This window comes from Triticum urartu, chromosome 7A (genome assembly GCF_056163025.1).
Source record: "Triticum urartu cultivar PI428250 chromosome 7A, HENAU_Tu73, whole genome shotgun sequence".
In the NCBI taxonomy this organism is placed as follows: domain Eukaryota; kingdom Viridiplantae; phylum Streptophyta; class Magnoliopsida; order Poales; family Poaceae; genus Triticum; species Triticum urartu.
This window is the reverse complement of record NC_141879.1, coordinates 34,498,561-34,570,649: the sequence shown is the minus strand read 5'-3', so window position 1 is coordinate 34,570,649 and position 72,089 is coordinate 34,498,561.

The following is a 72,089-nucleotide window of genomic DNA, read 5'->3' as shown; positions in this document are numbered from 1 at the left end:
AAAACTTAACAGAAAACTCGTAAGCTCCCTTAGTATAAGAAAATAAATAACCACTTCAAGGTACTGTAATGAACTCATTATTTATTTATATTGGTGTTAAACCTACTGTATTCCAACATCTCTATGGTTTATAAACTCTTTTACTAGCCATAGATTCATTAAAATAAGCAAACAACACACGAAAAACAGAATCTGTCAAAAACAGAACAGTCTGTAGTAATATGTATCAAACATATACTTCTGGAACTCATAAAATTCTCAAATAAATTGCTGGACGTGAGGAATTTATCTATTAATCATCTGGAAAAAGAATTAACTAAATAGCACTCTCCAATAAACAATGGCAGCTAATCTCGTGAGTGCTAAAGTTTCTGTTTTTTACAGCAACATCAACAAGGCTTTCCCAAAGTCTTCCCAAAGGTTCTACTTGGTACAAACACTAATTAAAAGCATAAAACCACATATAAACAGAGGCTAGATGAATTATTTATTACTAAACAGGAACAAAAAGCAAGGAGCAAAAATAAATTTGGGTTGCCTCCCAACAAGCGCTGTCGTTTAACGCCCCTAGCTAGGAATGATGATTTCAATGATGCTCACATAAAAGATAGCAATTGAAACATAAAGAGAGCATCATGAAGAATATGAATAGCACATTTAAGCCTAACCCACTTCCTATGCATAGGGATTTTGTGAGCAAACAACTTGTGGGAACAAGAATCAACTTGCATAGGAAGGTAAAACAAGCATAACTCCAAAATTTTAAGCACATAGAGGGGAAACTTGATATTATTGCAATTCCTACAAGCATATGTTCCTCCCTCATAATAATTTTCAGTAGCATCATGAATCAATTCAACAATATAACCAGCACCTAAAGCATTCTTTTCATGATCTACAAGCATAGAAAATTTACTACTCTCCACATAAGCAAAATTCTTCTCATTTGGGATAGTGGGAGTATCATAAGAGACTTGAATATTACAAATTGTTTCCACATTAAAAGAGTAATGTTCGGAAAAGGGGTAACCATAATCATGACAAGTTTTATGAACATAATGACTACTTTTTATAGCATAAGTATCATCACAATAATCATCATAAGTAGGAGGCATGCTATCATCATTATAAATTTGCATATCAAAACTTGGGAGACTAAAAATATCATCTTCATTAAACGTAGCATCCCCAAGCTTGGGACAAACATTAATTGCAGCAAATATATTCTCAAAAACATCATCTTCATCAAACATAGCATCCCCAAGCTTGTGCCTTTTCATATCATAAGCATAATCACTCTCATAATTAATAGTATGGATAGCACCAATGGTATAGCAATTATCATATTCTTCCAAGCAAGTGCCAAAAAGATTTTCAAGATCATAAGAAGTATCATTATCTTCCACAATTATATTTTCATGACGCATAATAGTAATAGGAGCAGCATTATTTGGGGGAAATATCTTTTTACCTCTCTTCCTTTTTCTTTTCTTCTTTTTCACCACATCATGTGTGGGTTCAATCCTCTTTTTGGAGCTCCTTATTAGTGAGATTGGTTGAATGGGAGGCTCCTCCTTGTTACCTGATTCATCATAAGAAATAATAGGAGGGTATTGGGAAGTCTCTTCCCTTTTATTAGTATTCTCTTCATCTTCTATTTGTTTTCTTTTCTTTATGTAATTGGCAATATATGGATTTTCAATGCAATTCACCGCACAATACATATAAATTTATTCTAGATCAAAATGAAGAACTCTATCAAGGGAAAATTTTGGAATATCCTTAGTTATACGTTTTGTTTCTTCATAACCCAAGAGCAAACTAAGTTCATCATGATGTGCAAGGGAAATCATGTCATCACAATTTTTGGACACAATACGATCATGAAACAATTTGCATTGGGTACTGAAATGATCATGTTCATTGCAAAGTCCACAAGTACGGCTAAAAAAATTTAAATTTTCCACACAATCATCTAGCCTTTCTTGCAACAATTTAGTTTCTAAGTACTTATGCCTCATGTAGTATCTATCTTCCCTATTTGGTGTGTACTTACAAACCCAATGCACTCCACAAAAATTGACATGTTTATAGGAGACATTTTCATCATAACTAGTGCAATCATCATTAGTGTCATGGATATTCAAAGAATTCGTACTAACAAAATTGCAATCATGCTCATCATTCAAATATTTAGTGCCAAACATTTTATAGATTTCTTCTTCTAGCACTTGAGCACAATTATCTTTTCCATCATACTCACAAAAGATATTAAAAAGGTGAAGCGTATGAGACAAACTCAATTCCATTTGTTTCTGTAGCTTTCTTTTATAAACTAAACTAGTGATAAAACAAGAAACTAAAATACTCGATTGCAAGATCTAAAGATATACCTTCAAGCACTCACCTCCTGGGCAACGGCGCCAGAAAAGAGCTTGATGTCTACTACACAAGCTTCTTCTTGTAGACGTTGTTGGGCCTCCAAGTGCAGAGGTTTGTAGGACAGTAGCAAATTTCCCTCAAGTGGATGACCTAAGGTTTATCAATCCGTAGGAGGCGTAGGATGAAGATGGTCTCTCTCAAGCAACCCTGCAACCAAATAACAAAGAGTCTCTTGTGTCCCCAACACAACCAATACAATGGTAAATTATATAGGTGCACTAGTTCGGCGAAGAGATGGTGATACAAGTGCTATATGGATAGTAGATAATGGTTTTTGTAATATGAAATTATAAAAACAGCAAGGTAACTAATGATAAAAGTAAGCGTAAACGGTATTGCAATGCATTGAAACAAGGCCTAGGGTTCATACTTTCACTAGTGCAAGTTCTCTCAACAATAATAACATAATTGGATCACATAACTATCCCACAACATGCAACAAAGAGTCACTCCAAAGTCACTAATAGCGGAGAACAAACGAAGAGATTATGGTAGGGTATGAAACCACCTCAAAGTTATTCTTTCCAATCAATCTGTTGGGCTATTCCCATAAGTGTCACTGTCGGTGTCAAAACCGGCGGATCTCGGGTAGGGGGTCCCGAACTGTGCGTCTAGGATCGATGGTAATAGGCGGCAGGGGACACGATATTTACTCAGGTTCAGGCCCTCTTGATGGAGGTAATACCCTACGTCCTGCTTGATTGATACTGATGATATGAGTATTACAAGAGTTGATCTACCACGAGATCGTAGAGGCTAAAACCCTAGAAGCTAGCCTATGGTATGATTGTTGTATATGATCTATCGACTAGCCCGGCCTTGGTTTATATAATGCACCCGAGGCCTAGGATAACAAGAGTCCTAGCCGAATACGCCGGTGGGGAGGATTTCTTGTCTTGATCACCAAGTCTTGTGGAATCTTCCATGTATGCGGCAGCTGTCCCAACTGGCCCATCAGTATGTGGCCATGGGGGTCCTCGGCCCAATCTAACAGATCGGGAGATGACGTGGTGAGTACCCCCTAGTCCAGGACACTGTCAATAGCCCCCTGAACCGACCTTCAAGTTAGGGACGCTCCTCGATTCTTCTGAACTATTCTTCATCTTCGGTCGTCGGTCTTGAAAACTGGTTCAACAAATCTTCTCATCTTCGATCTTGAGGATCGCCGAAATGCATTCGACGAGTTTACACGTCGGGTATCCGAGGAGCCCCTTTAAGTTTCCGGCCTTTATCAATGCCTTATTATTTTTATGCCACACCTTGGGTTTGAAGTTGTTCCCGGGAGGCAGTGTCCTCTTGCGTCTGAGCTCTAACGCCGGACAGCATTCGAGGTATATTTTGCAGCCGAGCACCAATGCCGGACTACTTCCGAGCTCCAACGCCGAAATGTATCCGAGCTCCAATGCCGGACTGTGTCCAAGCTCCAATGCCAGACTATATCCAAGATGTCATAGATCATCTTGGTCCAAAAAAGTTGAAGGAGTTTAGCCGAGCTTAATGCCAGAAATGCCCTCTATGGAGCTAGCCACTAGCGCCCGAGCTTTATGCTGGACTGCTTCCAAGGTGGTGCACCACCCCGACCACGGGCTGATTTTTTGTGAATATTTTTAACCGGTGCAGTTTATTCTGTGCCAATGTATATCCAGTAGCCCTCAACGTGTGTATCAGTCTAAAACCCGAGATGCACCTGAAGGCAAGCATAAAACCCGCTGTTCCCAGTAGCCCCTGAGACTCAGGTCGATGCGCGAAATCGGCCTGAGGATCAACTCCTAGCTCGGCAGCATACATAGGAATAAAAAATGCAGTGTAATATAATAGAGATAATTGTGATCGGCGAACGGGCCCGTGAGAGAGGGTCGTGAGAAGTCGCCGCAATATACTAGCTTGATGCCGGATAGGTCCATATGGTACCTATTATTGTCCGAAGACGCGTATGCGCATAGTTCGGTCAAGCCGAACACTGAGCACATTGAATTCTCTGCATTGAATAAGCAATGCAGTAGCCCCCGAAACACTGGTCGGGTGGCAACACCAGATCAGGGGATCGATGTGCCCCTTTAATATTTGTAAATAATGAGCGGGAAGCCCAGTAGCCCCGAGCCTTAATGCGGGCACGGGTGGCCGAATTAAGGATCGATATCCATAGTAAAATCACAAATTATGTGTAATGACTCTATGTATCCAAGTACTTTACATCCTTAATGCTCGGATCCGCATTGTACAAAACTTTGTTGATTGACCATCGGCTTCCACCTCCTCGGCTAGTAGCCGTGGAGTGTTTATCCTACTTTATAAAGCCTTTATGAGGGTAAAGATTTACGACAAACAAGGCAATCTGGCCATACGGTTTTATAAGCAAAGGTATGCAGAGAGATATGTTATATTACTGTTTAACATAAGAAATGTCTTCCAAAGAAAATAGTCCCGCTATCGGTTCCTTTCTTTGGGTTGTCATGCTAAGCATGATCATAAAACCTCAGCTCGAATGTAAGAGCAAAATATCGAGGATTTAGTTTGGGAGGCCAGTTAATAGCCCCAGGTAGTGTTCGGCGACAGTCGAGGTCAAGTCGTAAAAACTTCGGCCATTGTTATGAATGGCCCGTCATTTAACACCGTCATCGGATCGCTGACTAGTTTATGCTTATTGTGACAATCAGTTTTTGGCTTTCTCGACTGAGGTGCTTAAACATGTGAACTGGAAGCACAATCGCAGTGGTTCTCCCTTTGCACACCTAGCCGAACAAAGCGGAACGTAGGAGGCAAGCGCAGGAGCCGGGCAACCCAACTATTGACCGAAGACACAATTCGAAACCAATGCATATATAGTGAGATCCGAGAATGTTTTTGACGAATCTATAAAGGTGTCCGGCATTGCACTGTGTGACTTGTGCTGGAAACACACAAATAGTTTAAAAGTGCCAAAAAGCTTGGAAAACCAAAAAACGTCAGTAAAAACATGACGTCCAAACAAGATCAAGTGTTCGGTACCAATCCGAAAATTGGAAGAGAAAGAAAAAATTGTGCTTCTGTCGTGTTTTGACAACGACCAAGAAAAAACACATTTACAGCTCATATATAAATTTTAAGAGCCCCCAAGTGACTTGGGTAAGAATTTTATGTATAATGATTGTATGTACCGAAGTACTTATAACATATTTGTGTTCACCCGAACTTTAAACACGTCTTAACCGACCGTCGGCTTCTCCCTCTTCGGCCAAGGGCCGAAAAGTGTCATGTACTCCGCCTGTCTAGAGTATCGACGGTGTTTCCGATGACCAGGCAATCAGGCCATAAGGCTGTAACAGACAAAGCGCGCTCAGGGAACTTATGCTATATTACTAACGAAGTGTAAGAAGCATCTTCGAAGAAAATAGTACCCCCACCGATACCTTTCTTCGGTGCTCATTATTACTATGAGACTTTTGTAATAGATGTTTTGTACTCATGAGTTCCGTTGTGTGCCGACCATGATTGAAAACAATAAGAGCGCTAGCTTTCGGCACCCAGTCTGAGGTCAGAGCTCGAATGACCTGGTCGTGACAATCTCAGAGGTGCTCCCTTTACTCCCTAGCCGAACAATCGAGAGCGTAGGGGTAAGCACAGGAGCCAGGCAACCCAGCTTGCAAATCGCTTAGGTCAATATGGTGCATATTGTGGCGTAATACACGAACAAGGAACGAAGCCGTACAAGTATAATCATATGCAAGAGCAAAGCTCCATCAAGGGAGCCCCCAAGTAAATGGGGTATTTGAATTTGTGTGTCACAAACAAAGTTTTGACAAGGAGATTCTCTACAAGCAACTTTTTTTTCAAAAAGGTATAATGCTTGGTCGAAGCGAACACAAGTTAAAAATTTAAAACTTTGAGCATGAAGGTAACTTAGCTGGTTAATGTGTTCGGTATTGATGACGCGGCCCGAGCTTGATGCGGGACAAGGTTCCATCCCCCAAGCCGGTCCCAAGGTGGCGGAGCAAAGAGCTCGACACTCCGAAGTGGTGACATAGCACGGTCAATGCGGGCCGGCAGAGTGATGCGGAAGTCCCTGGCATGGGGTAATGAAGTGTTGACAAAGCCCCCCGTCCAGCCGAGGTGACGTGGTATGTCAGTACGCCGAGTTGACGATACTGCCCAACCCGGATCATTTTCCTGTGCACAAAAAATAGTGCAAACCTAAGATAATAGTAATAATAATGATAAATAAATAAAAATCGTTGCATAATAAATAATTTATGCAAGGTGAGTAATAAAAAATATGGCCTGGCGCCGAAGTCAATGTCGATGCAGGGCATCGGCGTGATGCGGTAAAGGCGTGGCAAAGCCTAGATTCACAGGTCTGTCCGAGTTCCGGATGCAGCGTTCGCCGGACCATGTACGAAAACTGACCGAACCACCATGCGACCGTCGTTAATGCGGCCATCATTTGATAGACCTGTGTACATATGATGAACAAACCAGAGTAATAATTCCTTGGGAAAAATGAACCCGAACAAGCAAAAAATAATAGGATTAATAGCACCTGGTTTATTTGTTGTAGGAATCCGAAGAAAGGTGATTCTGAAAATTGGGACTCGATCCGCACACCCATTGCCTGATGGGCGATAAAGCGACAGTATGGCGATGCCGGCAAAGGTTGGCTCGCCGAGGCAAAGCCCTCTGTCCAGCTAACGTGACGGAGCTGGTCGACTAGTGACGCCGAAGTCTCCGGAGTAGGTTGATGAAGAGATGGCGAATCCCATGGTCCAGCCGAGATGTCGAATCCTCGATGTCAGCCGATGAGTCGAAGTAGGTCGGCATGATGGACACCAGCTTGAAGAAGCAATAGTGCGGCCCGGGCGATGCAGGTCGTGACGTGGTCGATGTCGGCTTGATGAAGTGACCGTGCGGCGATGCCGGTATGCCCGCTCCGTGTAATCCGTGGGGCTGCGATGTTGGTGATGATTTATCCTTCGCGATGCCAAACTCTTGTTTGGCTTGCCGAGATGATGATCCAAAGAAGTTGAACTCGGCTCAACAAAGTGACGACGTGTCTAGCGCAGGTCGGCAGCCTTGGAGCAATATTGTCGGACTGGTTTGACACCAGCATGATGATGAAGATGACCTCAGGGGAGGCTTAAAAATTTACGGGCACGTGTTTAAAAACAACGCACAATACCCTAGAAGAAAATTCCTTTAAAAAGGTTGTCCAATATCACGTTCATAAAGAAACATGAATTCAGGTCGGATCCGTATTCGCGCAGAAAACTGATCCGAAAATTGGTCCACTCATCGGAAGGTTCCCGGAATTTGAACCGTCGGATCGAGCTGAAATTTGGAGGGATGGTAGATATGGGAATTCCGTAGTAGATGAACGGTTGGATCTTCCAAAGGACCTCCAAGCTGGACTCTGGAGACCACACCCTAAACTCGTCTAGATTCCCGTCCAGATTTGACAGGGCTCCGGTATATCGTAGATTGTCGGATATTCCTTCATCGGAACTCGACGAAATTTTGCATGGCTGTTGTATATGTAATTACGCACTATTCCACCGAAGAAATCGTCAAACCGACGCTCGAGGAGGTGGTGACGGCGAATACAAGTTCGCTGTCCATAAAAACAGCACGGCCGCCCGAGGGCAATGTTGACATTGAGCCCTCGAGCTCCATGGATGACTCCTCTATGATCATGATAGAGATCGGAGTTGATGTTGAAAAAGGCCCCGTCGGTACTGTAACATCCCGAATTTGCAATTTGGAATGTTATACACTAGATCATCATGCATAGCATATTTTCTTGCATTTTGGTCGATCCTAGAAATTTCACGCAACTCAAGGACCTTCGGAGAGAGTTGGAGATTTCGTTATTTTCATATTTGAGAGTTTTCTCAAATTTGAAAAGAGGATCATTTGATTTATTTATTTCATCTTCAATTATTTTTCCAATATCAAAAATATGAGAGAGGGAATAATATGACTTTCCCAAATTGAGGAAAAATGAAGATTTAATGAATAAGTCAAGTTTTGGTTTTGCCGGAGTTTTGTTTGCTTTTATTTGGAACGGGAAAAATGCGCGTTTTCAAAAATTGCATTTTAGGCCCGGAGAAAAGTTCTTTTTGTTCGACTCATTTTTAGGAGTCGGAGAAAATTTACTTTAGATTTTTCGGAGTTCGTTTAGTTTTCTTTTCTTCTGTTTTTCTGCACGCGTAACCGTTAAAAAAAGGAGACTGCAGCGCCCGCCTGGGCCAAGGGCCCAGCCGGCCGGCCCAGCCGCCCCGTGCGCCAGGCGCAGCCGCCAGCCCCGCCGCCTGCCTTGCGCCGCCCCTAGGCCGAGTCCTAGTAGGACTCTAACCCCCCCTCCTATTGCTTGCCCCCTCCCCCAAGAAACCCCCCCCCCACCTATATAAATACCCCATAACCCCCCCCCCTCTCCCCACACCACCCCAAGCCCCAAGCCGCCGCCGCCTATAGCCGCCGCCCGGAGCCCGCCTCCCGAGGTAGTCGCGCCGCCTTTTCTTTTCCTCGGTTCAGTTTTTCTTCTAGAAAACCGTTCCGGTTCTTCTGTTTTTCTTCCGGTTTTTCTTCCGTCTTTGTTTCGGTTTTCTTCCGAAACCCTAGATCGGTTTTCGTTCTTCTTTCGGACCGTTCGTCTCAACAAACGTGATCACCGATTTTTCCCGGTTAACGACGCCCGTTCGTTTAACCGTTCATCTCTTTCTTTTCGTCGGATTTATTCCGCGATCGCGATCTCAGATCCGATCTTCGTTCTAGTCTTTCTTCCCGCTCGTTTATCGGAATCAGGTGATTCAAGTGCCTGGAGTTTCGTCTCGAAACCGCCGTTCCGTCTAATCAACTTGAACAAGCCTTTGCTACAGTAAACTTTGACCTAGTTTCAACTTGCTAGAACCGAGTTGTTTTCTTCCGCCGTTTGTTTTTCCGTCGTCTGTTCGGTTCTTTCTTTCTTTGCAACCGGAGTTCTTAAGTTGAACTTTCTGGTTCATTCTCTTGTTCGAGTTTTACCTGTGCTTTAGATGAGTACTTATTGTGTGCTTGTTGTTTGTCTGCGATAGATCACCCGGATTGCGCCGCTTGTTACTTCGAAACCCTAGGTCTCGCGGATCATCAGCAAGGCAAGTAACACTTTGATCATACCTTTTCTACAACCCATGTTTTATTGCATTAGATCAATCCTCTCACATTGCATGATTAGGATATAATTAAATTGTGGGATGGGAAGTAGATGAGGTAGTACCTATTACCTGTTTATTATGAAACCTTTGGGAGTTACTTCTACGTTTGCTTATTATGCCATGCTATGCTAGTAGACGTGGATTGGGTGAGTGATATCCATGACAGATGTGAGTTTGTTAATTTTAATGGTTTATCTAAGGTGGCAACTTAAACACACATCTGGGTGGATTGAGGCACCTGATGTCTATCAGGACTTGCCTGTTTTTTTTGGACCGCCACCCAGGCTCAAAGGGATCATAAGATCATTCATGCTAGTAACTTCCGTGTGCAGCCACAAGCCATTATGGGCTTTGGCATAGTTGACTAAGTCATGCGAACTCTTACAGGGTAGACTAGCAGATGTAGGGGATGTAGGTGGTACGGTCTACCCGAACGTAAGGTGCTAGCGCTTCTGAAAGACTGTGTCTCGGTCATCAGTTTCTCAAACACCATGTAGTGCGAGAAATCCAACGGAGGCGATCGAGTCTTGTGGGGAAAAGTGCGCAAACCTCTGCAGAGTGTAACAAACTAATCATGATTAGCCGTGTCCCCGGTTATGGACAACTTGAGTATCTAGTACTTGAATATCATGTGAATATCATCACGTTACTTCTAATTAATGTTGTTGGGTTTTAATTACTTAATTGGGATTGGAATGCTGTCAACTATTCTCGATGTTTAACAACTACCATGATAGTTAAATAAATTTATTCCTTTGCAGTAGGGAAAAATTGGCTTTACGCAAAACTGTAACCATAGAGCTTTCCACCAGCCATATATGCATGTAGTATAGCTGTTTCATTCCATTACTCTCTATGTGTTACATTGCCAGCATATTCCATGTGCTGACCCGTTTTCGGGCTGCAACTTCTCATGTTGAAGACTTTTCACACGACGAGTAAGGTTCTTTTAGGTCGTGGTTCTATACTCAGTGATGCCGTTGCAGTTGATGGACCCATTTATCTTCCGAGCCTTCCGCTGTTATCGTTATTAGTTGGCCTTAAGCCATATTTATTGTAGTAAGTTCTCTTTGAGACAACGATGTAATAAGTGTGTGATTGCCACTCTGCTATAAATCCTTCGATGTACTATGTGGTGTCAGCATTACTGATCCAGGGATGACACCGGAGCACGGTAGACTTGATCCATTCGGGTCGGGTCGCTACAGAGATGGTATCAGAGCACACGCTGACTGTAGGACACGACCACTAAGTTAAAGCCATAGAACACCATTCTCTTCTCATTTTCTAGCTCCTCATCTTTTCTACCCTATTAGGATGACGAACGCGAAGATCAAGTACGCCCAACCGGATGAAGGCACACCTTTTGGATTTCACCTGAAGGAAGTCACCAAGTACCTGAACATTGGATTACCAAGCGTCACGGGAACCTTCAACGCCACTCTGCCTGAAGAGGAGCGTTGGAAGATTCAAGCTCACGTTCCGGGAAGGACATTCGCACCAATCACGAAGCCCATAGATAGTGTTTTCAATGCACCAACCTGGAGTCTGGGAAGGAGCATGGCAGCTCATATCACCATGGGACGCATTGGAGAAGCTTATCAAGAAGACCTTAAGGACACTATCTACCAGATTTGCGGACGCCGAGATGAACAATGGGAGTTAGTCAGCACCAAGAAGGATAGATCCATTGCATCTTTCATCCAGGAGTTAAACCAGCACATTCGACGCCACGAGAACCAGATGTGCAATGATATGATAGAGTTGAAGAATGCAAAGGCAAGGATCATCGAGCTAGAAGGAGAACTGAAGTCTACACGCAAGGACTACATGGACGAGATCGTAGCTCTAGCAAGACACCATGGCGATCTTAAGCAGGAGATTGAAGAACTCAAGAGGAAGTTAGCATCCAAGGAGGAAGACGAGTATGTCGCATGTCCGGACAACTACATCATCATCGACGACACCGATTCGGATCCAAGTGAACCCGACTTTGAAGACGAAGCAGGAGCAGATATCATGGAGTCTTCCACTGGTTCAAATTTCTAGATGACCACCAGATAGTAGTAGTATTTCCCCCATGTAAACATTAGTTCGAGCACTTTTGCGATAGTTTTAGACTGATTGTAAGCCCTTGTTTGATTGAATGAAGTGATTTTGTGTGAATTTGCTCATGTGCATAAGGGTAGTGTTTTCTCTTTAGACCCCCTCTATTCTTATATCTCATCTTTTCTAAACCCTCAGATGCCTCCGAGATGTGACAATGAATTTCCACCGGAGCTCACTCAGTTGATCCAGCAGCAGAATCAATTGATGCAGATGTTAGTCCAGAACCAGCAGAACAACAACAACAACAACAACAACAACAACCCACCACCACCACCTGTTGACCACTTAGCCCGTTTCCTTAGGCTGAATCCGCCGGTGTTTTCCAGTAGCATCGAGCCAATAGTAGCAGACGATTGGCTCCGCAAGATAGGAAGGGAGTTGACCACTGCAGGATGCACAGATGGTGAGAAAGTGAAGTTTGCCGCACATCAGCTTGACGGATCCGCGGGAGCATGGTGGGAGAATTTCACAGCCACTTACCCAGTTGACACTGTCACATGGGATCAGTTTCAGCAAGCTTTCCGCACTGCCCATGTTTCAGCAGGAGCTATGGCCATGAAGAAGCGTGAGTTTCGCAACTTACGCCAAGGAGGAAGGACAGTTGGCCAGTACGTTTACGATTTCAGCAAATTAGCACGTTATACCCCAGATGACGTTGCTACGGATGCAACTAAGCAGGAGAAGTTTCTGGAAGGACTGAATGATGAACTAAGCATGCAGTTGATGGTAGCAAGTTTCAATAACTACCAGGAGTTGGTAGATCGTGCCATCATGATTGAAGGGAAGCAACAGCAGATTGAGAACCGCAAGAGGAAGTATGGACAGGGGAAGTATAACTCTGGAGCCCAGCAGAAGCCTTGTTTTGCCCCTAAACCGGGATTTCAGTTTCAGCATACCCATGGAGGAGGTAGTTCGCACAACCATAATGGCCACAAGAATGGTAATGGGAATGGAGGAAGCAACGGCCAGAACCGTACCACCCCATCGACGCCAACCAAGAGAGATCTGAGTCAAGTCACTTGTTTCAAGTGTTCCAAGACCGGACATTATGCCAATGAATGTCCCGAAGGCCAGAATGGAAATGGCAATGGAAGCTCTGGGAAGAAGCCGAACCCTTTCAATAGGGGACAGGTGAACCACGTTAATGTGGAGGAGGTTGAAGATCAGCCTGATGCAGTAATCGGTAAGTTTCTGGTTAAGTCATTTACTGCACTCGTTCTTTTTGATACTGGTGCATCGCATTCATACATATCAAGGGGATTTGTGGATAAATATAACCTGCCAACCCAAGCCCTTAGGTCACCCATGTTAGTAAGCTCACCAGGAGCGGAGTATATGGCTAGACGACGGTGTGATCGGTTACCATTAAGGATTGGTAACTATGTGTTTCCCTCAGACATAATAGTATTGGAATCTCAAGAATTGGATGTGATATTAGGCATGAATTGGTTATCGAAGTATGAAGGGAACATTGAATGTGCTAGTAAGTCAATTTTGCTTACCACACCCGAAGGAAGAAGGATCAAGTATGTATCCCGGCATGTGCCAAACAGGACACAAGTAAATTCTTTAACAGGAGTTGTGCAGGAAGAAGTACCAGTGGTGAAGGATTTTCCTGATGTATTTCCTGAGGAATTGCCAGGAATGCCACCGGATAGGGACATAGAGTTCTTAATTGAGCTTTTGCCAGGTACAGGCCCAATATCGAAGCAACCGTACCGGATGCCAGCAAAGGATTTGGTGGAAATTAAGAATCAGATTAAGGAGTTATTGGATAAAGGTTACATTCGCCCAAGTTCTTCGCCTTGGGGATCACCCGTACTTCTAGTGGAAAAGAAGGATGGATCATTAAGGATGGTTGTAGATTATCGGGGATTGAATGAAGTAACCATCAAGAATAAGTACCCACTGCCAATGATTAATGATCTATTTGATCATTTGCAAGGAGCTAAAGTGTTTTCCAAGATCGATTTGCGATCAGGGTACCATCAGTTGAAGATTCGAGAGCAGGATATACCTAAGACAGCATTCACCACGAGATATGGACTGTATGAGTATACCGTTATGTCATTTGGATTGACTAACGCACCTGTCTATTTTATGAACCTGATGAACAAAGTGTTTATGGAGTTTTTGGATAAGTTTGTCGGAGTGTTCATTGATGACATCCTGGTTTATTCAAAGAATGAAGAGGAGCATAAGGAACATTTGCGTTTGGTTTTGGAGAAGCTAAGGGAACATCAGTTATACGCCAAATTCAGCAAATGTGAGTTTTGGTTGAAGGAAGTTGGATTCCTCGGACACGTTATATCCGGAGAAGGTATAGCAGTTGACCCCACTAAGGTTGAGACCGTAACCGAATGGGAATCACCAACAACAGTTGGAGAGATCCGGAGTTTTCTTGGACTCGCAGGATACTACCGGAGGTTCATTGAGAATTTTTCAAAGATTGCAAAGCCTATGACGGAGTTGTTGAAGAAGGATACCAAGTTCAAATGGACTGAGGAGTGTGAGGCTAGTTTCCAGGAATTGAAGAAACGCTTGGTTACCTCACCAGTATTGATTTTGCCAGATCAAACCAAGGATTATGAGGTGTATTGCGACGCTTCACGTCGAGGACTTGGAGCAGTGCTTATGCAGGAAGGCAGAGTTGTTTCGTATGCTTCACGACAACTGAAGCCTCACGAATTGAATTATGCCACACATGATTTGGAGTTAGCAGCCATAGTGCTTGCATTGAAAACGTGGAGACATTTCCTCATTGGAAATCATTGTGAGGTGTACACGGATCACAAGAGTTTAAAGTACATTTTCACCCAGAAGGAGTTGAACCTCAGACAAAGGAGATGGTTGGAGCTCATCAAGGATTATGACATGAGATTGTATTACCATCCCGGAAAAGCTAATGTAGTAGCTGACGCATTGAGCCGTAAGAGCCATGTCAATACGTTAATGACAGGAGAAATACCAAAGGAGATAGCAGAAAACCTTCGTGAGCTATGTTTGGAAATAGTTCCGAGAGGCTATGTAGCAGCATTGGAGATTCAGTCAACATTGATGGATAAGATCAGAGAAGCTCAGAAATCTGACAAGGAGATTGCTTCTATAAAAGAGAGAAAGAGCAAAGGAAAAGCAAAGGAATTTCGTGAGGATAAGCATGATACCTTATGGTTTGAGGACCGTGTTTATGTGCCCAATGACCCGGAGATCAGGAAGTTGATTTTGCACGAGGCACATGATTCACCGTATTCGATTCACCCAGGGAATACCAAGATGTATTTGGATTTGAAGGAAACATTTTGGTGGACCGGAATGAAGAAGGATATTGCAGCATATGTAGCAGTTTGTGACGTTTGTCAGAGAGTAAAGGCAGAGAATCAGAAGCCAGCAGGATTGTTACAACCATTGCCGATACCCGAATGGAAGTGGGATAAGATAGGCATGGATTTTATCACAGGACTACCCAGGACGAAAGCAGGCTATGACTCGATATGGGTAGTAGTGGATCGTCTAACGAAGGTAGCCCATTTCATTCCAGTTAAGACCACTTACACCAGTGCTAAGTTGGCAAAGATCTACATGACTAGGATTATTTGTTTGCATGGAGTTCCGAGGAGTATCGTATCAGATAGAGGAACTCAATTTACCTCAAAGTTTTGGAATCAGTTGCATGAAACTTTGGGAACGAGACTAGAGTTCAGCACCGCTTTTCACCCACAGACGGATGGACAGACCGAGAGAGTCAATCAGATTTTGGAAGATATGCTGAGAGCTTGTGCACTAGATTATGGATCTAGCTGGGACGATAACTTGCCGTATGCGGAGTTTTCTTATAACAATAGTTACCAAACCAGTTTGAAGATGGCACCTTTCAAAGCTTTATACGGAAGGAGGTGCAGGACACCGTTGTCATGGGACGAAGTTGGAGACCGTCAATTCTTTGGACCAGATTTGATTAAGGAGTCTGAACGGAAAGTTAAGTTGATTCGCGATAGGCTCAAGGTAGCCCAGTCCAGGCAGAAGAGCTACGCAGATTCAAAACGCAAGGAGACAGTTTACGAAACTGGAGACAGAGTTTACCTTCGAGTATCCCCACTTCGAGGAGTTAAGCGCTTTTGGAGTTAAGGGATAATTAGCACCGCGCTTCGTTGGACCGTACAAGATCTTGCAACGTATGGGAGAAGTCGCTTATAAGTTGGAATTACCAGAGGAACTGTCAGGAGTTCATGATGTATTCCATGTTTCTCAGCTGAAGAAATGTCATGCCGAGATGGCGGAGTTACCGCTAAGAGATGCCGTGCCACTCGAAGCGATTCAGTTGGAGGATGACTTAACATATGAGGAGAAGCCAGTCAAGATTCTCGATTATGCCAGCAGAGTTACCCGCAGCAAGGTTATCAAGTTTTGCAAAGTTCAGTGGAACCACCACTCAGAGGATGAAGCCACCTGGGAAAGAGAAGAAGATTTGCTCAAGGACCACCCTCACCTATTTTCTAGCCAACCCGAATCTCGAGGGCGAGATTCATTTTAAGGGTGGTAGGTTTGTAACATCCCAAATTTGCAATTTGGAATGTTATACACTAGATCATCATGCATAGCATATTTTCTTGCATTTTGGTCGATCCTAGAAATTTCACGCAACTCAAGGACCTTCGGAGAGAGTTGGAGATTTCGTTATTTTCATATTTGAGAGTTTTCTCAAATTTGAAAAGAGGATCATTTGATTTATTTATTTCATCTTCAATTATTTTTCCAATATCAAAAATATGAGAGAGGGAATAATATGACTTTCCCAAATTGAGGAAAAATGAAGATTTAATGAATAAGTCAAGTTTTGGTTTTGCCGGAGTTTTGTTTGCTTTTATTTGGATAGGGAAAAATACGCGTTTTCAAAAATTGCATTTTAGGCCCGAAGAAAAGTTCTTTTTGTTCGACTCATTTTTAGGAGTCGGGGAAAATTTACTTTAGATTTTTCGGAGTTCGTTTAGTTTTCTTTTCTTTTGTTTTTCTGCGCGCGTAACCGTTAAAAAAAGGAGACCGCAGCGCCCGCCTGGGCCAAGGGCCCAGCCGGCCGGCCCAGCCGCCCCGTGCGCCAGGCGCAGCCGCCAGCCCCGCCGCCTGCCTTGCGCCTCCCCTAGGCCGAGTCCTAGTAGGACTCTAACCCCCCCCTCCTATTGCTTGCCCCTCCCCCAAGAAACCCCCCCCACCTATATAAATACCCCATAACCCCCCCCTCTCCCCACACCACCCCAAGCCCCAAGCCACCGCCGCCTATAGCCGCCGCCCAGAGCCCACCTCCCGAGGTAGCCGCGCCGCCTTTTCTTTTCCTCGGTTCGGTTTTTCTTCTAGAAAACCGTTCCGGTTCTTCTCTTTTTCTTCTGGTTTTTCTTCCGGCTTTGTTTCTGTTTTCTTCCGAAACCCTAGATCGGTTTTCGTTCTTCTTTCGGACCGTTCGTCTCAATGAACGTGATCACCGATTTTTCCCGGTTAACGACGCCCGTTCGTTTAACCGTTCATCTCTTTCTTTTCGTCGGATTTATTCCGCGATCGCGATCTCAGATCCGATCTTCGTTCTAGTCTTTCTTCCCGCTCGTTTATCGGAATCAGGTGATTCAAGCGCCTGGAGTTTCGTCTCGAAACCGCCGTTCCGTCTAATCAACTTGAACAAGCCTTTGCTACAGTAAAATTTGACCTAGTTTCAACTTGCTAGAACCGAGTTGTTTCCTTCCGTCGTTTGTTTTTCCGTCGTCTGTTCGGTTCTTTCTTTCTTTGCAACCGGAGTTCTTAAGTTGAACTTTCTGTTTCGTTCTCTTGTTCGAGTTTTACCTGTGCATTAGATGAGTACTTATTGTGTGCTTGTTGTTTGTCTGCGATAGATCACCCGGATTGCGCCGCTTGTTACTTCGAAACCCAAGGTCTCGCGGATCATCAGCAAGGCAAGTAACACTTTGATCATACCTTTTCTACAACCCATGTTTTATTTCATTAGATCAATCCTCTCACATTGCATGATTAGGATCTAATTAAATTGTGGGATGGGAAGTAGATGAGGTAGTACCTATTACCTGTTTATTATGAAACCTTTGGGAGTTACTTCTACGTTTGCTTATTATGCCATGCTATGCTAGTAGACGTGGATTGGGTGAGTGATATCCATGACAGATGTGAGTTTGTTAATTTTAATGGTTTATCTAAGGTGGCAACTTAAACACACATCTGGGTGGATTGAGGCACCTGATGTCTATCAGGACTTGCCTGTTTTTTTTGGACCGCCACCCAGGATCAAAGGGATCATAAGATCATTCATGCTAGTAACTTCCGTGTGCAGCCACAAGCCATTATGGGCTCTGGCATAGTTGACTAAGTCGTGCGAACTCTTACAGGGTAGACTAGCAGATGTAGGGGATGTAGGTGGTACGGTCTACCCGAACGTAAGGTGCTAGCGCTTCTGAAAGACTGTGTCTCGGTCATCAGTTTCTCAAACACCATGTAGTGCGAGAAATCCAACGGAGGCGATCGAGTCTTGTGGGGAAAAGTGCGCAAACCTCTGCAGAGTGTAACAAACTAATCATGATTAGCCGTGTCCCCGGTTATGGACAACTTGAGTATCTAGTACTTGAATATCATGTGAATCTCATCACGTTACTTCTAATTAATGTTGTTGGGTTTTAATTACTTAATTGGGATCGGAATGCTGTCAACCATTCTCGATGTTTAACAACTACCATGATAGTTAAATAAATTTATTCCTTTGCAGTAGGGAAAAATTGGCTTTACGCAAAACTGTAACCATAGAGCTTTCCACCAGCCATATATGCATGTAGTATAGCTGTTTCATTCCATTACTCTCTATGTGTTACATTGCCAGCATATTCCATGTGCTGACCCGTTTACGGGCTGCAACTTCTCATGTTGCAGACTTTTCAGACGACGAGTAAGGTGCTTTTAGGTCGTGGTTCTATACTCAGTGACGCCGTTGGAGTTGATGGACCCATTTATCTTCCAAGCCTTCCGCTGTTATCGTTATTAGTTGGCCTTAAGCCATATTTATTGTAATAAGTTCTCTTTGAGACAACGATGTAATAAGTGTGTGATTGCCACTCTGCTATAAATCCTTCGATGTACTGTGTGGTGTCAGCATTACTGATCCAGGGATGACACCGGAGCACAGTAGACTTGATCCATTCGGGTCGGGTCGCTACAGGAACATGATGATCGGAGATGGAGAATGGTCCTCGGTTGAGCCAAGGTGACCAGTCGAGCCGGCGACGAAGATGCCGGCGTCGCAGTTGACCTGCGGGCGAGCCATTGATCCTTTTGCCGATCACACAGTGGAACTCTCAATGAAAGCACCAATATCAGTGTCAAAACCGGCGGATCACAGGTAGGTGGTCCCGAACTGTGCGTCTAGGATCGATGGTAACAGGAGGCAGGGGACACAATATTTACCCAGGTTCAGGCCCTCTTGATGGAGGTAATACCCTATGTCCCGCTTGATTGATATTGATGATATGAGTATTACAAGAGTTGATCTACCACGAGATCGTAGAGGCTAAAACCCTAGAAGCTAGCCTATGGTATGATTGTTGTATATGATCTATCGACTAGCCCGGCCTCGGTTTATATAATGCACCCGAGGCCTAGGATAACAAGAGTCCGAGCCGAATACGCCGGTGGGAAGGAGTCCTTGTCCTGATCACCAAGTGTTGTGGAATCGTCCATGTATGCGGCAGCTGTCCGAACTGGCACATCAGTATACGGCCATGGGGGGTCCTTGGCCCAATCTAACAGATCGGGAGATGACGTGGTGAGTACCCCTAGTTCAGGACACCGTCAGTCACAAACAGCCCTAGAGTTCGTACTAGAATAATAATTTAAGACACAAATCAACTAAAACCCTAATGTCACCTAGATACTCCAATGTCACCTCAAGTATCCGTGGGTATGATTATACGATATGCGTCACACAATCTCAGATTCATCTATTCAACCAACACATAGAACCTCAAAGGGTGCCCCAAAGTTTCTACCGGAGAATCACGACGAAAACGTGTGCCAACCCCTATGCATAGGTTCATGGGCGGAACCCGCAAGTTGATCACCAAAACATACATCAAGTGAATCACGTGGTATCCCATTGTCATCACAGATACACACGACAAGACAAACATCAAGAGTTCTCAAATCTTTAAAGACTCAATCCGATAAGATAACTTCAAAGGGGAACTCAATCCATTCCAAGAGAGTAGAGGGGGAGAAAACATAAGATCCAACTATAATAGCAAAGCTCGTGATACATCAAGATCGTGCCAAATCAAGAACACGAGAGAGAGAGAGAGAGAGAGAGAGATCAAACACATAGCTACTGGTACATACCCTCAGCCCCGAGGGAGCACTACTCCCTCCTCGTCATGGAGAGCACCGGGATGATGAAGATGGCCACCGGAGAGGGATTCCCCGTCTGGTAGGGTGCCGAAACGGGTCTAGATTAGTTTTCGGTGGCTACGGAGGCTTCTGGCGGCGGAACTCCCGATCTATTGTGCTCCCTGGTAGTTTTAGGGTATATGGAGATATATAGGCGGAAGAAGTACGTCAGGGGGGGCATGAGGGGCCCACGAGGGTGGAGGGCATGCACAGGGGGTGGGCGCGCCCCCCTACCTCGTGGCTTTCTCGAAGCTCCCTTGACGTGGACTCCAAGTCTCCCGGGTTGCTTTCCTTCCAAAAGTAAGTTCCGTGAAGTTTCAGGTCAATTGGACTCCGTTTGATTTTCCTTTTCTTCGAAACCCTAAAATAGGCAAAAAAAAAATAGAAAATGGCACTAGGCTCTGGGTTAATAGGTTAGTCCCAAAAATCATATAAAATAGCATATAAAACATCCAAGGTTGATAATATAATAGCATGGAACAAACAAAATTATAGATACGTTGGAGACGTATCAACGACAAAGATGGAGCTGACGGCAAAAACTTTCTTTGCCGTCAGGTTTCTTCAAGCTGATGGCAAAGACCCTCTTTGCCCTCAGCTAGCTGACGGCAAAGTTACTCATTCCAGTAGTGTATATGAGTTCTTTGTGACTAATGTGACTTCATGGACAATTACACATTCCTATTTTTCCACAATTTGCTAGCTTATTCAGCACAACGCATTGCCCTTTCTCACCTCGGGGGTCGGTATAAACTTCACCGGTGCATTCAAACCCCGTGATATGATACACTCTATCAGATATAATCCTCCTTATATCTTTCTCAAAACAGCCACCATACCTACATATCATGGCATTTCCATAGCCATTCTGAGATATACTACCATGCAACTTCCACCGTTCTGTCACATGACTTGTGTGTTCATCATCACATTGCTTTGTATGATCATCTAGATATGGCTTGATATTTCTGGCAAAGCCACAATTCATCATTGTTATACGTGTTACGCTAGATCATTGCACATCCTGTTACACTACCAACAGCATTCATTTGGAGTTATATTTTTTAAGTTCATCGACTTGTAAGTAAACAAAAGTGTAATTATCATCATTATTAGAGCACTGTCCCAGTGAGTATAGGATGATGGAGACAATGATTCCTCCATAAGTCGGGATGAGACTCTAGATGAAAAAAAAAGAAAAGAGGCCAAAAGAGCCCAACAAACAAAAAGAAAAAAAAAGATGTTACTAACCTTTGACCACACTTGTGCTTCAGAGTAGCACCATATTCTTCATATAGAGTCTCCAGAGTTATCACTTTCATATACTAGTGTGAATTTATCATTATAGAACTTCGATTGTATATTCCAATGAAAGGTTTTCTCAAATGCCCGAGGTCTTCATGAGGAAGCAAGTTGGATGCACACCCACTTAGTTTCCATTGATCTTTCATACAGTTAAAGCTCTAGTGCATCCGTTGCATGGCAATCTCTACTCCCTGCATTGATATCGATTGATGGACGTCTCCCCATTGCGTGTTGATTCGCCGAGTTGATGCGAGACTTTCTTCCTTTTTGATTTCTCCTATATATATCTACCACTGCATTATATTCCACATATAATGCTAATGTCCATGTCTCACGCTCTTGTTGAGTGGAGTTGAAAATGCTGAAGTGCATTAAAAAGTATAATACAATCGCCTGGTGTAACACTGGGGTGCTCACAATCTATACTTATGCATTGAAGGCGGAATAATGTCATGCTTACATAATTCAATGAGTAGGGATAACATTCGTTGAGCATCGTATTTTTTGAAATAGTAACGATTATGTTCTTATATTCATGGATATCATTATGTTGATATCAATTACTTCATCATTTCCCAATATTTATGCCATAGAAGAGATTACATGATAAACATCCTAGGTAGCATTCAATATAAAAAATTATGTTTTTATCATTTACCTACTCGAGGATTAGTATGAATTAAGCTTTGGGATGCTAATACGTCCCAATGTATCTATAATTTTTTATTTTTTATGCTATTATATTATCAATTTTAGATGCTTTATATGCAATTTTATATCGGTTTTGGGAACTAACCTATTAACCTAGTGCCAGTGCTAGTTCCTATTTTATGTATGTTTATGGTTTTTCAATAAATCAATACCAAACAAAGTCCAAACACGATAAAACTTTACGATAAATTTTTCTGGACCAGAAGGAATCCTAGAAGCCTCAGGAGGAGATGAAGGGGGCTACGCGGGAGCTACAAGCTCGCCAGGCACGCCCCCTGAGCTTGTGGGACCCTCGCAACTCCATTTGACCTAATTCCAACTACATAAATTCCCATAAATCCTGAAACCAAGAGAGAGCCACCCGAAACATTTTTCTGCCGCCGCAAGCTTCTATTATTCCGCATCCCATATGGAGGCCTTTTCCAGTACTCCGCCAGAGGGGTAATCGATTACGGAGGGCTTCTATGTCAACCTTGCTGTCCTCTAATGATGTATGAGTAGTTTACCACAGACCTACGGGTCCAGAGCTACTAAATAGATGGCTTCTTCTCTCTCTTTGATCTTCAATACAAAGTTCTCCATGATCCCCATGGAGTTCTATACGATGTAATCTTTTTTTAAAGTGTGCTTGTTGAGATTCGATGAATTGTGGGTTTATGATCAGATTATTCATTGAAAGTAATTGAGTCTTTATTGTACTTTATTGTGCATGATTATTATAGCTTCGTATTTCTCTCTGATCTATCGGTTTGGTTTGGCCAACTAGATTGATTTATGTTTCAATGGGAGAGGGGCTTTATAATGGAGTTCATATTGGTTGAGTTTACTCTATCTACATTATGTCATCTTCCTTCATGCACTACTCTGTTTGTCATGAACTTAATACCATATATGCATGTCGGATAGTGGTCGATTTGTGGAATAATAGTAGTAGATGCAGAATCATTTCAGTCTAATTGCCATGGACGTAATGCTTATATACATGATCATTGCCATGAATAAGTATGCGCTTTTCTATCAGTTGTCCAATAGTAATTTGTTTACCCATCGTATGCTATGTTTCAAGAAGGTAGCCTCTAGTGAAAACTATGGCTCCTAGGTGTATATTTATCATATTAAAAAAACAAAAAATACCTTACTACAATGTATTATCCACATTTAATCCTTGCAAGTAACGAATTCAAGGGGATTGACAACCCTCTTTTGCGCGTTGGGTGCAAGTATTTGCTTTTGTGTGTGCAGGTGCTATTCAACAAGCTTGGTGTGTGATTCTCCTATTGGTTCGATAACCTTGGTTCTCACTAAGGGAAATACTTATTAGCTTTTGTATTTCTCCACCCTTCCTCTTTGGTGGAAAACCCAAAATTGCTCATAAGTAGCAAACACTCACTCTTTTCTGATCGGATTAGTAGCCTATACCACTTCAAGTACATATTTCCAGGAGCAATTCTTCTTTTCCCATTTTGTCTTACTATTAATGCTAACCTATTAGATATTTTTTATTAAGTTACATTCTACCAAACTTGCCTTTCATTCATTTTGTACCATATTCCTATTTAACACTTGAGTTTTAGCTGCATGACTTGCAGGACAGAAATAATGAGCCCAAGTTTGCATCTCTGAAAGTTGTCGTACAAGATGGTAGCTTCATCATATTTTCCTTGTACTAACAAGAGTTGGCTATGTACAAATATAATCAGTGAACCGGATTATGGCACTCTCATCATCTTCCCATTCGAGCGGATTGCAAATTCATCTGATGATGATTCTTCACATTGCAATTTCAGTAACTCCTTACTACCGCAAGGATAATTCGATACCTTTTTACATCACTAATATACTACATTGGCTTTCTTCAACCCGCAAGGATAATTCCTTTATTTAATTTATTCTTACTAACCTATTACCTATTTTTTCCTCGAGTTAGGTGTGACCAAAATTATACCTTAATTTTCCTTCCAGTCGTATGTTGATATTTTCTTATGATTTAAGGTTCATGTTTTGTGTTCCAGAACTAGTTCCACGAAAATAAACCAGCTAACTATCATTTTCCGAAACTTACTATCAGCAACGTCCTCGCTAGCTTTTTTGTCTCCTATATTTTACAACAATTGTTCCCATTTTCTTCCCATACCACAGATCATTTCTATGAATTATGAGCCATTTATTTCTATGGTCCAAAATTCTTCGGGATTTGTCTCCTCATTTATGCTCTGGCTCTTCATTTCTATTGTCATGTTCTACATCTAGACTCTTCTAAAGTTTTACTGCACACTGTTCTGCCAGTCGGCACAAGTTCATGCCTCGACGCGTCTGCAGCAACGACACTTATTGATGTCTTTCATCTTGTGTGGCCGTCCACACTCATGGCTGCCGAGAAAACCCCAACGGAGCTGAAGGCAGGCCTTCGATCCAGGTAAATATCAATCTATCGCGTTTAATCTTCTCCATATCAGGCTGGTGTGCTTCTTTCGGAAGGATGCTGTTTTCCTATTCGTAATCCGTCCATCACAAGATACATGGATTCTTTCTTGTTCTAACGTTAGGGTTCTTACTCATAGTCCCCAATCTGCAAGGAGTCAACAGGTTTGTGTGGTGTCACGCAGAGGGAATCATCCAAGCTTACTATACTACAAGATTTTCGATATGGCATGATATCTTTGAACGATACCATTCTCTAGTTCATACGCTTACACTATTTCAAAAATCTGTCCATACGGTTACGCTATTTCAAAAACCTGTCCAATAACTTTTTTTATGCAATGCATACAATGTGAACATGAATATTTAATTTCCGACTCACAACTTTATACATCTACCTTACTAACACTTTCTAAATATTCATTAAGGAGATTTTTATCAAACAATCAACAATTCCCAAATGTTCCATCTTACTGTTCTCCATATTGCTCGTATGTTTCTATTTCCAATATGATGATGTTTCCCATGAAATGAATCATTCTTTCCATACTTACTAAAATTATCTATTCATATAAGCATAATACATTCTCTACGTACTACATGAAACAATTTGTTCATAATTCTTAACAAAACAAACAAAAGATAGAAGATAGAAGATGATCTTAACCAAACGAAACTTTTCAAATGAATTTGTACCTTTTTGAAGTAGCATACTTCTGCGGGTGTTCATATCTTTGAAGTGCTTCAATCTGTAAAGACAAAAGATGGTCTCATGTCATTACATAAGAAAAGGAAAGTTTTGAGATGAATTTGTACCTTTTTGTAGCACCATACTGTTGCAGGTGTTCATATCTTCGGATCCCTTCAATATGCAAGGACAAAAAGTTATCTCTTTCCCTTCTCCGATTGAAACCATCCTTAAACATGGATCCTTTTTTCAAGCAATAGGAAGATAACAACAAACAACAACTAAGAGGAACAACACATGAATGGCTTAATGAATCATTTTTCCTTATCCATTCTATATTTGTATGTTCCTTTCCGTTTTCTATTTTTAACAAACCCCACATAACGGGTATTGGACCCCACACCAACAAATATATCGTCTTGGTATACGACCGCATTACATACAAAAACGAAAATGGAACTCTGTGTATGTATACATAACCAATGTCGTGAATCTTGGTGCATATGGACGGCACATGATCCACGTGCCCTTGGACCTGCGTGACACAAATCCTCTCCCACCTCCATGCTAGCATATAATTTATTAGCAATATTTTTTGCTAATACATGATCACTATCACACTCAAATTGGTACTACAGGTGCTCTTTCGATCCCTGTCGTGGCTTTGTCACGGCAGATATCCTAGAGAAGGGACTTAGTCGTGGAGCCATCGCGACGGGTTAGCTTGAAGGGGTTAAAGCGGACACAGGGACGCAAGAGAGTTTATACTTGTTCGGCCCCTTCGATGAAGGTAAAAGCCTACGTCTAGTTGTGATGGAATTGATGGGGTTTCGATGACTAGGGAGCAAACAAGCTTCGCCTATGTCTCGGGTTGTTGTCTCTCTATCTGAACCGCCGCCGGGTCGTCCCCTTATATACACGGGTGACATCCGTCGGTTCACAGAGTCCCAACACCGGTCGATATTCGTATTCCAGGTTGGTCTCTCCTTATTCCTAACTTACAATACAAGTTTATATACAAATCCCGGTTTATAGCTACAAGTCATGAACTGGCTACGGGCCTTAGGCCCTCATCTGCCTTCTTGGGCTTTATCACTCTTGAACTACTAATGAAGTTGACCCGGCCCAGATAGGCTGGTTTACGCCCAGCAGTAATTTCCCCAACATTAGGCTCCAGATTGATTTGAACGGGTTCATGTCAATCCTTTAACAAAAGCTTCATCTTCAACATCTTCTCATAAATTGGTAAACCGCCACGATGTCATCTTCTCTGATTGCTGTAAACCGGAGTGATGTCACCTGTCATAACGAAGCTATCCATTATGCTTCTTTGTTTAATAGATCTGCAAAAATCGAGGCGACAGCTCCGTTTCGTAGCCCCTTGATTGTCGCGCCTGACACATGTTCTTTCGCCTTATAAATAGGACCGAAGGGTCATTTCTTTTCTCCCCTTCGTGCCTTTCTTCTTCGTCTTCCTCGCGTCGCCAGCCTCAGAGCTCCGCCGCCGCCGTCGACCTCTGCCTCAACCTTGGCCGCTGCATCAACCTGAGCGCACCAGAGCATCGCGGCAACCTTCCGCGTCTTCCTCAGCTCTGGTAAATCTTCTATGCTTTCCCCCGCAGATCTGACCTAGGGTTTCACAGTTCTTCAGTGTTCATCGTCTGCCTCTTGCTCATACGATAGATCTTTAGATGACTCCGCAAATATTTATTCTGTGCAATGGTAGTTGTTTACCCTTCGCCTTCACTTACACATCTCAAAACCATAGATCTGTATGTACGTCTTGCTCATTGATTCGGTACTGCTCCTTTTGGACCTTTGAATATTTATCTTTTTTCTGAACTTGCTTCAGATCCATCGCTGTAGAGAAATCTTACGAAATCTATTTCTATAAACTTACTCATCTGCTTCAATGCTTAAACCAGGCGGTTTAACCTTGTAGAAAAAATTGCCAAACCGGTATATACCATTAGTCCCCTTGTTGAACCGCCAGATGTTGTTGCTTTAAAAAACTCCGGGTCAGATAGATCTGTCTCCGGTTTTACATTGCACATACCAATGTACCTTGATCAAATGCATTTTTGAACCGGGATCTTCTACCTTGTAGATTCCATCATGGCCAAGCAAGTATATGAGTGCAATTGGGTTCCTTCTCGCGTCACAGAGGCTCAGCTGGACGATCTAGTCCTGATCGGCGCTTTAGGCAGCAAAGATACCATCCATTGGAGGGCTCCTGGCAAAGAATGCCCTCCCACTCCTCAAGAAGGAGAGGTTGTTGTTTTCGTAGATCACTTAGCTCGGGGCTTTAAGCTGCCCGGTTCTAAATTTTACCAGGATGTTTTGGCCGATTTCCAACTCCATCCACAAGACACTGGCCCCAACTCTGTTAGAAATATGTGTCACTTCCAAGTGCTCTTTGAGGCATTCTTTCAAGAGGAGCCCACAGTGAAATTGTTCAGAGTACTTTTCCATCTAAACCGCCGTACTGAGTTTACTGACGGTTCCAATACGGAGTTGGGTGGCGTGGCGATCCAGAAAAGGAATGAGGGCACATACCCTCACGCCAAACTGCACAGCCACCCCAAAGAGTGGAATCAGACATGGTTCTATTGCAAAGACACCTCCCCTGCTGGTGAGAATCCCTTGCCTGGCTTTCGTCCGGAGCGGCTCAGCAATACACACCCTTTCCTGCAAAGATTGACTGCCCAGGAGAGAAGCAAATATGCTCCTCAACTGTCGAAGCTCAGAGCCTTTATGGCCAACGGTTTAACAGGGGTTGATCTCGCTCGCTGTTGGATATCATGGAGCATATTGCCCCTTAGTCAGCGCTCCGGTTTGATGTGCGAGTATACCAGCAGTGTTGATGACCCACTGCGACATTCCAAAATCCAGCTCACCGATGAAGAAATCACAGATGCTGTGAATAAGATGCTGAATGAACCGGAACATATCTGTGCTAAAAACGGCCTGCTTCCCTTCTGTGCCACCAACAAACCGCCAGCTGTAAGACCTTGATTTTTCCTTTTGCTGAATCTGTTATTAATATATCTGGTCATTGTTTAATATCAGTGTCTGTGTAATCAGGGCAATGATCCGTTTTGGAGCAAGAAATTGCCGCAGGAGAAACCAGAAAAACCAGACAAACCGGAAAGAGCAACCCGGCAAAAGACTAAAGTTGTAAAGAAGACTGCCCACAGGAAAAGAACTACTGCATCTTCTAATCCGGCCCCTGATGATGATGTGGATAATCCGGAACTTGAGGTAGAGCTTGACTCACTTGGCTTATTTTTCATGTGTCTTATTGATGATGATATTTGTCAGGATGATGCCGAAGCCAGCCACGCTGATGCTGCAGAGGTAATTATTCTCTCTTCCGATTCAGAACCTTTGCCTTCGCTAAAAATCCATCAGGCAAACCGGAAAGTTAAATTTTCTCATCCTCTTGCTTATTTGGATCCCAAATTTCTTATGAAGATCCAACAACACGAAGCTCGTCGCAGAACCCGGCACAGCGGCTAGGTAGTTACCTCTGCCGGTTTACCGAACAGTCCGGTTCGGAAACGCCATTCAGAGGTCTCTAATTTGCTTGTCAGTGATTGTCCTAAAGCGGGCTGCTTTCTTCAACCTCTTAATCCATCTGACTCCGATTACCAAGTTTCTTCCCACTCATCTTCTGGCGAGTCATCGGCTACTTAGCTGCCACCGCTCAAAACGGTGCTCGGGTAAGCTATACTTATTATGATATTTGCATCACATCGCCTTAGAACATATGCTATATTTGATTTTGTTATTCTTTTCAGGGCCAAACCTAGGCCAAGCAAGAAGGCCCGCCTGGACAAAGTGGCCGAAGAAGATGCCGTTCTTGAGCCAGGCAAAACACCTGATATTGAAGCGGCTATTCCTGAGGATATACCCAACGATCCACCGCAGCAAGACGACGATCTTATTACTGAAGAGAGACCTACTGATGCCTCAGGTCCTGTCAATCAGCCCACAGGCTCCATCCAGATTGAGAGATCCACCGGTCCAGCAAAACCTACTGACAAGCCAATAGCCCCAGTGCAAACCGGCGTTACTCAGGAGGATGAGGTTGTCATTACTGGCACTGGCCATACCGAGCCAAGCAATCCTGTTGCTTTGTCCAAACATTCTGCCAACGAAGAATTTGCTGCCTTTGGTAAAGGCAAGTGGAATGCTGATCTAGCAACTTACGCTGCTCTGAACGCCCAAGATATCCATTCCGGCTACCTGAACCGGCTGTATACCAGCCGTGACTATGAAGCCAGTCTGGTTAATATGATGAAGGATAAATACGAGGTAACTTCCATATGCTCTTTCCTGCTTGTATGCTTCAATACTTGCTAACTCTCCTAGCCCCCAAGGGCCGGTTTGTAATCTTCTTTCAAACCGGGGCTTACTAATATAAATCTTAATACTTTGAAATTCGCCGATGTAGCCCCCAAGGGCCGGTTCAACTTAGCGTAGTTAAACCAGTACTTTAAGTAATTGAGATTGCCGCATCAGAATATATATACGAGCAAATAGCCATTAGCCCCCAAGTGCCAAGTTGAATACTTGTATTGATCTTGGGACTTTGTAAGCAATTGAAAGATGAAGATCGAATATGCATTAGCCCCCAAGTGCTAAGTGCATAACTTGTTATGTAGTTGGTACTTCAATCCTTGTACCGTTTTGTTGAAGCATATAACTGTCTGCATGCAGGCGGAGCTGAAGACGAAAGAAAGCCAAGTCGCCGATCTCCAAGAAAACCTGAAAACCCAACAAGCTGAAACCTCCAAAGCAAAAGAGGAATTAGCCAACGCTTTAAGCGCCATGGAACAGCTTAAGGAGAGCTTCAAGAAGAAGCGGGCGGATTGGGCCACTGAAAAGTCCGGTTTAATCAAACAAGCAGAGGATGCCGAGGCTGCACTAAAACCAGTGGAGGATGAACTAACCAGCATAAAGCGGCACGTGCATGCCATGACTACTGCTATCTTTGGTAAGCCAGTTTGACTTCTGAATTGGCTCTGCCTTCTTATAGAGTTGCCGGTTTATTAACCCTTTATGGTATTCCAGGGACATGCATTGGTCACTTGGGGTCAGATGTGCGGAAGAAACTGAAAGCCGCCTATACATTGGTTGAACAATTGTATACTGGTGCCCAGCGGATCATCTGTACCGCATCCCATAACAAACCGGCGCCCACTTTGATTCAAGACACTCTGATGAAACTGTCGGTGCTTCCTGCCCGGGTTGAAGAGCTGAAGAAATCTGCTGCTCGAACCGGTGCGATCAATGCCTTAATCCGGGCAAAAGCCTGGGTGCCGGATTTTGATCCTATTGAAGCGGCTCAGGGCTATCCCAGCTTGAAGGAAGACGGGTCAGAGTTTGGTGAAGCGGATCTGCGAGCAATAAACCGGGAGGTACGTCCGCTAGCTTGTCAATTGGCTGAAGAAGCATACTTGTCTCATTATCAAGCCCAATATGACAATCAGAACAAGAGAATAGCTGCACCAATCCATGAATCGGAAAATCTGATCCCTCCAATCCGTAAGCATACTTACGCTCCCGATATTGACCCGTCATTGCTGATCCATGATGAAGCTGTTTTTCAAGCATTAATGGGAATCGACTGGACAACTGTTGATTTCCAGCCACTGGGTAGAGAAACGGAGGCTGAAGCGGCGCAGGATGACCCACAACCATCAGGCCAGGCTGGTGACCAAGCTTGAACCGGAAGCCGGTTTTAAAACTGCCTCTCCTTTGCGAAAAATAATGATATTATTATGGGCACCGTGTTGCCTTGTAATAGGCTAGCTGATACTTTTGATGTTGATATGCCTTCGTGCATAATTTGTTCTTCCTGTGGTGATGAACTTTCCAAAGCACTTTCTGCAATAATTAACTCTTCAAGTGCCACCGTGGTTGTACCGTCAGGCGGAATATGATGTCTGCATATATGAAGTCAAAACATCCAAAAAAAATTAAGTATATGACCAAATTTTTGAGATACATAATACCTGCCATCGTTGAGCGTGAAGTTGGCTTGGCCAATCTTGAAGCGGAGTTTTGCAAACCCACACTGTTGGAGAAGATAACAGCTCCTGTATATATATTACGTTGGTTTACCATGTAAACCGTGCCGGGTTATAATAAACACCGTGTTACTCCATAAGAGGATGTTAACAACAAGGATCAAACCGGGCAAATAGTCTCCGGATTGACGTGAACTGTGTTCCGTCAATTGATTGGTTGAAAACTTTGTCGGTTTAAAAAACGCAATAAAAAAGAAAAAAGTATCTTGCAAAGAAAAGTGCGAAGCAAAAGCAATGACAAAACCGTTTGCAAAAAAAGGTTTATTTGAGCTGCTTAAATGGCATTACCATGGCCGAACACGACCAAGCTCCCGCTAGGTGTAACTATGGTTCTAGTCAGCCAGGTCCCCAAATGAAACCGTGGCATTTATGCCGACCAAGTGGCATGGCAATGGTTCGGGTTCGACCAAGCCCCCAAGTGATTATGTGGCCTTAGGCCAATCAAGAGGCATGACTGCTTCAGACGTGACCAATTCCCCAAGTGATCTGGTGGCTCTCGCCTATCAAGAGGTATGGTATTGGTTCGGACACGACCAAACCTCCAAGTGATATAACATGATGCTTTTAAAAGCGAACTCAAGGGGTAAACCGGAGGCCGCTTTAGAACAACTCCGTGTAACCACACATGATGTAAAAGAACAGATACCCCGCTTTAGCTGAGGTTCCGGTTTATTATATTTAATCATAATATATACATCGTTGTAATATGTACATAAGTAGAACCAATGGCTCAGGTATAATAAGGCCAAAGATGAGCTATGTTCCACGGCCTGTTGGTCTCCTCCTCTGATGTACGTGAGTCCTTATGCTCTCGAATATCGATCAGATAGTATGACCCGTTGTGCAGATTCTTGCTGACCACAAAAGGCCCCTCCCAAGGTGGGGATAACTTATGCATATCAGTCTGATCTTGGATGAGCCGAAGCACCAAATCTCCTTCCTGGAAGGTTCTGGTTCTGACTCGGCGACTGTGATAATGACGAAGATCCTGTTGGTAAATCGCCGATCGGGCGGCTGCTATGTCACTCTCTTCATCCAACCGTTCCAAAGCATCTTTCTGTGTTGTCTCGTTGTCCGCTTCAATATAAGCCGTCACATGAGGTGAATCATGACGGATATCACTGGGGAGAACCGCCTCCGCTCCATAAACCATGAAGAATGGTGTGTATCCTGTTGACCTGTTGGGTGTTGTATTGATGCTCCATAACACAGATGGTAATTCTTCTACCCAACAACCCGGCGTTCTCTGCAAAGGAACCATGAGCCGGGGCTTGATGCCTCTCAAGATCTCTTGATTAGCTCTTTCTGCATGACCATTGGACTGTGGGTGTGCCACTGATGAAACGTCGAGCCGGATGTGCTCCCGTTCACAGAACTCCTTCATGGCACCTTTGGACAAATTGGTACCGTTATCTGTCATGATACTGTGTGGAAAGCCAAACCGGAAAATCACCTTTTTAATGAACTGAACCGCCGTGGCCGCATCACACTTGCTAACAGGTTCTGCCTCCACCCACTTTGTAAACTTGTCAATCGCCACCAGGAGGTGGGTCTTCTTATCTTTGGACCTTTTGAAAGGCCCAACCATATCCAGCCCCCAAGTCGCAAACGGCCAAGTAATTGGAATCATTCTCAATTCTTGAGCTGGTACATGAGCACGTCTTGAGAACTTTTGGCAACCATCACATCGTCTCACCAGATCCTCTGCATCAGCATGAGCAGTTAACCAATAGAAGCCATGGCGAAACGCTTTAGCCACCAGAGATTTTGAACCGGCGTGGTGACCAAAATCTCCTGCGTGGATCTCACGCAAAATTTCACGGCCTTCTTAAGGAGACACACAGCATTGAAATGCTCCTGACACACTGCAATGATGCAACTCGCCGTTCATAATAGTCATGGACTTGGATCGCCGAATTATCTGCCTGGCCAGAGTCTCATCCTCTGGTAACTCGCCCTGGTTCTTGTACGCCAGGTAGGGAAGCGTCCAATCCGGAATAACATGAAGAGCTGCCACCAATTGAGCCTCCGGATCAGGAATAGCCAAATCCGCTTCACTAGGGATCTTGAACGACGGGTTGTGCAGCACATCCAGAAAAACATTGGGCGGAACCGGTTTGCGCTGAGAGCCCAGCCGGCTTAAAGCGTCCGCCGCTTCATTTTTCCGCCGGTCCACATGGTCCACCTGATAGCCTTTGAAATGACCTGCAACAATATCCACCTCACGATGATATGCTGCCATGAGTGGATCCTTGGAGTCCCAAGTGCCAGACACTTGCTGAGCCACGAGGTCCGAGTCACCGAAGCACTTAACTCGACCTAGATTCATCTCCTTAGCCATCCGGAGACAATGGAGCAAGGCTTCATACTCAGCTGCATTGTTAGTACAAGGGAACATTAAGCGGAGAACATAACAAAACTTATCACCTCGTGGGGAAGTTAATACGACTCCAGCCCCCGAACCTCCCAATTGCCTGGATCCATCAAAATGGATGGTCCAATATGTGTGATCCGGCTTTTCTTCAGGTGCTTGCATTTCCGTCCAATCATTGATAAAATCAACCAGTGCTTGAGACTTAATCGCCGTCCGAGGCACATACTTCAAATCGTGCGGCCCAAGCTCTATAGCCCACTTGGCAATCCGGCCAGTTGCTTCCCGGTTCTGGATGATATCCCCCAAAGGAGCAGAACTGACCACCGTAATTGGATGCCCTTGGAAGTATTGTTTAAGCTTCCGGCTTGCCATAAAAACTCCATACACCAGCTTCTGCCAATGCGGATACCTTTGCTTGGACTCAATGAGCACCTCACTGATATAATAGACCGGACGTTGAACCGGACGCTCCTTACCTGCCTCCTTTCGCTCCACCACAATAGCCACGCTGACCGCCCGAGCATTAGCAGCAACATATAGCAGTAACGGCTCCTTGTCAACGGGAGCGGCGAGCACAGGCGGATTGGCCAATTGCCGCTTTAAGTCCTCAAATGCTTCATCAGCAGCAGAACTCCAGACAAACTGATCCGTCTTCTTCAACATCTGATACAAAGGGCTTGCCTTCTCACCAAGACGACTGATAAACCGGTTTAACATGGCAATCCGGCCTGCCAGGCGTTGAACATCATTGATACACTTCGGTTTAGCCAGGGAGGTGATGGCTGTGATCTTCTCCGGATTAGCATCAATTCCCGTATTGGACACCAGGAAGCCTAATAACTTGCCCGCCGGTACACCAAAGACGCATTTGTCCGGATTAAGCATCATCTTGTATGTCCTCAGGTTATCAAAAGTTTCCTTTAAATCACCATTCAGAGTCTCCTTCTCCCTGGATTTAACCATGATATCATCCACGTAGGCGTGTACATTACGGCCAATCTGTTTGTGTAGACAATTTTGCACACAACGTTGATAAGTTGCCTGGGCACTTTTGAGCCCAAAGGGCATAGACACATAGCAGAAGGCTCCAAAGGGAGTTATGAATGTCGTTTTCTCCTGGTCCTTAACTGCCATTTTGATCTGATGATAGCCAGAATATGCATCCAAAAAACTTAAACGCTCACAACCCGCCGTAGCATCAATAATTTGATCAATACGGGGGAGGGCAAAAGGATCTGCTGGACAAGCTTTATTAAGATCTGTGTAATCCACACACATGCGCCAGGTGCCGTTTTTCTTAAGGACCAGCACCAGATTGGCAAGCCATTCAGGGTGAAAAACTTCAACAATAAAACCAGCTGCTAAGAGCCTGGCTACCTCTTCTCCAATTGCCTTGCGTCTTTCTTCGTTAAACCGGCGGAGGAACTGTTTCACCGGTTTGTATTTAGGATCCACATTAAGGGTGTGCTCAGTGAGTTGCCTCGGTACACCTGGCATGTCAGAGGGCTTCCATGCAAAAATGTCCCGATTCTCACGGATGAACTCGATGAGCGTGCTTTCCTATTCCGGATCCAAATTAGCACTGATGCTGAACTGCTTGGACGAATCGCCAGGTACAAAGTCAACAAGCTTAGTTTCTGCTGCCGATTTGAACTTCAGGGCCGGATCATGCTCCGTAGTTGGCTTCTTTAATGGAGTCATGTCCACCGGATCAACATTGTCCTTATAATACTTCAGCTCCTCAGTGGCACAAACCGACTCTGCATAGGCCGCATCACCTTCCTCACACTCCAAAGCGATTTTGCGGCTTCCGTGAACTGTTATTGTCCCCTTGTGACCCGGCATCTTGAGCTGCAAATACACATAACAGGGTCGTGCCATAAACTTGGCGTAGGCCGGTCGCCCAAATAGGGCGTGATATGGAATTTGGATTTTCACCACTTCAAACATCAATGTCTCCGACCTGGAATGATGATCATCCCCAAAGGCCACTTCCAGAGCTATCTTGCCAACCGGATATGCTGATCTGCCAGGTACTACACCGTGGAACAGCGTATTAGACGGTTTAAGATTTTTATCTGTCAGTCCCATACGACGGAAGGTCTCATAGTACAAGATATTAATGCTGCTACCTCCATCCATGAGCACCTTGGTGAACTTGTAACCTCCCACCTGAGGCGCCACCACCAGAGCCAACTGACCCGGATTATCGACCTGGGGAGGGTGATCCTCTCTGCTCCATATGATTGGCTGTTCAGACCAACGTAGATAATGGGGTATGGCCGGTTCAACAGAGTTAACCGCCCGCCTCTGAACCTTCCGGTCTCGCTTGTCCAAGCTAGTAGTGAAGACATGGTACTGCCCACTACTCAACTACTTTGGGTCGCTCTGGTAACTTGACTGTTGCTGCTGTTGGTTGTAACCACCCTGGTTGTTCTGACTATTTTGACCATTATGTCCGCCCGGATTACCATTAAATCCTGAACCGGAACTTCCTCCACCATAACCCGGCCCGGATCCTGAGCCACCGCCAGATTCGTGATCATACCGTAAATTATTAGAATTCTTGAACTCCTGCATAATAAAGCAATCCTTCCAAAGGTGGTTTGCTGGCGCCTCCTTCGTCCCATGCCTTGGACAGGGCTAGCTTAGCAGATAGTTTAGGCGGTCTGGGTTAGGGTTGGGCGCCCCATTACGATTTTTTGGTTTACCCTTGCGTCGCTGGCCATTGTCCTGTGCATTGGTATTAGCCACAAAGTCCATGTTACCATCCACTTTACGCTTGCCTCCACCACCATTGCCTGCCCAGTGATGCTGCTGACCTTTGGAGTTGTTGTTCCTCTTTCCCTTCCCTGTCTTGTCATCATCAGATTCGGGATCCTTGGTACTACCAGAATCAGCATATTTCACCAAAGCGGCCATGAGGGTCCCCATGTCAGTGCAATGATGCTTCATCCGTCCCAACTTCAGCTTCAGGGGCCCAAACCGGCAGTTGCCTTCTAGGGTTAATACTACGGTGTCAGCGTTGATGCGGTCTGATGAGTGCAACACTTGTGAAACCCGGCGCACCCAATGAGTCGTTGCTTCTCCTTCCTCCTGGACGCATGCAGCTAAGTCCACTATCGACATAGGTTGTTTACATGTATCCTTGAAATTGCTGATAAATCGGGCTCGTAATTGGGCCCATGAACTGATAGAATTAGCCGGCAAGCTTTTTAACCAAGTACGGGCTGTTCCTTCAAGCATCATGGTGAAGTATTTCGCACACGCCGCGTCATCCACATCAAGCATCTCCATGGCCATCTCATAGCTCTCAACCCATGTCTCTGGAGGCTGATCCGCCGTGTAATTTGGTACCTTGCGTGGGCCCTTGAAATCCTTGGGCAGGCGCACATTGCGTAAAGCGGGGATAAGGCAAGGCACCCCCAAAGAACTAGAAGTAACACCAGGTTCGATCGAGATGGTTGGACGAACCGGCGTGAGCTGCCGAGCCTGATGTTGTGTGGCTAACTCGGCCTCACTGCGCGCTCGGGCCCGGTTCACCACCTCCTGAGCGTTATCAGCACCACCCGTCGGGTTGTTGCCACGGGGTGCTCCACGTCGTTCGTTACTCGATACTGCCGGTTCATCCATGTGTCTGCTATAGCTCCGGCTTGGATGGGGGGTCGAGTGGATCCGGTCGCGGCTGTACGAGTATGCTTCCTGTTGGACCAAAGCTGTCCTCAGGAGCTCCTTGACCTGTCGCGTCTCTACTGCCTGCGGCGAATCACCTTCAATTGGAATGGCCTCCAGCCGTGCAGCAGCAGCAACGAGATTGTCCATCGGGTTGGAGTAGTGACCCGGAGGTGTTAAAACAGCCTGAGGTATAACGGTGTTTTGACGAGGCGGGTCCATCTGACGAGGCTGAACCGGTGCACCAGTCCCGGGAGCTTCCGCCCGGTTCCCCTCCAGCGGATTGCCGGTTCCTACTCCTGGAGTGTTGAAAAGGTCTCTAGCCGCAAAAACCGGAGGCAAACGGGATCGGTACTTCCTCCTCATGACTTCCTGCGACGCACTCTGGTCCAACATGAGCCTGTAGGCTTGTGCGTCTAAAGCGCCCCGCTCCGTGGCCATCCTGGTGTCCTCAGCTGCCAGATCTGCCTTGGCCTGGGTGATCTGTTCCTTCACTTTTGCAATCTCGGCATTGTGAATGTCCTGATCTGCCGGATTAGCCTCCGCCATAAGCACAGCCAATGCATCAAATAGCTCTGATAGAACTTGAGCCGGCGGGCGCACAGGGCCTCCTGCCCCGGCAGCCGTCGCCGCTGCTGAACTGGAGGTTGTTGCCGCAGCGATCGAAGAATGAAGCGCTGCTTGTGTGCCAGTCATGAATATTCCAACCCGGTTGGGCAGATCAGAGGGGTCCGGAATACTGTCACCATCGGAACAGCCCCCAATCCGGCCGTCTTGTAGCTGATAAAGAGATTCGGTTTCTCCGGTCGATGACTCGTCATCGGAACAAACGACGGTATCGCCGCGAGATTCCGATCCATCCTCATAACTTCCTCCATGGATGACTCCCACGAAGGCATGCTTCATGGCCGGTTTAACCCGGGCGGATCGCGCATGCTGAGCCGTCTCGACGAGGTCCGTGCAGATGTCCGGCTCAGGGCCCAGTTCACCGATCTTGCCAATGAAAACATGAATGCCACCAAAGGGGACCCGGTACCCGTACTCAATTGAGCCGGCCTCGGGGCCCCAGCCTGCGTCGTCGATGTAGAACTTGCCGCGACGACTCTTAGTCATCCGGCCTACAGCGTAGCCCTCGAGTCCTTCAAAGCGGCCCTCCAAGAACCGGAAACCATCGTGCGATAGCCCCACGGTGGGCGCCAACTGTCGTGGCTTTATCACGGCAGATGTCCTAGAGAAGGGACTTAGTCGTGGAGCCATCGCGATGGGTTAGCTTGAAGGGGTTAAAGCGGACACAGGGACGCAAGAGAGTTTATACTAGTTCGGCCCCTTCGATGAAGGTAAAAGCCTACGTCTAGTTGTGATGGAATTGATGGGGTTTCGGTGACTAGGGAGCAAACAAGCTTCGCCTATGTCTCGAGTTGTTGTCTCTCTCTCTCTGAACCGCCGTCGGGTCATCCCCTTATATACACGGGTGACATCCGTCGTCGGTTCACAGAGTCCCAACACCGGTCGATATTCGTATTCCGGGTTGATCTCTCCTTATTCCTAACTTACAATACAAGTTTATATACAAATCCCGGTTTATAGCTACAGGTCTTGAACCGGCTACGGGCCTTAGGCCCTCATCTGCCTTCTTGGGCTTTATCACTCTTGAACTACTGATGAAGTTGACCCGGCCCAGATAGGCCGGTTTATGCCCAGCAGTAATATCCCCAACAATCCCCATTCTATGCATGATGCCAGATATGCATGATGTGTAAGTGATGAGCATTTGTTTAACAATTATATCCAATCTTTCAACTTTGCTTCGTCGGTAGCCGAAAACGGTAGACTCTTGTATATATCTCTTTCCCTTCATCGCAAGTTCCATATGTTACTGGATAGTCATCTCAGAATATATGTTTAGCAATATTTTTTTTATTTAAAGGAAAAAACTGAAAGATAAATAAGAACAAAAAAACAAACTATATCTGAGTGGGAAGGTAATAACCAAGCACTTTGCTACCCGAAAACACTGCTAGAAAATTTTTATGGCATGTACTTGTATAGGGCTACTCCAATTCGTGATATGTAGAGTATGTCAATCCGGGGAGATTGCACATGCAATTACCAACACCATAGCTACTGTTGGGAAACATAGTAATTTCAAAAAAATTCCTACGCACACGCAAGATCATGGTGATGCATAGCAACGAGAGGCGAGAGTGTTGTCCATGTACCCTCGTAGACCGAAAGCGGAAGCATTAGCACAATGCGGTTGATGTAGTCGTACGTCTTCACGATCCGACCGATCAAGTACCGAACGCACGGCACCTCCGAGTTCAGCACACGTTAAACCTGATGACGTCCCTCTAACTCCGATCCAGCCGAGTGTTGAGGGAAAGTTTTGTCAGCACGACGGTGTGGTGACGATGTTGATGTTCTACCGACGCAGGGCTTCGCCTAAGCACCGCTACAGTATTTTCGAGGTGGACTATGGTGGAGGGGGTCACCGCACACGGCTAAGAGACGATCAACTTGATCAACTTGTGTCTAGAGGTGCCCCCTGCCCCTGTATATAAAGGAGCAAGGGGGGGTGTGGACGGCCAAGGGGAGAGGCGCGCCGGAGGAGTCCTACTCCCACCGGGTGTAGGACTCCCCCCCCTTTTCCTAGTTGGAATAGGACTTGGGAGGGGGAAGAACGAAAGAGGGGGGCCGGCCCCCTTTGCCCTAAACCAATTCGGTTTGGACCTTGGGGGGCACACCCCACACTTCCCTTGCTTCCCTCCTTTTCCACTAAGGCCCATGTAGGCCCATTAAGTCCCCGGGGGGTTCCGGTAACCCCCCGGTACTCTGGTAAAATCCCGATTTCACCCGGAACACTTCTGATATCCAAATATAGGCTTCCAATATATCAATCTTCATGTCTTGACCATTTAGAAACTCCCCGTCATGTACGTGATCACATCCGGGACTCCGAAAAACCTTCGGTACATCAAAACATAAAACTCATAATATAACTGTCATCGTAGCGTTAAGCGTGCGGACCCTACGGGTTCGAGAACTATGTAGACATGACCGAGACACGTCACCGGTCAATAACCAATAGTGGAACCTGGATGCTCATATTGGCTCCTACATATTCTACGACGATCTTTATCGGTCAGACCGCATAACAACATATGTTGTTCCCTTTGTCATCGGTATGTTACTTGCCCGAGATTCGATCGTTGGTATCTCAATACCTAGTTCAATCTCGTTACCGGCAAGTCTCTTTACTCCTTCCGTAATACATCATCCCGCAACTAACTCATTAATTGCAACGCTTGCAAGGCTTAAGTGATGTGCATTACCGAGAGGGCCCAGAGATACCTCTCCGACAATAGGAGTGACAAATCCTAATCTCGAAATACACCAGCCCAACAAGTACCTTCGGAGACACCTGTAGAGCACCTTTATAATCACCCAGTTACGTTTGGTAGCACACAAAGTGTTCCTCCGGTAAACGGGAGTTGCATAATCTCATAGTCATAGGAACATGTATAAGTCATGAAGAAAGCAATAGCAACATACTTAAACGATCATGTGCTAAGCTAATGGAATGGGTCATGTCAATCACATCATTCTCCTAATGATGTGATCCCGTTAAATCAAATGACAACCCATGTCAATGGCTAGGAAACTTACCCATCTTTGCTCAACGAGCTAGTTAAGTAGAGGCATACTAGTGACACTCTATTTGTCTATGTATTCACACATGTATTATGTTTCCGGTTAATACAATTCTAGCATGAATAATAAACATTTATCATGATATAAGGAAATAAACAATAACTTTATTATTGCCTCTAGGGCATATTTCCTTCAGTCTCCCACTTGCACTAGAGTCAATAATCTAGATTACACAGTAATGATTCTAATACCCATGGATCCTTGGTGTTGATCATGTTTTGCTCGTGGAGGAGGCTTAGTCAACGGGTCTGCAACATTCAGATCCGTATGTATCTTGCAAATTTCTATGTCTCCCACCTGGACTAGATCCTGGATGGAATTGAAGCGTCTCTTGATGTGCCTGGTTCTCTTGTGAAATCTGGATTCCTTTGCTAAGGCAATTGCTCTAGTATTATCACAAAAGATTTTCATTGGACCCGATGCACTAGGTATGACACCTAGATCAGATATGAAATCCTTCATCCAAACTCCTTCATTTGCTGGTTCCGAAGCAGCTATGTACTCCGCTTCACATGTAGATCCCACCACGACGCTTTGTTTAGAATTGCATCAACTGACAGCTCTACCGTTCAATGTAAACACGTATCCGGTTTGCGATTCCGAATCGTCCGGATCAGTGTCAAAGCTTGCATCAACGTAACCGTTTACGATGAGCTCTTTGTCACCTCCATAAACGAGAAACATATCCTTAGTCCTTTTCAGGTATTTCAGGATGTTCTTGACCGCAGTCCAGTGATCCACTCCTGGATTACTTTGATACCTCCCTGCTAGACTTATAGCAAGGCACACATCAGGTCTGGTACACAGCATTGCATACATGATAGAGCCTATGGCTGAAGCATAGGGAACATCTTTCATTTTCTCTCTATCTTATGGAGTGGTCGGGCATTGAGTCTTACTCAACTTCACACCTTGTAATACAGGCAAGAACCCTTTCTTTGCTTGATCCATTTTGAACTTCTTCAAAACTTTGTCAAGGTATGTGCTTTGTGAAAGTCCAATTAAGCGTCTTGATCTATCTCTATAGATCTTAATGCCCAATATGTAAGCAGCTTCACCGAGGTCTTTCATTGAAAAACTCTTATTCAAGTATCCCTTTATGCTATCCAGAAATTCTATATCATTTCCAGTCAGTAATATGTCATCCACATATAATATCAGAAATGCTACAGAGCTCCCACTCACTTTCTTGTAAATACAGGCTTCTCCAAAAGTCTGTATAAAACCAAATGCTTTGATCACACTATCAAAGCGTTTATTCCAACTCCGAGAGGCTTGCAGCAGTCCATAAATGGATCGCTGGAGCTTGCACACTTTGTTAGCTCCCTTTGGATTGACAAAACCTTCCGGTTGCATCATATACAACTCTTCTTCTAGAAATCCATTCAAGAATGCAATTTTGACATCCATCTGCCATATTTCATAATCATAAAATGCGGCAATTGCTAACATGATTCGGACAGACTTAAGCATCGCTACGGGTGAGAAGGTCTCATCGTAGTCAATCCCTTGAACTTGTCGAAAACCTTTCGCAACAAGTCGAGCTTTATAGACAGTAACATTACCGTTAGTGTCAGTCTTCTTCATGAAGATCCATTTATTCTCAATTGCTTGCCGGTCAACGGGCAAGTCAACCAAAGTCCACACTTTGTTCTCATACATGGATCCCATCTCAGATTTTATGTCCTCAAGCCATTTTGCGGAATCTGGGCTCACCATCACTTCTTCATAGTTCATAGGTTCATCATGGTCTAGTAACATAACTTGCAGAACAGGATTACCGTACCACTCTGGTGCGGATCTTACTCTGGTTGACCTACGAGGTTCAGTAACAACTTGATCTAAAGTTTCATGATCATCATCATTAACTTCCTCACTAATTGGTGTAGGTGTCGCAGAAACCGTTTTCTGTGATGAACTACTTTCCAATAAGGGAGCAGGTACAGTTACCTCATCAAGTTCTACTTTCCTCCCACTCACTTCTTTCGAGAGAAACTCCTTCTCTAGAAAAACTCAGAATTTAGCAACAAAAGTCTTGCCTTCGGATCTGTGATAGAAGGTGTACCCAACAGTCTCCATTGGGTATCCTATGAAGACACATTTCTCCAATTTGGGTTCGAGCTTATCAGGTTGAAGCTTTTTCACATAAGCATCGCAGCCCCAAACTTTCAGAAATGACAACTTTGGTTTCTTACCAAACCACAGTTCATAAGGTGTCGTCTCAATGGATTTCGATGGTGCCCTATTTAACGTGAATGCGGTCGTCTCTAAAGCATAACCCCAAAACGATAGCGGTAAATCTGTAAGATACATCATAGATCACACCATATCTAGTAAAGTACGATTATGACCTTCGGACACACCATTACGCTGTGGTGTTCCGGGTGGCGTGAGTTGTGAAACTATTCCACATTGTTTCAAAGGTAGAACAAACTCGTAACTCAAATATTCTCCTCCACGATCAGATCGTAGAATCTTTATTTTCTTGTTCCGATGATTTTCAACTTCACTCTGAAATTCTTTGAACTTTTCAAATGTTTTAGACATATGCTTCATTAAGTGGATATACCCATATCTGCTTAAATCATCTGTGAAGGTGAGAAAATAACGATATCCGCCACGAGCCTCAACATTCATCGGACCACATACATCTGTATGTATGATTTCTAACAAATCTGTTGCTCTCTCCATAGTTCCGGAGAACGGCGTTTTAGTCATCTTGCCCATGAGGCACGGTTCGCAAGTACCAAGTGATTATAATCAAGTGGTTCCAAAAGTCCATCAGTATGGAGTTTCTTCATGCGCTTTACACCGATATGACCTAAACGGCAGTGCCACAAATAAGTTGCACTATCATTATCAACTCTGCATCTTTTGGCTTCAACATTATGAATATGTGTGTCACTACTATCGAGATTCAGTAAGAATAGACCACTCTTCACGGGTGCATGACCATAAAAGATATTACTCATATAAATAGAACAACCATTATTCTCTGATTTAAATGAATAACCGTCTCGCATCAAACAAGATCCAGATATAATGTTCATGCTCAACGCTGGCACCAAATAACAATTATTTAGGTCCAATACTAATCCCGAAGGTAGATGTAGAGGTAGCATGTCGATCGTGACCACATCGACTTTGGAACCATTTCCCACGCACATCGTCACCTCGTCATTAGCCAATCTTCGCTTAATCCATAGCCCCTGTTTCGAGTTGAAAATATTAGCAACAGAACTAGTATCAAATACCCAGGTGCTACTGCGAGCATTAGTAAGGTACACATCAATAACATGTATATCACATATACCTTTGTTCACCTTGCCATCCTTCTTATCCGCCAAATACTTGGGGCAGTTTCGCTTCCAGTGACCAGTCTGCTTGCAGTAGAAGCACTCTGTTTCAGGCTTAGGTCCAGACTTGGGTTTCTTCTCTTGAGCAGCAACTTGCTTGTTGTTCTTCTTGAAGTTCCCCTTATTCTTCCCTTTGCGCTTTTTCTTGAAACTAGTGGTCTTGTTGACCATCAACACTTGATGCTCCTTCTTGATTTCTACTTCCGCAGCCTTTAGCATTGCGAAGAGCTCGGGAATTGTTTTATTCATCCCTTGCATATTATAGTTCATCACGAAGCTCTTGTAGCTTGGTGGCAGTGATTGAAGAACTCTGTCAATGAAACTATCAACCAGAAGATTAACTCCCAGCTGAGTCAAGTGATTATGGTACCCAGACATTCTGAGTATATGTTCACTGACATAACTATTCTCCTCCATCTTGCAGCTATAGAACTTATAGGAGACTTTATATCTCTCAATCCGGGAATTTTCTTGAAATATTAACTTCAACTCCTGGAACATCTCATATGCTCCATGACGTTCAAAACGGCGTTGAAGTCCCGGTTCTAAGCCGTAAAGCATGGCACACTGAACTATCGAGTAGTCATCAACACGCAACTGCCATGCATTCACAATGTCTGCAGTTGCTGGCGCAGGAGGTACACCTAGCGGTGCTTCCAGGACGTAACTCTTCTGTGCAGCAATGAGGATAATCCTCAAGTTACGGACCCAGTCCGTGTAATTGCTACCATCATCTTTCAACTTTGCTTTCTCAAGGAACGCATTAAAATTCAACGGAACAACAACACGGGACATCTATCTACAATCAACATAGACAAGCAAGATACTATCAGGTACTAAGTTCATGATAAATTTTAAGTTCAATTAATCATATTACTTAAAGAACTCCCACTTAGATAGACATCCCTCTAATCCTCTAAGTGATCACGTGATCCAAATCAACTAAACCATGTCCGATCATCACGTGAGATGGAGTAGTTTCAATGGTGAACATCACTATGTTGATCATATCTTCTATATGATTCACGCTCGACCTTTCGGTCTCCGTATTCCGAGGCCATATCTGTTATATGCTAGGCTCGTCAAGTTTAACCTGAGTATGCCGCGTGTGCAACTGTTTTGCACCCGTTGTATTTGAACGTAGAGTCTATCACACCGGATCATCACATGGTGTCTCAGCACGAAGAACTTTCGCAACGGTGCATACTCAAGGAGAACACTTATACTTTGATAATTTAGTGAGGGATCATCTTATAATGCTACCGTCAATCAAAGCAAGATAAGATGCATAAAAGATAAACATCACATGCAATCAATATAAGTGATATGATATGGCCATCATCATCTTGTGCTTGTGATCTCCATCTCCGAAGCACCGTCATGATCACCATCGTCATCGGCGCGACACCTTGATCTCCATCATAGCATCGTTGTCGTCTCGCAAATCTTATGCTTCCACGACTATCGCTACCGCTTAGTGATAAAGTAAAGCATTACAAGGTGATTTTATTGCATACAATAAAGCGACAACCATATGGCTCCTGCCAGTTGCCGATAACTCGGTTACAAAACATGATCATCTCATACAATATAGCATCACCTCTTGACCATATCACATCACAACATGCCCTGCAAAAACAAGTTAGACATCCTCTACTTTGTTGTAGCAAGTTTTACGTGGCTTCTACGGGCTTATCAAGAACCGTTCTTACCTACGCATCAAAACCACAACGATAGTTTGTCAAGTTGGTGCTGTTTTAACCTTCACAAGGACCGGGCGTAGCCACACTCGGTTCAACTAAAGTTCGAGAAACTGACACCCGCCAGCCACCTATGTGCAAAGCACGTCGATAGAACCAGTCTCGCGTAAGCGTACGCGTAATGTCGGTCCGGGCTGCTTCATCCAACAATACCGCCGAACCAAAGTATGACATGTTGTTAAGCAGTATGACTTATATCGCCCACAACTCATTTGTGTTCTACTCGTGCATATAACATTAACGCATAAAACCTGGCTCGGATGCCACTATTGGGAAACGTAGTAATTTCAAATAAATCCTACGCACACGCAAGATCATGGTGATGCATAGCAACGAGAGAGGAGAGTGTTGTCCACGTACCCTCGTAGACCAAAAGCGGAAGCGTTAGCACAACGCGGTTGGTGTAGTCGTACGTCTTCACGATCCGACCAATCAAGTACCGAACACATGGCACCTCCGAGTTCAACACACGTTCAGCCCGATGACGTCCCTCTAACTCCGATCCAGCCGAGTGTTGAGGGAGAGTTTTGTCAGCACGACGGCGTGGTGACAATGTTGATGATCTACCGATACAGGGCTTCGCCTAAGCACCACCAAAGTATTTTCGAGGTGGACTATGGTGGAGGGGGGCACCGCACACGGATAAGAGACTATCAACTTGATCAACTTGTGTCTAGAGGTGCCCCCCTGCCTCTGTATATAAAGGAGCAACGGGGGGTGCGGCCGGCCAAGGGGAGAGGCGCGCCCGAGGAGTCCTACTCCCACCGGGAGTAGGACTCCCCCCTTTTCCTAGTTGGATTAGGACTTGGGAGGGGGAAGAAGGAAAGAGGGGGGGCGGCCCCCTTTGCCCTAAAACAATTCGGTTTGGGCCTTGGGGGGGCATGCCCCACACTTCCCTTGCTTCCCTCCTTTTCCACTAAGGCCCATGTAGGCCCATTAATTAAGTCCCCGGGGGTTCCTGTAACCCCCCGGTAATCTGGTAAAATCCCGATTTCACCCGAAACACTTCCGATATCCAAACATAGGCTTCCAATATATCAAACTTCATGTCTCGACCATTTCTAGACTCCTCGTCATGTCCGTGATCACATCCGGGACTCCGAACAACCTTGGGTACATCAAAACATAAAACTCATAATATAATTGTCATCGTAGCGTTAAGCGTGCGGACCCTACGGGTTCGAGAACTATGTAGACATGACCAAGACACGTCTCCGGTCAATAACCAATAGCGGAACCTGGACGCTCATATTGGCTCCTACATATTCTATGAAGATCTTTATCGGTCAGACCGCATAACAACATACGTTGTTCCCTTTGTCATCGGTATGTTACTTGCCTGAGATTCCCTTTATAATCACCCAGTTACGTTGTGCCGTTTGGTAGCACACAAAGTGTTAATCCGGTAAACGGGAGTTGCATAATCTCATAGTCATAGGAACATGTATAAGTCATGAAGAAAGCAATAGCAACATACTTAAATGATCATGTGTTAAGCTAACGGAATGGGTCATGTCAATCACATCATTCTCCTAATGATGTCATCCCGTTAATCAAATGACAACACATGTCAATGGCTAGGAATCTTAACCATCTTTGATCAACGAGCTTGTTAAGTAGAGGCATACTAGTGACACTCTGTTTGTCTATGTATTCACACATGTATTATGTTTCCGGTTAATACAATTCTAGCATGAATAATAAACATTTATCATGATATAAGGAACTAAATAATAACTTTATTATTGCCTCTAGGGCATATTTCCTTCAGCTACGTCGTCACTTGGGCGGCTACGCTCACACTCAGACCATTATTTGGAAACAGCGTACTTCGTTGGTCGCTAGGGGAAACAACAATGAAGGTGGTTTTATCTAAACAACTAAGCGAAGGTAAAAACACAAAAAAGGTGGATAAAATAAAGGGGAGACGCTTTAGTAATAAGGGCATTCTCGGGGTGCTCAGAATCATCACTACCCCTACGATCTATGGATACCTGAGCCACTTTTCATATTTCTGTTTGTGGGCGGAGCCAAATACAGATATTTGCTGACATGCAGCATCTCCCCGTTTCACATATGCCACCATCGTTCATCCCCACTCAAGTTACCAAAATGTGATTAATGGTTTCCCCATGTATGCAGCGAAAAATGGCCTCCATTTATCCCCTAATGCAATGATCGGAGAGATAAGATCTGTTACAATCTACCTCCGCAACTGACCATCACACCAATAGTAATAAGCTTTCAGCCAAAGAGGCATATGTTGGATTGTCGACTTCACCCAACAGCCATAAGATCACTTACATAAACATGTAAAATAGGGTTTCATATCATGCCAAGACATGCAGTTCTAATACATACTAGAGTTCATCTTATTCACCAAGAACTAAATAAATTACTCAAACATAGTGCTTGAATACATAGAGGGTAGGGGCGAGTTACAATCCAACATGATCTTGAAGATGGATAGAGGCATGGCAGTATTGATGGAGATTGAACCGGTCCTTCGGTTGGTGCTGAATGTTGGTGGCGCCTCATACCTTCTTCCTACTTTTCTAAGCCCTCTCTCTATGGTGGAGTCGTTGCAATGGAGGTGTGGCGGCAGTTGATGAGACTTGTGGGTGATGAAGGAGATGATGCCCGGCAGCTTGGGTTGAAGGTGAATATATAGGAGGCCTCCTTGGATTTCTCCATTGATGTAACCTCTTGCCTTTCGTCCAGTGGCTCTAGGGGAGCCATGTCCTCTCCCAAAATATATCTTGTTCATCAAGGATCCATACGAACAAACCGAGATGAAATCAAAGGAAAAATCGGCGGATTTATGACTTATTTGCAGGCGTTGTCGGGCTCTGGTATGAGAGCAGATACAACCATTTGCGCTCGTAACACACCCTGTCAGATGCTTCACACTCCTAGAGTTGTTTTACATTTTGGTTGCCATTTATTCACTCGTACTCTGATTTGATGTTGTTGGGCTCGTTGGATTCATCTCAAAAAGTGCGATCCACCTATAGCATTTAATGTTCAATTTGGACACTTAGATAAATTTCAAAACATCAAACACTCCATAGGGCACGAACCTGGAACCTAGTACTTCTTGTGTTTGACCCCCAACTTGGTGTTTTTGATGTGCCAAGTCCATGAACATGCCAATACACCAGAAACAAAGGAAAACTATTAAAATCTAATTTGTACAACAAACTTGTTGAAAGGAGTAATGATCAGAAACTATGCATTCGGGACATGAATAAGTGCTAGATGGATATAATATGAGGGATTTTGGCACTAAAGTATACTAAAAAAGTATACATAATACACTCATCACCGCACCTTGGAGGTCCTTGCATGAGAAGAATGGCGCCGAGTGCAACACTCGGATTACTATCATGGGTAATGTACATAACTCGGTTTACACCGACACGTGGCAGCATGTGATACTTGGGGAATGGAAATTTAAGTCAAGTGGTACATTTGGCTTACAAAGGTGCCACATGGAACTTCAGTTACCGGTCATCATATCGCTTTATATTACCGAGAACCAATAACTTGAACTCGACTTATAGGTAAGCTGAGTGCCGTGAATAGGATCTCGGCTTACACCTATAAGCCGGTCTAATATAAGCCGAGCGGGCAGCTTTATACGATTTTCCTATAGTGTTTGGAATCGAGCACCAGGATTGACATCATATTTTGTTCTAGATAAAAATATGAGGTCAATCATAGCGTTTGATTCCTGGCGAACTGGAGTGAAAATATCCCTATAATCACCTCAAATTAGCAATGGTTATCTCTCAGTCAAATTTACTCGTTACACATGCAAATAAATTGCGGAATTTGTATTGTTGCCTCATCTTGGTGACATTAGCGCGGCAACATGCATGATGCTCCATGATCTGAATTTTATTTAAATGTTTAACATCTATCATGCATGGTGTAAGAAGTGTTTCCTTTTCCTTTTCCGGAAAAGCTTCTGAAATGCTCCATGATCTGAATTTTATTTAAATGTTTAACATCTATCATGCATGGTAGGAGTATGAGTTTATATTGGTTCCATGTCTTGAATGTTACAGTTCAAAGATAATAGAGATTTTCAGTAACCTGTTAAGTGAAAAGTTGATTACAGTTTAGAGACATCTACAGTACCAGCCATTTCATCTCAGTGACCATGGGTAAAGAGTGGACTGTAGTGAACTGGAACATTAGAGGACTGAATGATCCCAAGAAATGTCTGCTATTAGGAACAAAATTGATGACTCTCAATGTGCAATTTTATCTATTCAAGAAACCAAAAGAGAATTGATTGATAGTAGATATCTCCAGAACATCTGTCCAAGAAGACTCAATAAATTTGAATATCTTCCATCAATTAGTGCCTCGGGGGGACTGTTATTTGTTTGGAACGAGCAGGCTTTCAGGGGCCAACTTCTTCATACCAACAAGTATTCCATCTTTGTTTCTTTAACTTCTACGCATAATGGGGATAACTAGATCTTGACCAATATTTATGGGCCCAGCCAACAAGAATGGAGACCCAACTTTATTGACTAGTATAGAAACTTCCAAACCCATGTAGATAGTAACTGGTTGGTTCTTGGAGATTTTAACCATATCAGATATCCACACAACAGAAATTTGGAAGGGGGCAATGTTAATGCTATGTTGACTTTCAATGAAGCTATCAACAATTTATCTCTGATTGAGATCCCTATCAAAGGCAGAAACTTTACTTGGAGCAATATGCAGGACTGGCCACTACTTTAGAAAATTGATTGGTGTTTTACATCTGAAGCCTGGACTCTGAACTAACCATCAACTCTGGCTTATCCTCTGGCCAAAAGCACATCTGACCATGTCCCCTTTATGGTTAAGATTGGTACCTCTATTCCCAAATCCCACATATTTCGATTTGAGAATTTTTGGTTAGAACACAATGATTTTCACATAGTGGTTAACAACATTTGGTCACGTGATGTGAGAGAGGAAGATAGTGCAAAAATCATAGCAACCGAGTTTAAAAGATTAAGAAAGGGACTTCAAAATTGGGCCAGAAACTTATCAGATCTCAAGAAGATTATTGAGAACACAAATTTCATGATCCTGTGTTTTGACTATTTGGAAGAAGCCAGAGACCTTACCAATGTTGAAGCTAATGGTAGAAGGATTCTAAAAAATCACTTAGAGAATATCCTGAAACATCAGAGTCTCTACTGGAAACGAAGGGTAACCATCAAGAGGCCAATACAAAGTACTTCCAAGCTAAGGCTCCCATTAAACATATGAATAATTGTATTGCTATGTTAAGGGATGAACATGATATGGAGCACCATACCCACCATGGTAAGGTTGCCATATTATACATAGCCTTTAAGGAGAGACTGGGTACTTCTGTCAGTACTCAAAATCCACTTCTGCTTCAACACCTCATTTCATCAGATGACCACCTGGCTCAACTTGAGGTTCCATTTACTAAGGCAGAGATTGATCATGTCGTCTATAATATGCCAGCAGATAAATCACCTGGACTGGATGGTTTTAATGCCACCTTCTTGAAAGCTTGCTGGACTATTACTGCACCTTCTTTTACAGGCTTATAGATGATTTCTATCATGGAAGAGTCAATCTACAAAGCATCATTTATCCTTTCATCACCTTGGTTCCTAAAACAGAGGCAACATCCACTCCTCCAGAATTCGGACCCATATCCCTTCTTCATTGTACTCTCAATATAATTACCAAACTGCTGGCCAACAGACTATAGAAGGTGATACTTAATCTGGTCCACAAAAATCAGTATGGGTTTCTCAATAACAGATGTATTCAGGATTGTCTTGCTTGGTCCTATGAGTATATCCACCAATCCCATCAATCCAAGAAGGAAATTATTTTATTCAACCTGGATTTTGAAAAAGCATTTGATATGCTTAATCATGATACCATTGTTGAGATTCTGCAAGCTAAGGGCTTTGGTACCAAATGGATTAATTGGATAAAGATGATTTATGGCTCTGGCTTATCCTCTACGCTGCTGAATGGATTTCCCGGTAAACAATTTCTCTGCAAAAAGGGGGTCAGACAAGGGGATCCTCTCTCTCCCCTCATCTTTGTGCTAGCAGTTGATCTGCTTCAAACCATGTTTAATGAAGCTATGCACCACTCCTTAATCAGCTCACCTCTTATGCATACTTCATGCCCAGATTACCCAATCATTCAATATGCAGATGATACTATATTGGTGGCTAATGCTGACATTGGGCAACTGAATCAAATCAAGAATCTGCTACTTCACTATGCTGGATATACTGGTCTTAAAGTGAGCTATGCTAAATCCATCGTGATCCCCATCAGCACACCACCAGATAAGATGTTGATTCTGTCAAGTATCCTTGGCTGCAAAATTGGCACTCTTCCTCATGCCTATCTAGGTCTGCCCCTCAGCATAACCAAACCCAGAATTGTGGATTTTATGCCCATGTTAAAAAGAATTCAAAACAGACTATTGAGTTGCTCCACCTTGCTATCCACTAGTGATAAACTTACCCTGATCAAATCAGTATTTGCCAGCATGCCCATTTTCTTCATGTGCTCTTTGATGCTACCCAAAACAATGATCAGATAGATTGAGGGCTACTTGAGAAATTGTTCTTGGAGAAAATATGGTACATTGGACTCTGGACCAGCCTGGATTGCATGGGAGTCAGTCTGCAAACCGAAGGCTCAAGGTGGCTTAGGAATTCTTGATATCTCAGTTCACAACAAAGCTTTACCGATGAAGTTCCTTCACAAATTCCTGAATAAAGTTGACACTCCTTGGGCACACATCATCTGGGAAACATACTACCAAAATGCTCCTCCTGGAGACAAGTTGATTGGTTCATTTTCGTGGAAAACTCTGTTGAAATTTATACCTCTATACAAATCTCATGTCATTTGTCAAGTTGGGATTGGTGACACCACATTCTTCTGGTTAGATAATTGGGCTGGACAACCTCTACAGCACAAGTTTCCTGAATTGTTTTCATTTGCTATCAACAAAGAATGTAGACTTCAGTACATGAGTAATCAAGAAGATTTCAGCACACTCTTCCAAAGGCCTCTCTCATTACAAGCTTACCATCAATATAACAAAGTTCTAGAGATACTAGGCTCCAGAGAACAATATGACAACAGAGATATATGGAGATATCACTGGGCATCCGGGCATTACTCCTCCATGAAAATGTACAAGTGCCTCATGGGTACATACACTACACATGGTCTCTTCAAACACCTTTGGGTTACATCTTGTCAACTGAGACACAAGATTTTTTGCTGGCTTCTTTTGCATGACAGACTCAACACTAGAAATATGCTCCACGGAAGAACTATGCACCTCCCAGACTACCACTTCCCTCTATGCTTTGATCGAGTGGAAGAAACTCTGACCCATTTGTTCTGGAATTGCTCTTTTGCAGCGCATGTTGGGATACCATTGCACTAGGAAGAACCAGAGGCATCTCCTCCTTTGATGAAATTCGTCTTATTGCCACCCAGCTACCAAAGGACTTGGCCCTGGATATTATAATTATGAGTTGCTGGGGCATTTGGTCTGTGAGAAATGACAAGACCTTCAGATCAGCCCCTCCTTCTCTTAATTCATGGAAATTTTATTTGGCAGAAGGGTTGTGGGCTATTCAACTCGGGGCTAAAGAGAACAAAGCGAACAGGATCAAGGATTGGACTGATTTGATGCTATGATGGGTGTGCTCATGTTTCCTAGAACTGGTATAGGCTGAGGTGCCTATCACCATTTTCTATATTTGTATTACTTGTAACATAGCTTTGTACTTTGTTACTTTCTTTAATTAATAAAAATAACATAGAAAGATTGTTCTAAGGTCATGGCTAAAAAAAGCTTCTGCTGCAGGTGGACCAAAAGGCTAGTTATATATCGGATCATATCCCCAGGTCTTCAGAAACTTTTCCTTTGCTTTAACTTTTCGATGTCAGCCTGTAGCTACCCACTATTTTTCCCAAGGCGAGCATAATGTTTCCCCTCATGTTCATGCAAACTTTGTTTACAATGTGCATGAATTTTCTCATGGTCATGTAAAGGTATGCATGATACTCTTGGTTATTATCTATGGATGATATACATAAGGTTTTTGGTTAGCTCTCCCTCCGTAAATATATAAGACATTTTTAGGTCACTACTTTAGTGATCTGTAATGTCTTATATTTGTTTATAGAGGGAGTAATGATGATCATTTTCATGCATAAGTTTGGCAACAAATCATACACATGCTTTTAATTAGTAACCACAAATTTGAATATATATATTTTTGATGAAATTAGTATTGGTCACCTGAGATGTTGAAGAAATTATATAATAATGCGGACACATCCTACACATTGTTTGAGCTTGTGTGCAACTGTTCTTCGTAACAGGATAAACAAACAAAGCATAAGAAGTCGAACATTGTAACACCATAAACATTATCATGGCTACATAACTGGCCTTCTCTTGCATTTTAATAATCCTTTTTTTGTTCAACTTGTCGGGTCTCAGCAATGTCAAGGTCCATCTAATGGTGTTTTACCATGATCACCATAAATTTTTATCTGTCACTTTTTTGTTGTTCCGCTCATCGAAATGGGTCGTCTCAAGCGGTTAATGTTGGGGAACGTAGTAATTTCAAAAAAATTCCTACGCACACGCAAGATCATGGTGATGCATAGCAACGAGAGGGGAGAGTGTGATCTACGTACCCTTGTAGACCGACAGCGGAAGCGTTAGCACAACGCGGTTGATGTAGTCGTACGTCTTCACGGCCCGACCGATCAAGCACCGAAACTACAGCACCTCCGAGTTCTAGCACACGTTCAGCTCGATGACGATCCCCGGACTCCGATCCAGCAAAGTGTCGGGGAAGAGTTCCGTCAGCACGACGGCGTGGTGACAATCTTGATGAACTACCGTCGCAGGGCTTCGCCTAAGCACCGCTATAATATTATCGAGGACTATGGTGGAAGGGGGCACCACACACGGTTAAGAATATAATCACGTGGATCAACTTGCGTGTCTAGGGGTGCCCCCTGCCCCCGTATATAAAGGATCAAGGGGGGGTGCGGCCGGCCAGGAGTAGGGCGCGCCATGAGGAGTCCTACTCCCACCGAGAGTAGGATCCCCCCCCCTTTCCTAGTTGGAATAGGATTCGGGAGGGGGAAAGAGGAGAGAGAGAAGGAAGGGGGGCACCGCCCCCCTCTCCTTGTCCTATTCGGACTAGGGGGGAGGGGCGCGCGGCCCAGCCCTGGCCACCTCTCCTCTCTTCCACTAAAGCCCACAAAGGCCCATATACCTCCCGGGGGGTTCCGGTAACCTCCCGGTACTCCGGTAAAATCCCTATTTCATCCGGAACACTTCCGATATCCAAATATAGGCTTCCAATGTATCAATCCTTATGTCTCGACCATTTCGAGACTCCTCGTCATGTCCATGATCACATCCGGGACTCCGAACAAACTTCGGTACATCAAAATGCATAAACTCATAATATAACTGTCATCGAAACCTTAAGCGTGCGGACCCTACGGGTTCGAGAACAATGTAGACATGACCGAGACACGTCTCCGGTCAATAACCAATAGCGGAACCTGGATGCTCATATTGGCTCCTACATATTCTACGAAGATCTTTTATCGGTCAGACCGCATAACAACATACGTTGTTCCCTTTGTCATCGGCATGTTACTTGCCCGAGATTCGATCGTCGATATCTCAATACCTAGTTCAATCTCATTACCGGCAAGTCTCATTACTCGTTCCATAATACATCATCTCACGACTAACTCATTAGTTGCAATGCTTGCAAGGCTTATGTGATGTGCATTACCGAGAGGCCCAGAGATACCTCCCCGACAATCGGAGTGACAAATCCTAATCTCGAAATACGCCAACCCAACATGTACCTTTGGAGACACCTGTAGAGCACCTTTATAATCACCCAGTTACGTTGTGACGTTTGGTAGCACACAAATGAAGGAAATATGCCCTAGAGGCAATAATAAAGTTATTATTTATTTCCTTATATCATGATAAATGTTTATTATTCATGCTAGAATTGTATTAACCGGAAACATAATACATGTATTCACAAACAAAGTGTCACTAGTATGCCTCTACTTGACTAGCTCGTTAATCAAAGATGGTTATGTTTCCTAACCATGAACAAGGAGTTGTTATTTGATTAATGGGATCACATCATTAAGTGAATGATCTGATTGACATGACCCATTCCATTAGCTTAGCACCCGATCGTTTAGTATGTTGCTATTGCTTTCTTCATGACTTATACATGTTCCTATGACTATGAGATTATGCAACTCCCGTTTACCAGAGGAACACTTTGTGTGCTACCAAATGTCATAACGTAACTGGGTGATTATAAAGGAGCTCTACAGGTGTCTCCAAAGGTACATGTTGGGTTGGCGTATTTCGAGATTAGGATTTGTCACTCCAATTGTCGGAGAGGTATCTCTGGGCCCTCTCGGTAATGCACATCACTTAAGCCTTGCAAGCATTGTAACTAATGAGTTAGTTGCGGGATGATGTATTACAGAACGAGTAAAGAGACTTGCCAGTAACGACATTGAACTAGGTATTGGAATACCGAAGATCGAATCTCGGGCAAGTAACATACCGATGACAAAGGGAACAACGTATGTTGTTATGCGGTCTGACCGATAAAGATCTTCGTAGAATATGTAGAAGCCAATATGAGCATCCAGGTTCCGCTATTTGTTATTGACCGGAGACGTATCTTGGTCATGTCTACATTGTTCTCGAACCCGTAGGATCCGCACGCTTAAGGTTACGATGACAGTTATATTATGAGTTTATGCATTTTGATGTACCGAAGGTTGCTCGGAGTCCCGGATGTGATCACGGACATCACGAGGAGTCTCGAAATGGTCGAGACATAAAGATTGATATATTGGAAGCCTATGTTTGGATATCGGAAGTGTTCCGGGTGAAATCGGGATTTTACCGGAGTACCGGGAGGTTACCGGAACCCCTCGGGAGCTATATGGGCCTTAATGGGCCTTAGTGGAAGAATAGGAGAGGCAGCCAGGGCTGGGCCGCGCGCCCCTCCCCCCTAGTCCGAATAGGACAAGGAGAGAGGGGGCCGGCGCCCTCCTCCTTCTCTCTCTCTCTCTTTTCCCACCTCGCGAATCCTATTCCAACTAGGATTGGGGGAGAAGTCCTACTCCCGGAGGGAGTAGGACTCCTCCTGGCGCGCCCTATGATGGCCGGCCGGCCTCCCCCTCTTGAGCCTTTATATACGGAGGCAGGGGCACCCCAGAGACACAAGTTGATCCACGTGATCTTATTCTTAGCCATGTGCGGTGCCCCCTGCCACCATAGTCCTCGATAATATTGTAGCGGTGCTTTGGCGAAGCCCTGCGATAGTAGTACATCAAGATCGTCACCACGCCGTCGTGCTGACGGAACTCTTCCCCGACACTTTGCTGGATCGGAGTCCGGGGATCGTCATCGAGCTGAACGTGTGCTAAAACTCGGAGGTGCCGTAGTTTCGGTGCTTGATCGGTCGGGCCGTGAAGACGTACGACTACATCAACCAAACGCTTCCGTTGTCGATCTACAAGGGTACGTAGATCACACTCTTCCCTCGTTGCTATGCATCACCATGATCTTGCGTGTGCGTAGGAAATTTTTTGAAATTACTACGTTCCCCAACAGTGGCATCTGAGGCTACGTTTTATTTGTTGATGTTATATGCACGAGTAGAACACAAATGAGTTGTGGGCGATATAAGTCATACTGCTTACCAGCATGTCATACTTTGGTTCGGCGATATTGTTGGACGAAGCGGCCCGGACCAACATTACGCGTACGCTTACGCGAGACCGGTTCTCCCGACGTGCTTTGCACAGAGGTGGCTTGCAGGTGACAGTTTCTCCAACTTTAGTTGAATCGAGTGTGGCTACGCCCGGTCCTTGCGAAGGTTAAAACAGCACCAACTTGACAAACTATCATTGTGGTTTTGATGCGTAGGTAAGATTGGTTCTTGCTTAAGCCCGTAGCAGCCACGTAAAACTTGTGACAACAAAGTAGAGGACGTCTAACTTGTTTTTGCAGGGCATGTTGTGATGTGATATGGTCAAGACATGATGCTAAATTTTATTGTATAAGATGATCATGTTTTGTAACCGAGTTATCGGCAACTGGCAGGAGCCATATGGTTGTCGCTTTATTGTATGCAATGCAATCGCGCTGTAATGCTTTACTTTATCACTAAACGGTAGCGATAGTCGTGGAAGCACAAGCTTGGCGAGACGGCAACGATGCTACGATGGAGATCACGGTGTCGCGCCGGTGACGATGGTGATCACAACGGTGCTTCGGATATGGAGATCACAAGCACAAGATGATGATGGCCATATCATATCACTTATATTGATTGCATGTGATGTTTATCTTTTATGCATCTTATCTTGCTTTGATTGACGGTAGCATTATAAGATGATCTCTCACTAATTATCAAGAAGTGTTCTCCCTGAGTATGCACCGTTGCGAAAGTTCTTCGTGCTGAGACACCACGTGATGATCGGGTGTGATAGGCTCTATGTTCAAATACAACGGGTGCAAAACAGTTGCACACGCGGAATACTCAGGTTAAACTTGACGAGCCAAGCATATAACGATATGGCCTCGGAACACGGAGACCGAAAGGTCGAGCGTGAATCATATAGTAGATATGATCAACATAGTGATGTTCACCAATGAAACTACTCCATCTCACGTGATGATCGAACATGGTTTAGTTGATTTGGATCACGTAATCACTTAGAGGATTAGAGGGATGTCTATCTAAGTGGGAGTTCTTTAAGTAAATTAACTGAACTTAAATTTATCATGAAACTTAGTACCTGATAAGTATCTTGCTTGTTTATACTTGTTTGTAGATAGATGGCTCGTGCTGTTGTTCTGTTGAATTTTAATGCGTTCCTTGAGAAAGCAAAGTTGAAAGATGATGGTAGCAATTACATGGACTGGGTCCGTAACTTGAGGATTATCCTCATTGCTGCACAGAAGAATTACGTCCTGGGAGCACCGCTGGGTGCCAGGCCTGCTGCTGGAGCAACGCCGGATGTTATGAACGTCTGGCAGAGCAAAGCTGATGACTACTCAATAGTTCAGTGTGCCATGCTTTACAGCTTAGAATCTGGACTTCAACGACGTTTTGAACGTCATGGAGCATATGAGATGTTCCAGGAGTTGAAGTTAATATTTCAAGCAAATGCCCGGATTGAGAGATATGAAGTCTCCAATAAGTTCTATAGCTGCAAGATGGAGGAGAACAGTTCTGTCAGTGAGCATATACTCAAAATGTCTGGGTATAATAATCACTTGATTCAATTGGGAGTTAATCTTCCAGATGATTGCGTCATTGACAGAATTCTCCAATCATTGCCACCAAGCTACAAGAGCTTCGTGATGAACTATAATATGCAAGGGATGAACAAGACTATTCCCGAGCTCTTCGCAATGCTAAAAGCTGCGGAGGTAGAAATCAAGAAGGAGCATCAAGTGTTGATGGTCAACAAGACCACTAGTTTCAAGAAAAAGGGCAAAGGTAAGAAGAAGGGGAACTTCCAAAAGAACGGCAAGCAAGTTGCTACTCAAGAGAAGAAACCCAAACCTGGACCTAAGCCTGAAACTGAGTGCTTCTACTGCAAGCAGACTGGTCACTGGAAGCGGAACTGCCCCAAGTATTTGGCGGATAAGAAGGATGGCAAGGTGAACAAAGGTATATGTGATATACATGTTATTGATGTGTACCTTACTAATGCTCGCAGTAGCACCTGGGTATTTGATACTGGTTCTGTTGCTAATATTTGCAACTCGAAACAGGGACTACGGATTAAGCGAAGATAGGCTAAGGACGAGGTGACGATGCCCGTGGGAAACGGTTCCAAAGTCGATGTGATCGCAGTCGGCACACTACCTCTACATCTACCTTCGGGATTAATATTAGACCTAAATAATTGTTATTTGGTGCCAGCGTTAAGCATGAACATTATATCTGGATCTTGTTTAATGTGAGGCGGTTATTCATTTAAATCTGATAATACTGGTTATTCTATTTATATGAGTAATATCTTTTATGGTCATGCACCCTTAAAGAGTGGTCTATTTTTATTAAATCTCGATAGTAGTAACACACATGTTCATAGTGTTGAAGCCAAAAGATGCAGAGTTGATAATGATAGTGCAACTTATTTGTGGCACTGCCGTTTAGGTCATATCGGTGTAAAGCCCATGAAGAAACTCCATACTGATGGACTTTTGGAACCACTTGATTATGAATCACTTGGTACTTGCGAACCGTGCCTCATGGGCAAGATGACTAAAACACCGTTCTCCGGTACTATGGAGAGAGCAACAGATTTGTTGGAAATCATACATACAGATGTATGTGGCCCGATGAATATTGAGGCTCGTGGTAGATATCATTATTTTCTCACCTTCACAGATGACTTAAGCAGATATGGGTATATCTACTTAATGAAACATAAGTCTGAAACGTTTGAAAAGTTCAAAGAATTTCAGAGTGAAGTTGAAAATCATCGTAACAAGAAAATAAAATTTCTACGATCTGATCGTGGAGGAGAATATTTGAGTTACGAATTTGGTGTACATTTGAAACAATGCGGAATAGTTTCGCAACTCACGCCACCCGGAACACCACAGCGTAATGGTGTGTCCGAACGTCGTAATCGTACTTTACTAGATATGGTGCGATCTATGATGTCTCTTACTGATTTACCGCTATCGTTTTGGGGATACCCTCTAGAGACAGCCGCATTCACGTTAAATAGGGCACCATCAAAATCCGTCGAGACGACACCTTATGAACTGTGGTTTGGCAAGAAACCAAAGTTGTCGTTTCGGAAAGTTTGGGGCTGCGATGCTTATGTGAAAAACCTTCAACCTGATAAGCTCGAACCCAAATCGGAGAAATGGGTCTTCATAGGATATACAAAGGAGACTATTGGATACACCTTCTATCACAGATCCGAAGGCAAGACTTTTGTTGCTAAATTCAGAAACTTTCTGGAGAAGGAGTTTCTCTCGAAAGAAGTGAGTGGGAGGAAAGTAGAACTTGACGAGGTAACTGTACCTGCTCCCTTATTGGAAAGTAGTGCATCACAGAAAACTATTTCAGTGACACCTACACCAGTTAGTGAGGAAGCTAATGATAATGATCATGAAACTTCAGAACAAGATGCTACTGAACCTCGTAGATCAACCAGAGTGAGATCCGCGCCAGAGTGGTACAGTAATCCTGTTCTGGAAGTCATGCTACTAGATCATGATGAACCTACGAACTATGAAGAAGCGATGGTGAGCCCAGATTCCGCAAAATGGCTTGAAGCCATGAAATTTGAGATGGGATCCATGTATGAGAACAAAGTATGGACTTTGGTTGACTTGCCCGATGATCGGCAAGCAATTGAGAATAAATGGATCTTCAAGAAGAAGACTAACACTGACGGTAATATTACTGTGTACAAAGCTCGACTTGTTGCAAAAGGTTTTCGACAAGTTCAAGGGATTGACTATGATGAGACCTTCTCACCCGTAGCGATGCCTAAGTCTGTCTGAATCATGTTAGCAATTGCCGCATTTTATGATTATGAAATTTGGCAGATGGATGTCAAAACTGCATTCCTGAATGGATTTCAGGAAGAAGAGTTGTATATGATGCAACCAGAAGGTTTTGTCGATCCAAAGGGAGCTAACAAAGTGTGCAAGCTCCAGCGATCCATTTATGGACTGGTGCAAGCCTCTCGGAGTTGGAATAAACGTTTTGATAGTGTGATCAAAGCATTTGGTTTTTTACAGACTTTTGGAGAAGCCTGTATTTACAAGAAAGTGAGTGGGAGCTCTATAGCATTTCTGATATTATATGTGGATGACATATTACTAATTGGAAATGATGTAGAATTTCTGGATAGCATAAAGGGATACTTGAATAAGAGTTTTTCAATGAAAGACCTCGGTGAAGCTGCTTACATATTAGGCATTAAAATCTATAGAGATAGATCAAGACGCTTAATTGGACTTTCACAAACCACATACCTTGACAAAGTTTTGAAGAAGTTCAAAATGGATCAAGCAAAGAAAGGGTTCTTGCCTGTGTTACAAGGTGTGAAGTTGAGTAAGACTCAATGCCCGACCACTGCAGAAGATAGAGAGAATATGAAAGATGTTCCCTATGCTTCAGCCATAGGCTCTATCATGTATGCAATGCTGTGTACCAGACCTGATGTGTGCCTTGCTATAAGTCTAGCAGGGAGGTACCAAAGTAATCCAGGAGTGGATCACTGGACAGCGGTCAAGAACATCCTGAAATACCTGAAAAGGACTAAGGATATGTTTCTCATATATGGAGGTGACAAAGAGCTCATCGTAAAAGCTTACGTTCATGCAAGCTTTGACACTGATCCGGACGATTCTAAATCGCAAACCGGATACATGTTTACATTAAATGGTGGAGCTGTCAGTTGGTGCAGTTCTAAACAAAGCGTTGTAGCAGGATCTACATGTGAAGCGGAGTACATAGCTGCTTCGGAAGCAGCAAATGAAGGAGTCTGGATGAAGGAGTTCATATCCGATCTAGGTGTCATACCTAGTGCATCGGGTCCAATGAAAATCTTTTGTGACAATACTGGTGCAATTGCCTTGGCAAAGGAATCCAGATTTCACAAGAGAACCAAGCACATCAAGAGACGCTTCAATTCCATCCGGGATCTAGTCCAGGTGGGAGACATAGAGATTTGCAAGATACATACAGATCTGAATGTTGCAGACCCATTGACTAAGCCACTTCCACGAGCAAAACATGATCAGCACCAAGACTCCATGGGTGTTAGAATCATTACTGTGTAATCTAGATTATTGACTCTAGTACAAGTGGGAGACTGAAGGAAATATGCCCTAGAGGCAATAATAAAGTTATTATTTATTTCCTTATATCATGATAAATGTTTATTATTCATGCTAGAATTGTATTAACCGGAAACATAATACATGTGTGAATACATAGACAAACAAAGTGTCACTAGTATGCCTCTACTTGACTAGCTCGTTAATCAAAGATGGTTATGTTTCCTAACCATGAACAAGGAGTTGTTATTTGATTAATGGGATCACATCATTAAGTGAATGATCTAATTGACATGACCCATTCCATTAGCTTAGCACCCGATCGTTTAGTATGTTGCTATTGCTTTCTTCATGACTTATGCATGTTCCTATGACTATGAGATTATGCAACTCCCGTTTACCAGAGGAACACTTTGTGTGCTACCAAATGTCACAACGTAACTGGGTGATTATAAAGGAGCTCTACAGGTGTCTCCAAAGGTACATGATGGATTGGCGTATTTCGAGATTAGGATTTGTCACTCCGATTGTCGGAGAGGTATCTTTGGGCCCTCTCGGTAACGCACATCACTTAAGCCATGCAAGCATTGTAACTAATGAGTTAGTTGCGGGATGATGTATTACAGAACGAGTAATGAGACTTGCCGGTAACGAGATTGAACTAGGTATTGGAATACCGACGATCGAATCTCGGGCAAGTAACATACCGATGACAAAGGGAACAACGTATGTTGTTATGCGGTCTGACCGATAAAGATCTTCGTAGAATATGTAGGAGCCAATATGAGCATCCAGGTTCCGCTATTTTTTATTGACCGGAGACGTATCTCGGTCATGTATACATTGTTCTCGAACCCGTAGGGTCCGCACGCTTAAGGTTACAATGACAGTTATATTATGAGTTTATGCATTTTGATGTACCAAAGGTTGTTCGGAGTCCCGGATGTGATCACGGACATCACGAGGAGTCTCGAAATGGTCGAGACATAAAGATTGATATATTGGAAGCCTATGTTTGGATATCGGAAGTGTTCCGGGTGAAATCGGGATTTTACCGGAGTACCGGGAGGTTACCGGAACCCCCCGGGAGCTATATGGGCCTTAATGGGCCTTAGTGGAAGAAGAGGAGAGGCAGCCAGGGCTGGGCCGCGCGCCCCTCCCCCCTAGTCCGAATAGGACAAGGAGAGAGGGGGCCGGTGCCCTCCTCCTTCTCTCTCTCTCTTTTCCCACCTCGCGAATCCTATTCCAACTAGGATTGGGGGAGAAGTCCTACTCCCGGAGGGAGTAGGACTCCTCCTGGCGCGCCCTATGATGGCCGGCCGGCCTCCCCCTCTTGAGCCTTTATATACGGAGGCAGGGGCACCCCAGAGACACAAGTTGATCCACGTGATCTTATTCTTAGCCGTGTGCAGTGCCCCCTGCCACCATAGTCCTCGATAATATTGTAGCGGTGCTTAGGCGAAGCCCTGCGACAGTAGTACATCAAGATCGTCACCACGCCGTCGTGCTGACAGAACTCTTCCCTGACACTTTGCTGGATTGGAGTCCGGGGATCGTCATCGAGCTGAACGTGTGCTAAAACTCGGAGGTGCCGTAGTTTCAGTGCTTGATCGGTCGGGCCGTGAAGACGTACGACTACATCAACCAAACGCTTCCGTTGTCGATCTACAAGGGTACGTAGATCACACTCTTCCCTCGTTGCTATGCATCACCATGATCTTGCGTGTGCGTAGGAAATTTTTTGAAAATACTACGTTCCCTAACAACAAAGTGTTCCTCCGGCAAACGGGAGTTGCATAATCTCATAGTCATAGGAACATGTATAAGTTATGAAGAAAGCAATAGCGACATACTAAACGATCGGGTGCTAAGCTAATGGAATGGGTCATGTCAATCAGATCATTCATCTAATGATGTGATCCCGTTAATCAAATAACAACTCTTTGTCCATGGTTAGGAAACATAACCATCTTTGATTAACGAGCTAGTCAAGTAGAGGCATACTAGTAACACTCTGTTTGTCTATGTATTCACACATGTATTATGTTTCCGGTTAATACAATTCTAGCATGAATAATAAACATTTATCATGATATAAGGAAATAAATAATAACTTTATTATTCCCTCTAGGGCATATTTCCTTCAGTCTCCTGATGGAAATATGCCCTAGAGGAAATAATAAATTAGTTATTATTATATTTCCTTGTTCATGATAATCGTTTATTATCCATGCTAGAATTGTATTGATAGGAAACTCAGATACATGTGTGGATACATAGACAACACCATGTCCCTAGTAAGCCTCTAGTTGATTGCTCGTTGATTAATAGATGGTTACGGTTTCCTGACCATGGACATTGGATGTCATTGATAACGGGATCACATCATTAGGAGAATGATGTGATGGACAAAGACCCAATCCTAAGCCTAGCACAAGATCATGTAGTTCGTATGCTAAAGCTTTTCTAATGTCAAGTATCATTTCCTTAGACCATGAGATTGTGCAACTCCGGATACCGTAGGAGTGCTTTGGGTGTGCCAAACGTCACAACGTAATTGGGTGGCTATAAAGGTACACTACAGGTATCTCCGAAAGTGTCTGTTGGGTTGGCACGAATCGAGACTGGGATTTGTCACTCCGTGTAAACAGAGAGGTATCTCTGGGCCCACTCGGTAGGACATCATCATAATGTGCACAATGTGATCAAGGAGTTGATCACGGGATGATGTGTTACGAAACGAGTAAAGAGACTTGCCGGTAACGAGATTGAACAAGGTATCGGGATACCGACGATCGAATCTCGGGCAAGTATCGTACCGCTAGACAAAGGGAATTGTATACGGGATTGATTAAGTCCTTGGCATCGTGGTTCATCCGATGAGATCATCGTGGAACATGTGGGAGCCAACATGGGTATCCAGATCCCGCTGTTGGTTATTGACCGGAGAGTCATCTCGGTCATGTCTGCATGTCTCCCGAACCCGTAGGGTCTACACACTTAAGGTTCGGTGACGCTAGGGTTATAGAGATATTAGTATGCGGTAACCCGAAAGTTGTTCGGAGTCTCGGATGAGATCCCGGACGTCACGAGGAGTTCCGAAATGGTCCAGAGGTAAAGATTTATATATGGGAAGTCTTGTTTTGGTCACCGGAAAAGTTTCGCGCATTATCGGTATTGTACCGGGAATGCCGAAAGGGGTCCGGGGGTCCACCAAGGGGGTCCACCTGCCCCGGGGGGGCCACATGGGCTGTAGGGGTGTGCGCCTTGGCCTATATGGGCCAAGGGAACCAGCCCCAGGAGGCCCATGCGCCAAGAGGTGAGGGAAAGGAAGAGTCCTAAAGGGGGAAGGCACCTCCTAGGTGCCTTGGGGAGGATGGACTCCTCCCTGGCCGCACCCTTCCTTGGAGGAAGGGCCAAGGCTGCGCCCCCCCCCCCCACTCCCTTGGCCCTATATATAGTGGGGGGAAGGGAGGGCAGCCACACCTAAGCCCTGGCGCCTCCCTCTCCCTCCCATGACACATCTCCCTCCTCCCGCAGCGCTTGGCGAAGCCCTGTTGGAATCCCGCTACTTCCACCACCACGCTGTCGTGCTGCTGGATCTCCATCAACCTCTCCTTCCCCCTTGCTGGATCAATAAGGAGGAGACGTCGCTGCTCCGTACGTGTGTTGAACGCGGAGGTGTCGTCCGTTCGGCGCTAGGATCATCGGTGATTTCTATCACGACGAGTACGACTCCATCAACCCCGTTCTCTTGAACGCTTCCGCGCACGATCTACAAGGGTATGTAGATCCACTCCTCCCTCGTTGCTAGATGACTCCATAGATTGATCTTGGTGATGCGTAGAAAATTTTGAATTTCTGCTACGTTCCCCAACAGTGGCATCATGAGCTAGGTCTATGCTTAGTTTCTATGCACGAGTAGAACACAAAGTAGTTGTGGGCGTTGATTTTGTTCAATATGCTTACCGTTACTAGTCCAATCTTGATTCAGTGGCATTGTGGGATGAAGCGGCCCGGACCGACCTTACACGTACTCTTACGTGAGACTGGTTCCACCGACTGACATGCACTAGTTGCATAAGGTGGCTAGCGGGTGTCTGTCTCTCCCACTTTAGTCGGGTCGGATTCGATGAAAAGGGTCCTTATGAAGGGTAAATAGCAATTGGCATATCACGTTGTGGTTTTTGCGTAGGTAAGAAACGTTCTTGCTAGAAACCCATAGCAGCCACGTAAAACATGCAAACAACAATTAGAGGACGTCTAACTTGTTTTTGCAGGGTATGCTATGTGATGTGATATGGCCAAGAAGAATGTGATGAATGATATATGTGATGTATGAGATTGATCATGTTCTTGTAATAGGAATCACGGCTTGCATGTCGATGAGTATGACAACCGGCAGGAGCCATAGGAGTTGTCTTTATTTATTTATGACCTGCGTGTCAACATAAACGTCATGTACTTACTTTACTTTATTGCTAACCGTTAGCTGTAGAAGTAGAAGTAATAGTTGGCGAGACAACTTCATGAAGACACAATGATGGAGATCATGATGATGGAGATCATGGTGTCATGCCGGTGACGATGATGATCATGGAGCCCCGAAGATGGAGATCAAAAGGAGCAATATGATATTGGCCATATCATGTCACTATTTGATTGCATGTGATGTTTATCATGTTTATACATCTTATTTGCTTAGAACGACGGTAGTAAATAAGATGATCCCTCACTAAAATTTCAAGAAGGTGTTCCCCCTAACTGTGCACCGTTGCGAAAGTTCGTCGTTTCGAAGCACCACGTGATGATCGGGTGTGATAGATTCTTATGTTTGAATACAACGGGTGTTGACGAGCCTAGCATGTACAGATATGGCCTCTGAACACATGCGAAACACTTAGGTTAACTTGACGAGCCTAGCATGTACAGACATGGCCTCGGAACACAAGAGACCGAAAGGTCGAGCATGAGTCGTATAGAAGATACGATCAACATGAAGATGTTCACTGATGTTGACTAGTCTGTCTCACGTGATGATCGAACACGGCCTAGTTGACTCGGATCATGTAATCACTTAGATGACTAGAGGGATGTCTATCTGAGTGGGAGTTCATAAGATGAACTTAATTATCCTGAACATAGTCTTCGCAAATTATGTCGTAGCTCGCGCTTCAGTTCTACTGTTTAGATATGTTCCTAGAGAAAATTTAGTTGAAAGTTGATAGTAGTAATTATGCGGACTAGGTCCGTAAACTGAGGTTTGTCCTCATTGCTTCATAGAAGTCTTATGTCCTTAATGCACCGCTCAGTGTGCTGAACCTCGAACGTTGTCTATGGATGTTGCGAACATCTGACGCACACATTTTGGTAACTACATGATAGTTCAGTTAAACGGCTTAGAGTTGAGGCACCGAAGACGTTTTGAGGGCTGAAATTGGGATTTCAGGCTCGTGCCCACGTCAAGAGGTATAAGACCTCCGACGATTTTCTTAGCCTGCAAACTAAGGGAGAAAAGCTCAATTGTTGAACTTGTGCTCAGATTGTCTGAGTACAACAATCGCTTGAATCGAGTGGGAGTTGATCTTCCAGATGAAATAGTGATGGTTCTCCGAAGTCATTACCACCAAGCTGCTTGAGCTTCGTGATGAACTATAATATATCAGGGACATATATGATGATCCTTGAGATATTCGCAATGTTTGACACCACAAAAGTAGAGATCAAGAAGGAGCATCAATTGTTGATGGTTGGTGAAACCACTAGTTTCAAGAAGGGCAAGGGCAAAAAGGGATGCTTCATGAAACGGCAAATCAGCTGCTGCTCTAGTGAAGAAACCCAAGGTTGAACCCAAACCCGAGACTAAGTGCTTCTGTAATAAAGGGAACAGCCACTGGAGCAGAATTACCCTAGATACTTGGTAGATAAGAAGGCTGGCAAGGTCGATAGAAGTATATTGGATGTATTATGTTAATGTGTACTTTACTAGTACTCCTAGTAGCACCAGGGTATTAGATACCGGTTCAGTTGCTAAGTGTTAGTAACTCGAAATAAAAGCTACGGAATAAACGGAGACTAGCTAAAGGTGAGATGACGATATGTGTTGGAAGTATTTCCAAGGTTGATCAAATATCGTACGCTCCCTCTACCATCGAGATTGGTGTTTGCATTGAGCATAGACATGATTGGATTATGTCTATCACAATACGGTTATTCATTTAAAGAGAATAATGGTTACTCTGTTTATTTGAATAATACCTTCAATGGTCTTACACCTGAAATGAATGGTTTATTGAATCTCGATTGTAGTGATACACATGTTCATGCCAAAAGATAGTAATGATAGTACCACCTACTTGTGGCACTGCCACGTAAGTCATATCGGTATAAAACGCATGAAGAAGCTCCATGTTGATGGATCTTTGGGCTCACTTGTTTTGAAAGGTTTGAGACATGCGAACCATGTCTATTGGTGTATATGCATGAAGAAACTCCATGCAAATGGACCGTTTGGACTCACTTGATTTTGAATCACTTGAGACATGCAAATCATACCACATGGGCAAGATGACTGAAAGCCTCGTTTTCAGTAAAATGGAACTAGAAAGCAACTTGTTGGAAGTAATACATTTTGATGTGTGCAATCCAATGAGTGCTGAGGCATGTAGTGGATATCGTTATGTTCTTACTTCACAGATGATTTGAGTAGATGTTGACTATATTTACTTGATGAATCACGAGTCTGAATTATTGAAAGGTTCAAGTAATTTCAGGGTGAAGTTGAAAGATCGTCATGACAAGAGGATAAAATATCTATGATATGATCATAGAGATGAATATCTGAATTACGAGTTTGGCACAGAATTAAGACATTGTGGAAATTGTTTCACAACTAATACAGCCTGGAACACCATAGTGTGATGGTGTGTCCGAACATCATAACTGCACCCTATTGGATATGATGCATACCATGATGTCTCTTATCGAATTACCACGATAGTTTATGGGTTAGGCATTAGAGACAACCACATTCACTTTAAATAGGGCACCATGTAATTCCGATGAGATGACACCATATGAACTATGGTTTAGAGAAACCTAAGCTATCATTTCTTAAAAGTTTGGGGCTGCGACGCTTATGTGAAAAAGCTTCAGGCTGATAAGCTCGAACCCAAAGCAGATAAATGCATCTTCATAGGACACCCAAAACAGTTGGGTATACCTCCTGTCTCAGATTCGAAAGCAATAAGGGATTGTTTCTAGAATCGGGTCCTTTCTCGAGGAAAAGTTTCTCTCGAAAGAATTGAGTGGGAGGATGGTGGAGACTTGATGAGGTTATTGAACCGTCTCTTCAACTAGTGTGTGGCAGAGCACAGGGAGTTGTTCCTGTGGCACCTACACCAATTGAAGTGGAAGCTTATGATAGTGATCATGAAACTTCAGATCAAGTCACTACCAAACCTCGTGGGATGACAAGGATGCATACTACTTCAGAGTGGTACGTAATCCTGTCTTGGAAGTCATGTTGCTAGACAATAATGAACCTACGAGCTATGCAGAAGCGATGGTGGGCCCGGATTCCGATAAATGGCTCGAGGCCATAAAATCCGAGAAAGGATCCATGTATGAAAACAAAGCGTAGACTTTGGCAGAACAACTCGATGGTCGTAAGGCTGTTGAGTGCAGATGGATTTTAAAAGGAAGACGGACAATGATGGTAAATGTCACCATTAAGAAAGCTCGACTTGTCGTTAAGATGTTTTCCGACAAGTTCAAGGAATTGACTACGATGAGACTTTCTCACTCGTAGAGATGCTAAGAGTCTGTTGGAATTATATTAGCGACTACTGCATTATTTATGAAATCTTGCAGATAGGATGTCAAAACATTGTTTCCTCGACGTTTTTTGAGGAAAGGTTGTATGTGATACAAAACGGAAGGTTTTGTTAATCCTGAAAGATGCTAATAAGTATGCAAAGCTCCAGCAATCCTTCTAAGGACTGGAGTAAGCATCTCGGAGTTGGAATGTATGCTTTGATAAGATGATCAAAGTTTTGGGTGTATACAAAGTTTATGAGAAACTTGTATTTCCAAAGAAGTGAGTGGGAGCACTATAGAATTTCTGATGAGTATATGTTGTTGACATATTGTGGATCAGAAATGACGTAGAATTTCTGGAAAGCATATAGGGTTATTTGGAAAGTATTTTTCAATGGAAAGCCTGGATAAGCTACTTGAACATTGAGCATCAAGATCTATAAGGATAGATCAAAATTCTTAATGGTACTTTCAAATGAGCACATACCTTGACATGATCTTGAAGGTGTTCAAGATGGACCAGTCAAAGAAGGAGTTCTTGCCTGAGTTGTAAGGTACGAAGTTAAGACTTAAAGCTCGACCATGGCAGAAGAAAGAGGAAGGACGAAGGTCGTCCCCTATGCTTTTGTCATAGGCTCTATACGGTATGCCATGCTATGTACCGCACCTGAAATGTGCCTTGCCATGAGTCAGTCAAGGGGTACAAGAGTGATCCAAGAATGGATCACAAGACAGCGGTCAAAGTTATCCTTAGTAACTAGTGGACTAAGGAATTTTCTCGATTATGGAGGTGGTAAAAGAGTTCGTCGTAAAGGGTTACGCCGATGCAAACTTTGACACTAATCCAGATTATTCTGAGTAGTAAACTGGATTTGTATAGTAGAACAGTTATTTGGAATAGCTCCAAATGTAGCGTAGTGGTTGCATCTACAAGATGACATAGAAATTTGCGAAGTACATATGGATCTGAAAGATTCAGACCCATTGACTATAACATCTCTCACAAGCATAACATGATCAAACCCAGAACTCATCGAGTGTTAATCACATGGTAATGTGAACTAGATTATTGACTCTAGTAAACTCTTT